Genomic DNA, 72,089 nt, shown 5'->3' with positions numbered 1-72,089 from the left:
AAAGCTCCTTTTCTTCCATCTTCCATTTTTTTTTTCTTTAGTTAAGACTAACGGTTCGTAAGCGGGACGGCAAAAAGACCAACGGTTCGTGAGAGAGAGAGTGAGTGAAACCGCCTGTTTAAAAAAACCTGCCGGAGCATGAGCGGGATGGCAAACTGTTCAAATTGAGTGAAATTGTCGAAAATGCCCTCTTGTCCGAAGACTTCCGAATTCAGACGGACGGGATAAGAGTCTTTTCAATTCTTGGGAACTCCAACTATTCGTGTGAGAAGATACTTAAGACGCCATTCGCGGCACACATGCTAATTTAGCATACGTGTAGTGTATTTGGACCATCTGATGAGTTCTACAGTAGACACGCAATGGTCTGAAAAATCGTTCTAATCAAATTTTATGGTGGTCCGATGTGTATTGGAAGAGTAGATAACCAACGGTTTATATTCAATGCATAATTGTGGCCCACCTATTGAGTGGGCCTTCTTTATTTTGAGATGCAGTTATTTCATGCTAGCAGCAACCTGACGAGTGGCTCGGATATCAAAAATTCGCAACACTTGGCCTATTTGTCACGGATAACGTATTTAATCTCTCCTTGCTCGAATATCATCAGCATTTCTCTTTTAAATTACTGGAAAATCCAACTTGAGAAGTGGATCGGTAATTTATATCCAATAAGATTGGAAGGCGAGGATTGGATGAGGTAGGTATAACAACTTGATAGGTGAGGCCCTGGCCGTGGGTCCTGACAAAAGCTTCTTTTTTTCTTTAATCAAATGCGGAATCGTGAGGTCCTGACAAGTGGGGCAATGGTTTTTTAGATCTGCGCTTCCTTTAGTCAAGATAACAGGTATGAAAAAAAAAAAAAAATCATAATATAATCGGGTCGGATTCTGGATCGGATCGGATCGAATCTGATCCAATCCAAACTCGACCTGAAAATCTTTCGAATCTGAATGGACCTATCCAATCTGCACCGATCTAAGCTGTCGGTTCGATTCGGATCAAGTCGGATCCACTGAATAGGGTCAGAAATGCCCGGCTCTACTTAAAATTAAAGCGATGATTAATATCTTTAGGTGTGATTACGATACTACCAGCATCAAACCCATAGTGTCGATATGTGACAATTTCTTGTTGGTCCAAATCGGTGCACCGAAAATGGGCGTAAACTCAGCGGAACAGTTTTTGTTTTTTTTTGTATTTTGGAAAACATAATGTACAAGGTTGGACAACATGATGAATTGACTGGATCTCGCACCTATGCGCCATGTCGGCACATGTGCAGCGTGTGAATGAGCTTTATTTCACACATGCATACGCTTGGAAAAGCTAAAGACAATGATAAATCTCACTCATCATACTTAATTTCGTAACTACTACTTTGAGCGGCACCGTACCGTATAGGGAAACTTTAATTCTCTGGTGTGATGGTTGACACGCGTACTCTTTTTTCATCGCATTCCGTGCAAATGATTACCCCCAGTTTGGATGGTATATATGCAAACCGAAAATTGCAATGATTTAATCTCCTAACCGGTTGATTGCCGGACTTTTAATTGATTATGAGATAGGACAGATGCTCAACAGCCCCAATCTAGCTAGCCAACCAATTTCGATTTATCATGGAAAATTTGGAAGATGGCCCATCTAAAGCTGTCCCCACAATTGCAGTCCACGTTACCGTGAGGTGGCCGGTTTCCTCCCCGCGTTGCATCATGAGAATGATCAGAACCGTTCATGTTCTCGTTATCTTGTAGAAGCTCTTATCTTATAATCATATGCTTAAGTAGTCTAAAAAAGTAGTGGTCGATTGGAATGGCTTTTGCCAACTTACCATATAAGAGATTCCCAATAATATAATATTTCACTTAGATATGGTATAACATCCTGAAAGTGACTGAGAGTGCGTTTGGGTGTCACTCAGAATGTGTTTTAACGCAAACCAACGGCTAGATTTAAATGTGGGTTATGGCCCACTCAAGTATCCAATGTAATAGCTTAGAGACCGGACTGTTATGGCATGAGATTGCTCTTTCAGGCCATACCGTAAGTGTTCTTTTCTTTTTCTTTCTTTTTTCTTGTGATTTTCTTGTGTTTTGCAATGGGAATGTTGATCCCTCTAATAGACTCTCTCTCTCTCTCTCTCTCTCTCTCTCTCTCTCTATACACCATTCTCATGACCCAATCATCAAATCTTCCAAAGTGAAACGGTCCTCTCATTTAAGAAATACTAATCTTATTCTTAATTTTGATCTAAATAATTCTAAATTAATTTTCTAAAAAAAAAAAAAAAAAACTTTAATGTTAATGATAATGATAATACAAAATGAAATCCATTAAATGCTTGGTTATGAAGATGTGGGTTTACTTAGCATCTTGGCTATGAATGGCTAAGATCAAGAAAGCCTCTTATCCATTGATCCAACATTTAATTGGCCTTAATATCACCTATCTGGTTTGGCAAGTCTTATGGACATTTTTGATTTTTTGAAAACATATCATCATTTTCTGTTGTGATCTTGATGAACATAGTCACCTGTTCCGTGTTGCGAGTGTGACTTGTCCTTCAAATGGCAGCCACATTTTCATATTCTCTCAAAATGCCACTATATTATTTAAAATGTCTTCATGCCCTTTAAATATTCAAAGGTTTCTTCCCTAGAAAAACTAGTCACGGGGTAAAATCGGCCAAATGTTACTCACCTTCTATTTAGTAAGGATATTATTATTATTAGAGTTAACTGATTCTGACCTTGCTAAATGCACTCAACCATATAGTGGACCTAAACCCGGCCAGAGTATTAGATAGAAAATCGACCTTCCCAAGGAGTTAAATAGTAATACAAAACCATCACCAATGAAACCAAGACAACCGAGTTTGGCACATATGTGCTAGCATGGCATCGTAATTAAGCCCGAGATCCAATCCACCCATCAGAACTGCACTACTATATGCCCTAGGTTAAGAATTAAGCTAATCCACTGGTTATATAGATGGAGCGAATGGACCGTTACTCATGAGGCCATTAACGATTAGAACATTGTAAAAATGTCTATGACTGTTAGCTCATTAATCCAAATGTTTCATACTGTTGGATTAAAGGTCCGTCCATTTGGATCACTAAATTGTTGACCGCTTTGGGACCATTAACATTAAGTGTCAGTTTCTAACCGTTCTGTTGCAGATGGATCTGGCCATCTCTAGAAACTTATATAAGTTGGTCTTCTCATAGTTCATACCTCTCGCATCATGATCACGCTGAATCACAACGGTTCGTATTAAGTCACAAGGGAGCGACTACTCACGACATGTTGCGCATGTGTGAAGTACAAAGTGGGTCATTAATACCTCTACTGCCACTCAACCATACTGCCTAATTGCCTAGTCTTTCACCCACGCCTGTGCCAACACTACCCATTCATGCTCTCATTGCTATCATGTAAGAGCTTTTATTCTTATAATCTTGCTTAATTGTAATACTGACACACATTCAAATCTTGGATTTGACGGGATCCATCAAATGTAAATCTTATTAAATAATCACTCATTCAAAAAAATGCTTCTTGTAGTGGACACTGATTGCATACCGTGATAGTGCTATGTGGGCCCCACATTATATATATATATATATAGGGAAAAGGTACTATGCGGTGAGCTCATGGGAACTTCCCATGAGGTCAAGCTGTGTGGGCCCCACCGTGATGCTTGTCGAACATCTACCCCATCAGTCAGATGCACCATTCCATGCTGGGCCTAGGTTTCAAACATCAAGTCAGTTCGTGACTTTTGTGGGCCACACCACATACAGAAGTTGAGAAGGGCTACCCTCCATTAAAAAATTCATATTCATTTATTGGGCCCACCAAGTTGTGGTTTGCAAATCCAGCCCATCCATTATGTGTGTCCCACTTGGATGAGGGTTAAGACCAAGTTTCAGACGCATCCAAATTTCATGTGGGCCCCACCAAGTGCTTTTATTTGTTTTAGGCATGTCTTCACATGCTTTTATATGGTATGGCCCACCTGAGTTCCGTATACGGTTGATTTTTGGGATATCCCATAATTTAAAGGGGACCCATCAAATGCACGGTGTTGATGGTCGACATGCATCACGGTGGGGCCCACACAGCTCAACCTCATGGGAAATTCCCATGAGCACGACCGCATAGTACCTTTTCCCATATATATATATATATTGTATGTGTGTTTTATCTAAGTCGTCCATCTACTTTTACATATCATTATAGAGATTGATCCCAAAAATGAGGGAGATCTAAATCTCGAGTGGACCTCACCACAAGAATACAGTGGAGATTGAATGCCCACCATTAAAAACTCCGTAGAGTTCACTGTAATGTTTATTTGTCATCCAACCTTATGATCACATCGAGAGAACACAAATATCAATTAATCCAAAACTTTTGTGGCCCCTAAGATGTTTTTAATGGTGAGTGTCCAATCACCATTCTTTCATGTTGTGTGGTCCATATCAGATTTAGATCCTCCTAATTTTTAGACTCATGCCATAAAATAGTCTATAAAAATGGATGGATGGTGTGAATAGGACACATACATCATGATGGGCCCACAGAACAATGTCAGTGGCCACCTCGCTAGTGAAGCTGTCAGTAGGCAATCTGCATCCTCTTGTAATCGCCCGGAAACAACGAGTCCCAGAATGAACAGTTCAGATCATCATGATGCATGTTGGAAAAGTCCTATGGGCTCCATCATGATGCGTGTGTTTTATCCACGCCATTCATCCATTTTCCAGCTCATTTCATAACATGAGCTGAAAAAATGAAGTAGATCTAAATGTCAAGTGGACCACACCACAAGGAAACAGTGGTGATTGAACCCCACCATTAAAAACTTCCTAGGGGCTACGAAAGTTTTGGATTAAGCTGATATTTATATTTTCCCTTCATCCAGCCCTCTGTGGCCTAATCAACAGATTAGATGGCAAATAAACATTAAAATGGGCCCTAAGAAGTTTTAATCTTGGCGTTCGATCACCCCATGGTGTAGTCCACATTAGATTTGGACCTGCTTCGTTTTTGGGTTCACGCCCAAGCCCGAAAAACGAGTCACCAAAATGTACGGACGGCATGGATAAAACGCATCCATCGTGGCGGTGGGACCAACGGAGTATTTCCAGCTGCAAACAGTGTCAACCTAGGTGCTGTGTGCTACACTACGCAGCCTGAGTCCGGTGGAAACCTGCTCTAGCTCTTACCATATCGTGGATGCCTTTGGCATCTTGATAAGTGTAAAGGTGGGCCCTCTGAGACTGAACGTCTCAGAAAACTACATGTGGCATGCAGACCACCACATGGTGCTATGTTACATGCGTGTACGAAACTGCATGGATCTTGCACCATTTTTACGAGGAGTTATTTGATACTCGTGAAGACTGATTCTTCATACGCATGCACTGACGTACGTATTCGGTAACCACCCAAATGAAACGTTCCAAATCAGCACGTACACTACATCTTGGCCTCTGATTTGATGATTGAACTTTTCATTTTAATGGTCCATCAGATGTCCACCAACCATCTACCATTCTGATGTAATTTTAGTGTAATTTTTCATCTATGATCAAATATTCTAAAGTGGGGGCCATGATTTGAACGGTTTAAGTTTGGTAACGCCCACACTACGTGTACAATTTCTTGGTCCATGCGCATGAACCATTGCACTCTACCAGAGTATCAAAGTTATTCTCTTTCTTGATTAATAGCGTGGGCCCCTCACTTAAGTGCTGCTTTACTTTCGAGATGTGACATGGAAAAGGAATAAAAAGATGAGTGGTTGAGAATACATTTAGCATAATGGCATGCTTTGAGAAGACATATACAAGGAAATGCACCTGGGCATGCATGTGGTTGGAATATTTGTAAGTGGACGGCTGCGATTGGCAGCATTTCCTCACATCAAATAGCATGATATGCGGCGGATACGTAACAGTATCGGTGGTGGGTGATGCCTTAACACACCCAGTTTTAAACCTTGCTCAAAATCAGGGGTGATCTGGGTCCACTGCGTTATTAGTAATTTTGCCAGATTTTGAGGATGGGAGCGTTTGCTTGTGCAAAATCCACATGGTGCAGGCCTCATTGCATTAATAATGCGTTTTGGGTACGTCCAAACCGACCATTTTTTGTTTTCAAAGTTCACATGGGTCTCGTTATCTTTCAATTCACGAGAATCATGGGAAAGAAACATCTCTTTCTGTCTCATGTGACATGTCACAAAAATGAGGTCCTGATTTGAGATTTTGTCTGCCATGATGTGAAATATTGCTAGGCCACAAATATGATAGTTGCCAGAGTAGAGTATGACCATGCACGCGCATTCCTGTACACGTGGCAAATATTTACCTCTAGATGGCTTGAATAGTGGGTCCCATCGTAAATAAGCTAGAATCCTCCAAAAACATATGCACCGTTCAAGCTCACCTGTGTAGATGGTTTAGTTTGAGGGTGACTACTCACCACATCCAATATTCTAGACTGGGAAATGAATCAAGCTCACCTGTGTAGAATTGCTCTAACCACATAATCATGCGAGGATAATGTGAAGTAACCATCATCGTAAATCAGATATACACGAAAAAAATAAAAATGAAAAAATTTGTGTGTGTGTGTGTGTGTATGTGTGTGTGAAAAAGCAGCATTTCATCCATGTAATACATAAATAATAAAGATCATGTACGTAAGAAACGTTTTTGCAAAACCATCTCACCTTTGTCATCCATCTTGCCTGAGAAGATATTACCGCAGAAAATTCTCTTCTTGAGAGAAACCCTAGCTCCTTGGCTCTTCTCTCTTTCCTTTTAGGGTAAGCAAAGTTTTTTTTCAAGTTTTAAATAGAAAATGTCATCTCTTTAGCTTTTATAGTATTTAGTAAGACGAAAAATAAGTTAATATGTAGAAAGAAAATTCTACCTTTGGGATATTGCACCATACCTTAAACCCACGGAAATGAGCCTTACACCCAAATATACATTAGGTGATTGCATGGCCCAATTATCATAATCTTTTAGAGTATACAAATTCGCTTATTCCCTTATAGTTTAAATGGCTAAAATCATAGTGATTCGTGCATGCAAATTAATGTTGATGATCCTTGATTAGTGAATTTTTGCCATTTGGCCTATGTATGGTGGGACCTAGCCTCCATGTGCATGGTCTAGTGGGGATACATGGGTTACATGCAAAAAAGAAAAGACATGGGCATTTCTTATTTAAAAAATATCAAAAATACCTACAAGCATCTAAAATTATCAAAATTATCATTCTTAACAACGAGTTGATAAATTTTGAATTATAGATTGATATGGTAATTGAATTATACAAATAATTAAAATATCCTCTCAACATCCTTTCAAGCTTTCAAGTTAGCAACCATTCCCACGGAACTTGTGTGAACTTTTTGAGAACTCATCATACAAGATATTAGTCCAAAATCTGAAGGTCCACGTGATGCAGCACCCCATGAAACCCCTAAGGCTCAATTTTTACTTTCATCCAAAATTTTGGTGTGCGATGAAAAAACAAAACAATTTCCTCCCTTGATCTGCATCTCTCTTTATTGTGTCCCACCGGAATTTTAAATCAAGTTGAAAATTGGTCCATTGGGGTTTCATGTTTTTTTTTTTTTTTGGTTAGCTTGTTAGTACACCCACTGTCAGTTCACGCTTCACTGTTAGCCACCTCCACTAGGGAATCGATACCAAAACTTCAGTGTTGAAACAAGGTATCTTTCACTCAGTTTACTACTTGAGCTATGGATTAGGGTGTCCCTTGGGGTTTCACGTGATGTTGCAATATCACATGGACCGCTCGGATTAGACTCCCATAACACATGTGCAAAGGTGTGCACATGCTTAGAGTGAGAGACGTGAAAAATAATGACTTGTCATGAGCGGGACATCACCATGAAGATTACTTGATTTTAAAATTAATTAGCTAGTCCACTAATTTGATGGATTCTCTGTGGGACTTAATCTATATGCGAAATAGGCCCATGGATCTGTCTATGCATAAGACATGGTGATCAGGGGTTTAGATAGCGTACCTAGATGAGACGCCACCATGGAAGCCGGATAAGAATACCAAAATACCAGAATATCTGTAGAACTTAGGATCTTCCTCTCCTTCACACCCTTTCTGCAATGCACAAGATGGGACTCGAATTTCTGCCGTGGTGTAGGATCGGAGACCCAGCTCTCTTTTATAGAATCTGTGGAGAGAGAGTTTGAAATCCATCACAACTCTCTCTCCCACGCTCCACATTGTAGCATCCTAGTGCAACTCAAATTGCTATCTGCGTAAGACAACTATAGCATTCCAGCCCTAATACGCAAAGCTACACAGATAGCCTGCGCAGCGCATCACCTGAAGTGGGGCCCACTGGTCTACTCAATCATCCAGTCCAACTGAATGACAATCCAAACCGTTGATCAGTAAGGCCCACTAAATAGAGTTCTTACATTCTCCTACTTCGGCCTCATTGAGCAACGTCAATGATAGTCATATAGAATAATTTTGTAAAAAAGTTTTGATCTTTTAAAAAAATATCCAAATGGTTAACTAATGAAATAGTTGGATAATATGAGTAATGCTATTCAATCTGGTTTATTAAGACTGTCAGTACCGAAACGAGGTAGTCGTCACAACATTTAATTTAGGCGAAGTGAGACTAAGCGCGATCACAAGCACTTTCAATCTTAACGATATATATCACAAACTAGAAAATGTGGTATAAGGATTACACACTTTAGTGTGATGTATGTGTCTATCCTTAAGAGGTCCTGAAGCTTTTACATGTCTCCAACGAGACACGACTGTAGTTCTACTTACTCATAATTTGCGCATATATATAGAAAAGCAGAAATAAATCTTTATATCAAAATTATCTAAACAAAACTGTATAAAACGAGACTCTAAGTATTTATGAAAATCAAAATATGCTCAACTCCCACTAACTGAAAACATCTGTGGGATCAATGACTCATATACATGTTACATGCTCCTGAAATGGCGTGATAGGGAGCTCTTTAGTGAGCGGATCTGCAATCATCTGCTTAGTGCCGATGAATTCCACGGACACTTGATGATTCTGAACTCTTTCCTCTACAATAAGGTATGTGATGTCGATATGCCTCGACCTTAATGAATGTTTGTTGTTACTAGAGAATGAAATATCAGCCAAATTATCAGAAAATATTTTCAATGGTTTCGGGGTATGCTCCAATACCCGCAAACCTGAGAAGAAACTCTGTAAGCATAGTGTCTGATTAGACTCCTCATGGCGGGCAATAAATTCAGCTTCCATAGTAGATGAAGCTGTGGTAGACTGTTCACGCTTTTTCATGACAAGCTCCTCTCACCATCATGAAAATGTATCCTGAAGTAGACTTCTTAGTGTCAACGCAGCCTGCGAAGTCTGCGTCTGAATATCCGATCAACTCCAACTGATCAAATCTTCTGTATGTGAGTCTGAAGTCTTTCGTTCTCTAAAGATACCGTAATACTTTCTTCGCAGCTATCCAATGTTGCATTCCTGGATTAGATAGATATCTTTCCAACATTCTAGTGACTAAGGCAATATCTGGTCGCGTACAGACTTGAGCATATATGATGCTCCCTACTACTGATGCGAACGAAAATTCCTTCATTCAATTCTTTTTTAAATCATTATTTGGAACTGAAATAAACCAAATTTGTCGCCCTTCACAATGGGTGACTTTCCTGAAGCACAATTTTGCATGTTGTACCTTTCGAGTACCTTAATAATATAGGCCCTCTGTGACAGGCTGAGCAGTCTAAGTGTTCCGTCACGGCGAATCTTAATGCCGATGACGTAAGAAGCTTCACCAAGGTCTTTCATTTCAAACATTTGAGATAAGAATTTCTTGGTATCGCTCAACATCCTGATATCATTACTAGCCAATAGAATGTCATCAACATACAAAATCATCATAACGAACTTACTTCCACTAGTTTTAATGTAGATGCATTCATCTGTAGTGTTTTCTACAAATCCATATGAGGAAATTACTTCATGAAACTTAAGGTACCACTGTCGCGATGCCTGTTTCAACCTATAGATGGACTTTTTAAATTTGCAAGCCAAATGTTCTGAGCCAGTAGCTACAAAACCTTCGGGCTGCAACATGTACACATTCTCATTCAGATCCCCATTGAGAAATACAGTCTTTACATCCATCTGATATAACTTTAAATCCATATGAGCTACAAGAGACATTATGATCCTGAATGAGTCTTTCTTGGATATTTGTGAGAAAGTCTCCTTAAAGTCAATGCCCTCATATTAGTTAAAATCCTTGGCAATAAGTCTGGTTTTATATCGTTCGACATTACCTTTGGAGTCCCATTTAGTTTTAAATATCCATTTACAACCAATCGACCTTATTCCAGTAGGTAACTCTACAAGATCCCATACTTTATTGTCCTGCATGGATTTCAACTCATCTTTCATGGCATCAAACCAACGAGAAGGATCAGCATTTTGTTTGACTTGTGTAAAGGATTCAGGATCTTTTTCCACCCCTATGTCAAAGTCATGTTCCTGTAAGTATACGATGTAATCGTCTCGATTTACAGGCCTTCTCTTTCTTTCAGATCTTCTTAATGGCTCAGCTTGTTGGGTCTGATCTTGATTTTCCTTATCAGTGGTTTGTATATGAGGTTCTACGTGGTGCTCTGCAGTGACTGCAAAATCGACTGCATCATTAATGTCTACGTGATCTAGATTGACTATGACAGGAGTCACAGTCCTTTGTTCCTCAAATACAAAATTTCTTATGTTCGTGCTCCCACTGTTTTCAGTGTCCTCAATGAATCTGGCATTCCCAGTCTCAACAATCCTGATGGAGTGGAAAGGATAGTAGAATCGATAGCCTTTTGATCTTTCTGAGTATCCAATGAAAAAACAGTTTACGGTTCTAGGATCAAGCTTCTTTTCATGCGGGTTATAAATTTTGGCCTTAGCAGAAAACTCCAAATATGTAGATATCGGAGACTTGGTTTTCTCCCATTTCACAACTCAAAAAGAGTTTTGCTTACTGCTTTGCTGGGAACCTTGTTTAGTATATGAACTGCGGTTTTGATCGCATCACCCCACAGAGATTCTGGCAATGTCGAATTGCTGACCATACTCCGTACCATATCCATAAGGGTGCGATTACGTCTCTCAGCAACTCCATTTTGCTCTGGAGTACCAGGCATAGTGTATTGAGCAACAACATCACAATCCTACAAGTATTTAGCGAATGGCCCTGGATTGCGTCCTGATTCGTCATATCTGCCATAGTATTCACCACCACGGTTAGATCTGACAACTTTAATTCTCTTATCGAGTTGATTTTCAACATCGGCCTTATAGATTTTAAAAGCATCCAGGGCATCTGATTTCTCACTAATAAGGTATAGGTATCCAAAGTGAGAGTAGTCATCTATAAAGGTAATGAAATATTTATGGTCACTCCATGAGGCTGTAGGGAATGGTCCACAGATATCTGTATGTATAACCTCTAATAGATCTACACTCCTGGTTGCACTTTTCTTTCTCGTTCTAGTCTGTTTTCCTTTTATGCAATCAATACATACTTTATAGTTAGAGAAGTCTAGAGAATGCAAAATTCCTTCTCGCACAAGCCTGTCTAATCTCTCATGAGATATATGGCATAGCCGACTGTGCCATAACATGGAGGAATTCTTATAGTCTACTCTTCGCTTGGATCCCACTACATTTCCATGTAAGGTATTAATATTATAAACGTGAGAGGCAATCAAGTCTAACTGGTATAAGTTGTTTACTAAAGAGTTGGTTCCAACTTTAATCGAATTAAAGTAAATACTAAAACTTTTATTTCCAAAGTGAAACGAATATCCCAACTTATCCAAACAGAAAATTAAAACTAAATTGCTCCTTATAGACGGCACACAAAATGTATTTACTGAATTCAAAAAATGACCAGACTTTAACTTAAGCCTATAGACTCTTATTGCCTCCATGTCAACTTTGACACTATTGCCTACGCATACTGAGCGCTTCGCATCAGTTGGTGGCCTGGCCTGTAGTAATTCCTGCATAGAAGTGCATATGTGAATAGTAGTTCCTGAATCTATTCACCAGGAATCCGCTGACACATCGGTCAGATTAGATTCAAATAGACAAGAACAGAATGATTACTTTTCTTTATGAGTCAATCCTTAAAACCTTCGCAGTCTTTCTTTAGATGACCCGCCTTTTGTAAAAGAAGTACGATTTTCCTTTAACCCATTTGCGTTTAGATCCATTTCCAAATTGATTATCATGGTTTCCAGATGGAGGACCAGAGAATCCTTTACTAGAACCTTGTTTCCTTTTCCTTTTACCTTTATTCTCTTGTCCATGCCCTTGTCTTGAAGTCACCATATTAACATTTTGAACTTTTATCATCTGCCTGATCCTGTCTTCTTCTTGGACACACTGAGTGATAAGTTCATCCAATGTCCACATGTTCTTCAGAGTGTTATAGTTGACCAGGAACGTGCCGAATTGGGGAGGTAGGTTATTCAGGATCAAATGAACCAGTTGATCATCAGTGAGTACAAGTCCTAGAGCATGGATCTTAGAAACAACTTCGATCTGCTTTACAATGTATTCATGGATGTTGCATTTTTCATCGTAAGACGAGCGAGTCAATTTATTCAGAAGAATGCCCACTTCAGATTTATCAGATTTCTTGAATCATTTTTCCATTTCAGTCAAGAAAACTTTGGCCTTATCTGTTTCAGGCATGGTACCCTTCATCGATTTAGAAATTGAATACTTAATGACTTTCAGGCATGTATTATTTGATCTAAACCACGTAACCCATCGATTATATTCAACTTCAGTGGCATTATTAGATGGATTTGGCAGTTCTGGTGTTATCAGGGCAAGATCTAATTGAAAACAACCCAGTGCAACTTTAATGACATTCTTCCATTGAGCGTAATTAGATCCATTAAGGGCATAGACTTGATTCTGATTAGTTGGAATTGAGACTGAAATAAAAGAGATGCATTTATACTCACATTAGTTTATAATTTCATAAGGCAATTTAGTGAATATAAACAAATATCAGGCAAAATTAATCAATTCAGTTGCTAAGGGAGGCATCAACTGAATCATCCAAGATGACGATGGGCCCAACCATCTCATCCTAGTGAGAATCTGTCACATCATCATCATTTGTCTTGTAGGTGGTAATGACAACATGTTAGTGATCCTCCTGATCATGAAGCTAAGTGATGTAAGTCATGTAAATCTGAGACACTCAACACCTGTGGGTGAGATGAGTCTTTCAGCTTTACATTACCAATACCATTTACTTCACCCGTTTACGTGTCTGTTAAACGGTAATCGTCTGTGTTTTCGTTACCGAACGCATGAAAACGTGAATGCAACTGTATGCAATCCTCCTGATCCCAATGTTACAAGTTTGTACTTGTAAAGTTTTCATCGATTGAGGTCACTATGGTAGCTAACACAACCGAATCCAAAACTACAAATATAAACTTTAGGATTGCTATTATAATCCTGCCTCTCTATGGATTATATCTTAATTAGTCTGATACGGCCCACAAGATGGTAGGTATTGATCATTAAAAAATATATGAATCTTAAAGTGAAACAAGTGGATAGTTTTCACATCATTTATTCCAATGATCTGTATCAACTTCTAAGGATAGGTGATGGGCCTATAATAGGGCCGAATCAATACTCTAATTTGATTTGTACATCATCAATAAGCATTATGTGTCTGGTTTTCAACATTCTCACAATAGACAGTTGTCACTAAATAATTCAAATGGATTGATAGTTCATCAAATTTGTGTTCATATGGACAATCCATACCAAAAATTAAAGATCCACACGTCTAATGGTCCATATAATAATATCGTCTATCCAGCTAATGAAGCAGGTTGCTCATTGTGACCTAAATGTACGGTCCAGATCATGGAGACATACCAAAGGTTGTGCAACCAAGATGCACAAGCATGGTCTTCAGATTGTGTTATGGAGTATACGGTCGAATGGGCCAAGGTTTGCACAAAGTCCATCTGGATCCCGTCAGTGGGCCCAAATATAAGTGGACTCGAATACACATTTGGACCCAATATGGGTCCAAATGTCTGTATGAATTCACATCGGGTCCATATGCCTGAATGGATCAGGTCTGAAGACCCGACTTCATATAAGGTCGGTTTTCGACCTAATTCCAGTCGCAACAATAAGAAAACACAGGTCATTTTCGACCTGATGTCTGCGGGGAGGAAGCAGCTAGTCGATCTCGACCCACTGCATGCAACCTCGGAAAAGGGAAGAAAGAGAGATGAATCTCAGCGGTTCTCCCTGTCCGCCTCATGCAATGAGAAGAGATGGAGTTTCTCACGTCTCTGTAATCATCAACGAAAGCAGCGGCTGCGGCAGGTGCATCGGCTGCCATAGACGAACGCAAAAGCTCGAGGCGCCGGTGATTTCTCCGGATAGAGGAAGAAAAAGGGAGGTGGAGACTCATCACCATCGTCCAAATGAATGAGGTTCAACAATAGCCACTGGTCCAACAGATCACGGTGAGAGGTTTTGGGATAACGGGAATTCGGGAATGGAAATCCCTAATTGAAAAAAATCTCAAATCTAGATTTCTATATTTAGGGTTTCGAATCCAAATCCCTAGTCTGAATATATATTTAGAGATCTGGAAATTGAAAACCCTAATTTTCTGATTTGGGGGCCGAAATCAAAATCCTTAATTTCTCAACTGGATTTGGGGATTCAAAATCCCTAACTCTGGATTCTGTATTAGGGGTTCAAATCCCTAATTAACGGATTAAAAATTCCTAATCGGATGTCTGTATTTAAGGGTTCGAATCTAAAATCCCTAATTTAACTGGATTTAGGGATTCAAAATCGAAAACCCTAATTATCTGCTGAATACAGGGATTCTAAATCCCTAATCTTAGCTGGATTTTGGGGTTTACGATACTGAATTCCTCAATGTTGAATTTGGGATAAAAATCTATAAACATTAATACAGCTTCGAATTTGGGAAGAAATAAACCCTGATTATCTATGTAGGTTTTGAATCTGAAATCCCTAATACGAAGCTGAATATGAAAATTAGATGAATCTGATCATCCATGCCTTTGCACAGTGGCTCTGATACTACCTGTGGGACTTAATCTATATACGGAATAGGCCCACGGATCTGTCTGTGCATGGGACATGGCGATCAGGGGTTTAGATAGCGTACCTATATGAGACGCCACTATGGAAGCTGGATAAGAATACCAATATACCAGAATATCTGTAGAACTTAGGATCTTCCTCTCCTTCACACCCTTTTTGCAATTCACAAGATGGGACTCAAATTTCTGTCGTGGTGTAGGATCGGAGACCCAGCTCTCTTTTATAGAATCTGTGGAGAGAGTTTGAAACCCATCACAACTCTCTCTCCCACGCTCCACATTGTAGCATCCTAGTGCAACTCAAATTGTTGTCTGCGTAAGACAACTATAGTATTTAGCCCTAGTACGCTAAGCTGCACAGATAAACTGTGCAGTGCATCACCTGAAGTGGGGCCCACTGGTCTACTCAATCATCCAGTCCAACTGAATGACAATCCAGACCGTTGATCAGTAAGGCCCACTAAATAGAGTTCTTAAATTCCCACCATATGCTGAGTCATGCCATTGGTTCATTCATTGATTTCAACAGCTTGGCCCACTTAATGAGTAGAATGGCCCAATTTTTTGTGATAGCTAGGTGATATTCATGATGGGGCATGCCCATTGCACGGTACAAATCTACTGCACGAGTGGCATGACAAGTTAATATGTGTATGCATATTGTTATCATCATTCAAGATGTGATTATCTATGACATAAGATCCGACCATCTTTCCCATCAGTGTAGACATGCAATGGAAATGGTAGGCCGACTACGTAGATAACCTGTCACAAAAACAAAGCCAGTCTTCTTATTAGATGGGCTACACCATTGGAATATATGGACAACCAACGTTCTGACTCAACATACTGGTGTGGCCCACCTAGTGAGTGGACCAGACAGATTCTTTTATAGTGTGATATTCATGGTGGGGGCCTGCCATTTTCGAGATAAGGCTGTCCTGCACAAGTGGAATCCGTGGGAGACCACTGATAGATGGGGCCCACCATTAACAGACGACATCTCGAAAATCTCCCTTATTTGCTAGATACTATCCATATATTGTTTGGCTTTTCTTTTTTCCATTGAGTGTGGACGGATGCTATGTTTCTTTTACAGCCGTCAATTTCAATCCACCAAGCAAAGGGCTGGCATTGCTGCATCAGCACCACTTGTGGAGCATACATATGGTCCATCCAGGGAAAATCTGATCAGATCAACCGTCTGGATCATCAAGAGATGGGGTCCACTTCAGCTTGAAGGGGTGAGGGTGCAAGGATTATACAATTGCTTGTCATTGAATCATGTCGCATCCCAGATAATTTTCTTTCAGATGGGGTGCACCAATCCAATCAGATTGGACGACCAGCAATCACTCCGGCACATGCTTTCCACCTCTAACGTGGTGCATGAGTTGGTCGGAATTCTCTGCAAAAAATTATTATACTCTGGAAGAGCGTGCTTATTCATGCTCATGCATTCAGATACCGTACGGTTTTCTATACTGAATTTAACTAGTTTCACTTATGACTTTCTAAAGTGGGCCCAACGGTTTTTACAGTTTTTTTTTTTAAGTCAGATACAGGTGACGTGTATACTTTATAAGTGCGTGTGTATGAACCATTACATATTCCAGAGTAACAAATTTGTTCTCATTCTGTCAGGTATGAAACACGGGCCACACGGCCTTTCCCGTACGCCAAAAGGCGTTATGGGAAGTTATGACAGATTCGGCGTGGGAATTGGCTGTTACCCGAGCTGATCTTGAAGCCAAGATATCTAACGTTTACACCCTCATCCATAGCTCAAGTGGTAGACTGAGTGAAAGATACCTGGTTTCAACACTGAGGTCTTGGTATCGATCCCTAGTGGGGGTGGCTAACAGTGAAGCGTGATCTGACAGTTTTGTGTGCTAACAAGATAACGAAAAAAAAAAGAAGATATCTGACGTTTTATTTCATTTATCGCCAGATCTCGCATTATTTTCGCGAGAAATAGCGAAGAGAAGCATGAAGAATGTCTGTTTTGCCTCTGTCGCCATTCAGACTGTTGATTTCGTGGGAATCTTGAATTTGTCAAAATTTCCAAATTGGAAGATCGAAACATGGCCCATGGCTGAACTCTTTCTTAACCGTCTGTTTACGCACCCCAGTAAAAGGTTTTGGTGTGGAATGTTCCATCCGGATTTTTTTATTATGGGGAACCCGCTATCCATGGCACGGCTCTTCATATCAACGGTCTGGATCACTTTAATAGGGCCCGCTTTTACCAACTCCAGGCTCATATCCTTGAGGATCAATAAATTCCTCGTGTATGCGTATCTGATTGGCCCTTAATTAAATTTTGTGATGATTGGATTATGTTAAACATCTAAAATAAAATAAAAATGAGCCCTTCCTCCATTAATAGTAGCCGTTCCTGATTTTTGTCTTTTAGGGCCCGTTTGGATACCAACAAATAAGTTACTTTTTCTACTTGGAGCAGTAGATAAGTAACTTGTTTGAGATAAGTAAGTTTGGTTTAAGATCAGTTATAAGTAATTTTTTAACTTAAAGTTACTTAATCGCTTCAGCTTAATAAGTAGAAACTGAGACAAGTTAATTGAGGCGTAAGTAGCTTAAGTAACTTACTATCCAAACGCCCCTCAATGTTTATTTGTGCGCCAATTCAAGGGCTAGAATTGTCCAAAATTGTTATTTTTCAGCATGGCTATTATTCCTTGGCTCTCGATTACCTCTTCTTCTTCTTTTTTGAGATTTAGTTTTAACCCCACCCAAATCCATGAATATAGAGAGATTCTATAAATTTGGCAAATCCGTAGTCTGACCTATGAAATAACATGTGGTAGGTAATCAAGGCAGTGTGATCTGAGCTTTCAGACCGTTGCCAATCCGTACTGTGACCTGTGAAATAAATGGCATGGATCAAGGGCTAGCCCACAGGTCGAAAAGGTGGAGCCTTTCTCTGCATTCCTTCTATTTCATAGATAGGTTATGATGATGGAAGTGTGGTGAGTCTCTGGGCCTCAATGCTCATTCGTGTCTTTCAACTGTGAGTCTTTACAACGGTGGCCCACTTGATGGATGGACCAGGACAATAGACTAGACCATTTACCATTGGCCCGGCCCAGACACCAGGCCTGGACTTCAAGCTAGAGCCGGAGCTCGGGCCATCAAGTTTAGGGGCCCAAGCACTAAGACCTGCAGAATTGGGATAACAAACCTCATTGCCGAATAAACAACCCCAACCCCAAAAGCTGACATTCATGAAATCTACACTCCAATTACGCCCAAACACCCAACAAGCCGGTTGGCAACAATTGTTGTGTAATGGTTTACAATCCGTAAAAACGACCTTTCACAATTTGGTGTTAAAAGATTCTGAATTTAGCAAAATACAAACATGAGTAAGCATTTTCCAAGCTTTTCTTCATCCAGGCAGATATATGCATGACTAAAGGAGCACCTGAGTTTCAAAAAAACCATTCTGCAACCGCAAGTCATATCAGATAACGACGCTCCACACGAACTGCAATAAAAGCCATCCAGACTTCCAGTAGTGAACCAGATACTGAAATTCAGAACTGTGTTGAGTTGGCCTGGACATCAATCAACTTCCAGGGAGGCAACATCTTTCTTCACAATCTGCTTTCAAGCAAAAGTCATAGATCTAAAACCTTAAATGCATAAGAACATACAAGCAATTGAATGCAATCCAATCACATAATTGATGCATGAGAATCAGTGGCATCCCATGTTTTTAAGCTAGAATCACAATAAGAAGAATAATAGCAATGGTGAACTAAGCTGGATCAAATGTGCATGTAATGCCATTCAGAATGTATCAATGCTCACTACTGATGGGCCATCTCAGGGAATGCAGTAACTAGCTGTTGGCAACAATTACATCTATAAACTTTTTCCCTGCCCGTTGCTCTAGCTGCTCATGACTGTTCAAAAATAGGGGACCCAGTGAGCACTGGTCTTGGCAATGGCTCATCCAACACATGAGTCCACTAATTGGACAGTTCGGATCCATTCAAAGTGAGCTAATCAAGGGTTCCTAGAGTTGATTGGTGTTGGACACACTGGGTCCTTGACCAAAATAAAAAGTTTTGTTTGGAATAATGTGAAACCACAAAAAAAAAAAAAAAAAAAAAAAAAACAGTTATAATTTATAAACAATATAAAAATTAAATTAAATTACAGAAATCAGTTATAACCAATATATCTGTCCTGCTTCAACAAAGGCTGCAACAATATACCACATAAGCCAGTGAAGAGATTAATATATCAGTATTCATGGTACATGCCAGATTTGCAGCACTAATTAAAATGCGTCTCTTGTTGCCCAACACATGATTTTCTTAGCTGACTTAAGTGGCGAACCCCCACCAGGGAAGGACCCTAGAATAGTTAGATTTGGCCATATTTGAAGAATTCACACCATATGACCACAAGCACATATTGATACATGTTTGGTCCAAGAATAAGAACATAGATCTCACATTATCTGATCAAAAGTCATTTTGCAAATCTAAGGATCTAGCAGCTATTTCTAGATGCAAACGGTCACTATTTATGCTGGAAATGTGCATTCCAACGGTTTGTCTTCAAGTGAGATGCCATTGATTCTTATATGATTTGGCATGAGAAAGAATAGGGAAGCTTCAGCATTGGGACAGGACATCCAACAGGTTCAAAAACTGATTAAATTCGCTGGGTGTCCAGAACTATTCAAGTTGACTGAATGTGTGCCTACTTACAAAAAAAAGAAATTTTAAACTACATTTAGTATGCTAAGCATGTGCCACTTCAAAAATAATAATAATGATGATGATGATGATGATGATTGATATATCATCATTATTTCAGCCTTATCCCATCTAACTGGGGGTCGGCTAAATGAATCCTTTTCCACCTTTCTCTCTATCAGGAGCCATAACTTCAGTTAGACCATAGGTCATCAAATATTTTCTTACAACCTCCACCCATGTCCTTTTGGGCCTTCCCTTGCCCTTTTAAAGACTTCATCTTACACGAACTTGCTCCTAATTGACACAATTCTTGGTCTCTGTTGCACATGATCATAAAATCGAAGTCTACCTTCCCTCATCTTGTTACTTATTGGTGATACTCCTAATTTTCCTTGAATGCATTCATTTCTACTTTTATCCTTCCTCATCCAACTCAACATCCTCGTTTCAGCTACACATCATATGAACATATTTTCCTTAACTAGCCAACATTTTCAAAAAGCATGGTTGGTCTTATAAATATCATCTAAAATTTCCCTTTCAGTTTGAGTCAATGTTGTCAAATGGCATGTACGATCGTAAGCGACCGAAGGGGTCTGCGCACATTTGTGATTGCACAATTGCATATGCCATTGCTCTGCCCCCTTTTTTTCTTTCTTTTTTTTTTTTTATATAATTTTTTTTTTTTTTAAAGGAAAATCAAGGGAAAATGGAACAAAGTTATATAAAAATATGAAAATTTATGTAAAAACTATTGAGTGTAGGATATTGTTTTTTAATACTTTTATTACCAATTACATTAAATTTGTGTTATATTTATTACATCTATTAGACTATAACAAGCCAACTAAGAGAGTAGATAACTAGAGCTAGAATAAGAGAAGAGAGACTGGAGAGTGGATAGCTGGAGCTAGAATGAAAGAGTAGGAGAGTAGAGAGAGTATTAGAATGAGAAAGTAAGAGAATAGAAAGAGTATTAGAATGAGAGAGTAAGAGAATAGCGGGAGCAATAGAATGAGAGAGTAAGAGTATTAGAGTGAGAAACTAAGAGAATGTTAGAATGAGAGAGTAAAAGAGTAAACAAAATGGTGGGTGGGAGTGCCTATTTATATAGGCAAAAAGGGAAAGAAAAAGAAGCAAAAAAAAGTCCCAACGGCCATTTATTGTTGGAAGATTATACTTATGGCATATGCAGTTTCATACTTCTATATGTGACTGCAAAATGCCCAATAATCATAAAACCACCTTTGCCACTATGGCATATGCAGTATATGCTGTCAAAATGGCATATGCAATCACATAAGCACATATCATATGACAACATTGGTTTAAGTGGTACACAACGATCACATAAAACTCCAGAGGCACATCTCCATGTCTTCCATCTCACTAGTATTCTATGAGCAACATCCTTCACAATCTCTCCATTCTCATGAATTATCAACCCAATATATCGAAAGTGATCTTTTTGAGAAACTTCTTAATCAACTATCTTTACTAATTCATCGTTCCTATTCCTATTGTTACTAAAATTGCACTCCATATACTCTGTTTTAGTCCGACTAATTTTAAATCTTTAGATTCTAAAGCACATCTCCATAAATCTAGCTTTGTGTTTACTCCCACCCTCGTCTTGTCAATCAAAACTATGTCATCTGCAAACAACATACAGCATGGTATCTCTTCTTGCAAATGCCTTGTTAACTCGTCCATAACTAATGCAGAAAGGTATGAGCTCAATGTTGACCCCCTGGTGCAAGCCTATAGTAATTGGGAACTCACTTGTCTCTCCACTAGTGGTCCTCACATTTGTTGCTGCTCCCTCATACTTTCATACATATCCTTAATCATGTCGATATATCCTCTTGAAACTCCTTTCTCACTCAACACCCACCAGATTAACTCTCTAGGGACCTTGTCATAAGCTTCCTCTTAGTCAATAAAGACCATGTGGAGATGTTTCCTTCTCTCCCTATATTTCTTTATCAACTGTCTTAGTAGGAAAATAGCTTCAGTGGTGGACCTCCTTCACCTTAATTCAAATAAATGAAAAAAAGGTTGTTTGATTACTTTTCCTATAATTTTTGTGCCAGAGCAATTCTCTAGCTGCTGCTGACACCCAGAAATCACAATCCGGATTCATATTTTTAACCCACAAAACTGATTAAATATATTCTCTCATATGCGCAACAAAGTTGGTCAACCAAGTAAGAAGTGTCAGATTATTCCGTTTATCTTTAAGGCATACCTGTGCTATGTGTTCTTTCAATCTCCCGCCGACCGATTCATCTGTTGCTCTTTCAGCAAGTTCATACATCAAAGTATTGCCTTCCTGGCCATTAAATTTGTCCTTCTGCAAATATCTATGCAGCAATAACCAAAATACTAGCTCAGTACGGTTAGTGGTTGCAGAAGTATGATGCATTAAGGTAAACTCAAACCTCTGCTGCACAAGTGCCTCCAGTGCTTGCTTCATGTTTCCAAAGAGTGGATGCCTTTCGTCGCTTTCATCTAATCCCATTCGCCTTAAGTGACGCCAGAGGTTTTCTGCAATGCTTTCACAATTGGAACAACCCTAATCTTTACGAATCCAACACCTCTAAAATTATTAGAGGATGGATAGAAACAGAAGTCTTAAACATACCTTCTGATATTTTACCTCCTGAAAGGTAAACAATACCGACCACAGCAAAGGTAAGACCAGTCATATGTGCATTCTCCTTATCCTCAACATATTTGCTATAGACATCAGCAGGTAGCTGACTCATGATGATGTAGGAAGTTGCACCTGGATATGTTTTGAACCATGAGTAGGAGTCTTCTTAGGACCGAGGTATTCAATAACGGTAACAGTGGCTGTCACAGCCAGCCATATGGCCATTGTGATACGGGCAATACGGACCCCGTAATGGCAGTTACGGCCCTGTAACGGTCTTTTTTTTCTTTTTTTTCTGTTGAAAGGAAGAAAATCAATCGACTCCGTATTGGACCATTACAGCCCCATATCAGCCTGTCACAGGCCCATTATGGACCATTTTTTTTCATAACGGCTGTTACAGCCGTGTATCGTAATGGGTCCCACCATTACCTTACGTACGTTGTGGCTGTTAGATAGCCGTTTTTTTAATGCCATTAGGAAAAACAAAGAGAATTGCAGGATATGGTGATAATCTGCTCACTCTGTTGAGATGAACGAATTTGGTTGGTTGATGAAGGACGGGATCGTTGAAGCTCCTTCATCTCATACCCAAAAATGCTTGAGAGCTTCTCTCTTGCCTCTTTAATAACAAGCGCTGGGAGGTGACGCTGGCGATAGTTTTTTGTTATCAGATGGGTAAGTTCATCTCTTTTAATAGGGCATCCTGAGTTTTGGTGCGTTTTGAAAAGGACATAGCGGATTACTTCTGCAACAAGTTTATCTTTTTCCTGCAGCAATAACATCTCAGGGTTTCATGATAGGGATTCTTTTGCCATAATGAAGCATTTTATACAGAAAATGGAAGTGAATTTACACCCAACCTCTTCAGAAACATCAATCTGTGAGAAGTCCTCACCAAAATTCGCCATCCTGTAGCAACAAATATATCTTCACAGTTAGAACTTGTCATAGACCGAAGTAACAAGTCCCAAAAGGAACAAAATGAGGGAGAAATTTTCAAAATATGGTATCAAGCCATTGGTTTTCAGTCCATAGGGATACTCTTGGCCCCAGTATTGCTTTGATGAAATGACTGCAAAGGCAGGGTAGATTCCAGCAGAACAATTTTGCTTCTAACAAACAGAAGGAAAGGGAACCATAAATTATGTTAAGCTTAAACATGATGTTTAACAACTTTGTTCATTGACAAGGAACTCGACTGAGTTGATGATCCAACTTTGCCAACTTTCTTGTTGAGTTTATCATTGGCTCAGATGAGTCAGAAGTCAGCAATTAAAAGACAATAACTGAATTGCATTCAAGTTTTTTAAGACGTGTGCATAACAGAATGAGACTCTTAACTTGAGACTTTATTACTTGATAAAACATGGAGAAGAGTATACGGGGAAAAAAAAAAAAAAAAAAACATGGGGAATGCTGACTGATGTGCTTACTCTGTATGAACCATGAAGGGTTTTTCATGTATAGCAGAGAGTCAGAGACAACAGATAAAAAAAAATAGGAAATTTTTTTGAATAACATCCTCTGTACAGGTTATCAAAGAGAGAGAGCTGGAACAATGAACTCTTAACCGGTATTCTCGATGATAATTTTTGTACATGTGCTGTGAGCCTGTAACATTGAATACTAAAGCAGTCAGGATGGGATGCTTTTCCCCCAAATCATGCCAGCTACACTTCAAGTCATAACTGAAATGTATGCAACAGATGTTCAGTTCGGTTGTAAGAGGTAGAAAAACCACATCAAGCCTAATGCAGTTTTCATTTCCCTTGCCACCCCAAAAGCATAGGAAAAAATAAAAACATCCGTTCAAGAAAAATATCAATGCAGCTTGCAATTTTGAACATCCAAATGCACCCCATTTCTATCTTTAAACCCACATTGTTTAGAACCTTTTATATCTCATGAACTCTACATATCAAGGAAGAATCCAGGTACCCCATTTCAGAACCATGTCATATCATATCCACCATAAGCATGCCCTCTCCTCCACAGTCACCCCAACCGTCTACTAGTAACATATGCAACAAAATGGTGCACAAATGACAAAGGCACAAGCATGAGAAGGATATATACCTAAGTCATGGGAACTTAGTAAAACATCACCATCAATGCTTTGATGGCAAAAATGATAATATAATGAGAAACCATCAAAGAAACCACTATTTACTTATCTGCAACTCGGGTATTACACATATATGACGGAGGCTCCTTAGTTCTTATGCATCTCAAAGTATCCAATCTTAAGTTTCGTTATTCTGGATATTCATCTAAGATCAAACAGATTTGTACACCATAGTGATATATTTTTTCTATGCTTATGTGGTTTATGCTTGTGTGGGATTGTGATTTAACGCAAATCTGAATTTTATTATCTAGTTGCTACTCTATTAATCATGGTAGAATAGCATGTTATTATATTTGACTTATTTTGATTAATCCATTAATAATCTCCTGCATCTAAATAGTTAGATCACACGTCCTGCATCACCACATGTAAGGAGATTGAATGCTTGATAACTAAGACATCCGCATTCACACTGAATACTTTCACTAAAATCTAAAATATCTAATAGTAGAAGCTGGCACCAGATCAACTAATAAAAGGTCTGTGATTGCAAAACCCCAAATGCAAGGAGCTATAGTAAGTAGTCATTTTGTGAAAATGGGGCCAATTTGTTCCATGATCCAAACCATTGGTGTGATAACTTCCAACTTGGCGAAAAAAAAAAATACGTGGTTAAGAAAGAAAATACAAATAATTCATAACCAGGGTGTTCCAACTATAGAAGTAGTCAACAATTCTGGTCTCACTGTTGGTGCTACCCAATTAAGTTCCAATCCTATCTTTCACTCTCGCATGAAACATGTTGCTGTTGATTATCATTTTATCAGAGATCAAGTTCAGTCTGGTCTACTTCGAGTTGCTCATGTCTCCTCTGCTGATCAGCTTGCCGATCTTCTCACCAAGCCACTGCCTACTTCTCAGTTTCTACTATTACGGGACAAGATTGGCCTCTCTACTCGTGGCCTATCTTGAGGGGGCATATAGAAGTAGTCAACAATTCTGGTGTATAACAGCTTCAGCAGTTCCAACTGCAATTGTATTTTTGAATGTAGTCCTCCCGAATATTTTTTTGTTAGTATTCCTTAAGAATAGGTCAGCTTGAATATTGCTGAAATATAGGATATAGTTATTGCTTTCTGTTTTGATTCAATGTATTATTTATACGATTTGTTTCTTTAATGAAAATGGTGAGTTCACACATTTATCAATCTCTTCACCAACATGGGGGACATGGGCCATTCAAGGTGGGGCCCATCGATTCAAGAGTTCGGATCCCAGTTGTAAAACTGAACCAAAAAAAAAAAAAACCTACTATGCAATTCAAAGACTCCGCCTAAGCATTACAGGAAACCTCGAAACTCAAATGGAAGAGAAGCAAAAGCCCCAAACTGTATTCTTCTTCTCCCCTTTTTTAAAGATGGAGAGACGCCCAAAGGACAGGATTTATAAATGAAGAAAAATAAGAAGAGAAGAGATTGCAATTCAATTCGATAGTGCATCCAAACGCACCTAAAACCCTAGAAAAGAGCTAGGAAAGAAGTAACGCGGGAAGAAGGAAATACCTTTGGAATCGTCGGGTGATTTTTCACGCAGAAAACAGTATCCAGGACGAGAAGAAGTGAGAAATTTGCGACTGTGGACCCCACCTTTTATCCAATGATTTTATACTTAACTTGCGAACTTAGACCTTCTCGTACGGACAGCGAATTTGAGGACGAAAATACCCCTCCCTCCCTTTCGAAGGGGAGCGCTGACGCTCCTCCAACCGAGAGCTGTACGAACGGCTCAAAAGAGATCAAAGTTACATGGCCACACAGCTATGTATTTATTATATCTACAACGTTCATCCATATTTCGAGATCATTTATACAAAAAAAAAAAAACATATCCCAAGGTCAACTGGACCACACCACAAAGAGCAGTAGGAAAATTGATTTTCACCGTTAAAATTTTGTAGGGCCCACCATAGCATTTATTTTCCATCCAATCTATTAACAAGGTCACAAAGGCCTGTATGAAGAGGAAAAACAAATTTCATGATGATCCAAAACTTCTGTAACCCCTAAAAGGGTTTCAATGGTAGACGTTCAATTCCCCACTGCCTTTTATAGTGTGGTCCACTTGATAGTTAGATCTATCTTATTTTTTGTCTCAAGCCTTAATATGAGCTTGCCAAATAGATGGACGGTTTGGATATAACACAGACCTCATGATGGAACCCACAAAAGCACAGAGAGAAAAAAATATTTTTATATACTTATATATACATACTTCCATAATTATTTATTAGAGAAAAATGTAACGGGAAAAAGTTCTCCCTTTAAAAAAATAAATAAATCAGTCTTTGTATTTTTTATTTTTTTTGTTGTGCTGGTTTTGTGGGTCCCATAATGAGGTCTGTGTTATATCCAAACCGTCCATTTATTTGGTGAGCTCAGTTTAAGGCTTGAGATGAAAAATAAGATAGATCTAACTATCAAGTGGACCACACCGTAAAAGGAAGTGGGGAATTGAACGTCTACCATTGAAACCCTTTTAGGGTTACAGAAGTTTTGGATCATTATGAAATTTGTTTTTCCTCTTCATCCAGGTCTCTATGACCCTATGAATGAACTTAGACGGGAGGATTTCTCAAAAACATCACAGTGGGCCCCCTAAAGGTTTCTAATGGTTGACACTCATTTGACAGTGTTTCCTGTAATGTGGTAGACTTGAGATTTGAATGTATCTCATTTTTGGTCTCATACCATAAAATGATATAGAAAAACATATGGACGGCATGGATGAAAAGCATACGTCATGATAGAGCCCACAGACAACCGACCATCCGCCATTGGCTGGTGGTAGGGGGAGTACCCAATCCGTTTCCGTGAAAGGAGGGGTAGTTTCATCCTCAAATTTGCTGTCCGTACGAGAAGGTCTAAGTCCGCAAGTTAAGTTTGTATTGCTTCATAAAAACCGCTGGATAAAAGGTGGGGTCCACAGTCGCAAATTTCTCAGGAGAAGTTGGAAAGAAATAATTATAATAACTTTGATACTCTGGCAGAGTGTGATCAATGATACGCATGCACTTAGAAATTGCATATGTGGAATATAAGTAATTCAAATTGAACTGTCCAAAGTTTTGGGTCCCCGGTTCATATGTATCATGAAAAAAAATTACGCTTACGTGATCATCTATCTGATTAATGGACATTTATTGGACGGTTAAGAATGAAAGATATCCAATGGTCCTATTTAACAAACAAATGACTGAATGATCAGTTGTGGGTGCGCGCGACCCTGCACGGTCCACATTCAACAGAAAATAGATCAAATATTGAATGCCTGGGATCTTCCAATCGGAGAGATTTGATTTTACGGACACCACCCATAGTTGGCCTGGCCAATAAGATCAACGGTCTGGATAATCTAACTAGTTGCCTTAGGGGACGTCAGTTCTACCGGTGCGAACTATGGTTGGGCGGGACTGTTGATTTGACGGGACAATCCAAACCTTCCATCCATGGCTTGTAGGGCTGAAGGGTTAAACCCGATCGACCCATGACCGAGGCAGGATGTTAAGGGTCCGGTCTGAAGCTTGGGCTATACAAACATCAACCCGCTAAAATTTGAGTTGCGCTTGGGTTGAAGCCTCGGGTTACCCGACCCGACCCAAACCGGATTAATATATAAGTTATAAATTATAATTAAGCGTGGATCGTTTGTATCGAATGCACACTAGTAATGCCAAGTTTCATTTGTCCACGTCATTTTCAAGGATTCAAGCTAACAAGATTTGCCAGATTTCTCTCTCCTAAATAGACTTGGTGCTATGTTATATGACTTTTAAAGGAATATTTGTCTTATATTTTAACTTGTTTTTTAAAAGAAAATTGATATTTTTTATAATAAATAATCACATATATAATTAATAAAATTATAAATATAAAAAATAAGTTTTATATTGAAATATAATAAAATTATCAGCATGTATATACCTGACAAATCCAACCGAGCCCGCTTGGGTTGGGCTTGGGTTGAGAATTCCCAACCCAATCTCAAGTTGGGTTAGGTTAGGGTTAAGGTATTGGAATTTTGGATTAGTTTAGGGTTGAGCACCAACCCAACCTAACCCGCCCGGCTTTCAGCCCTAATGGCTTGCCAGTAGACGCGGGAGAGAGAGTGAAAATGGAAACAGATTGGCTACTCACCCTGCCGCCAGATGATGGCTAATGGTCGGTGCTCTGTGGGCCCAACATGATGTATGTGTCTCATCCATGCTGTTCATCCATTTTTACAGATAACTTTATCATATAAACCCAAAACTTAGGTAGATCAAAATCTCAAATGGGTCATACAGTGTTGATTGAACTCTCACCATTAAAAACCTACGGGGCTACCAAAGAACACGGACTAACTGCAACCCTGGAGCAACCCTGGATCCAGCCAGGTGGTGCGACCCTGACCGTCGGGCCCACCTTGATGTATGCATTGTACATCAACTCCGTCGATCGGTTGTGCCAGCTTATTTTCAGGTATGGTTTAAACACTGAAGCGGATGCAATGTCAGGTAGATCACACAGAAATGATTGAATGAATGCCCACCATTAAAAGCTTCCTGTAACAAAAGGTTTGGATCAATCTGCTATTTGTGTTTTCCCTTCATCGTCCGTGTGGAGCGCGAATTTTAGTTACTGACTGGTTGAGCAGCGAGACTCCTACTGAAGTGACGTCACCTAGTTATGTGAGCCCCACCATGATGTATGTTTTGTATCCATACCGTCCGTTCATTAGATAGATCATTTTAAGGCATGAGACAGAGTCAGATCCAAAATTGGAGTAGACCCCACCACAAAAAACAGTGGGGAGATTGACGCCCACTGTTAAAAACTTCTAATGACCACAAAAGTTTCAGATCATGCTGATATTTGTGTTTTCCCTTCTTTCATGTTTGTGTTAACTTATAAACAAGTTGGATCTCAAATAAACATCATGGTGGACCTTAGGAAGGTTTCAATGGTGGGTGTAACTCTCTCCCAACTTTTCTATGGTCGGTTCTCCTTCAGGTTTGTATCTGCCTCATTCTGTCTCCTACCTTAAAATGATCGCTCCAAATGGATGGACGGTGTGGATACAGCATATAAATCATAGTGGGGCCGGCACAACTCTGAACTCAATGACGTCACTTCAGTGGCCAGTCTCACAACTCAACCTGTCAGTAGCTAATCCGCGTCCGTCTCCGTGACCTCATCAACAGGTTTGATGGCAAATAAACATTAATGGGGAACCTAGCAAGTTTTTAATGATGGCATTCAATGACCACTATTTCCTGTAGTGTGGCCCACCTTAGAATTGCATCTGCTTCATGTTTTAGGACCATGCTCTAAAATAAGCTAGCAAAATAGATGGACCGCATGTGTGTGTATATACACACACACAACACATTCATCAAAGTGGGCCCAACAGTCAGGGTCGCAGCTAATCGGCGTAGTAGAGATGGAAGGTTAGCATGAGGTGGAAATAGGTTTTCCATTTCCAGGGTATTTTCAGAAAATCAAGAAAATTGATGCGTTGAATCCATTAGACCTTTGGTTTCCTTTTCTAAAGTTTTCCATGTAATTAAAACTGCAATTCGTAATAAGATAGTGCCAGTGTTGGAAACTTGGAATCCACAATTTTTCCATTTTGGTAGGAATCTATATTCTCATTTTAGTTTAAACAAACCAGGGTCATCTTGCTAATGCTCTATCACAGAGGTTGGCTACAATCAACAAGTTTCATCAAGTTCCACATGTGGACTGTAAATCCAAAAACCCTGGAAATCAATTAGGGGTGGCCGTTTGATGAGCAGCCTGGCCTAACCTTTGCCTGCAGCCATCTTCAATGCTGGCGCCATCATTCATAGTTGAAATGTCCGACGCACTTTTCAGCTTGGCATACATGCCGCATGTAAAGGAGCATGCTTGTGGAGCTAGCAGCCTTTGTAATGCAGGGCCACATGAACTATTTATTTAAGCTGTTATACTTTCCTTGCATCGGCCCATTTCTAGCCCAACAAATTCCTAAAGGCCATTTTAGGCAATGGGTCGTCGTGAGCTGGATATGGACCTTTTTATGATCAGACCATTCCCCAATTTCTTCATCAAGTTACCTGTTCATATTTCATGATGTGCACAAGTTAATTCTCTTAATGACTCAAACACCAAGTATCGACGTGTACCATGCACCTAAATATACATATGGTAATGTCCAACTTCTTGTTTTTTGGATGTCTTAAAATCATTCAGAAACAGGGTTTGTTAATGACATCGACAAACCATTCGATTCCATCAAACAGTGGCTCAATTGCATCGAGAATTTTTGAATTTTCTCCAGTTGATTGCGGAACAAACTAGGTGATATTTCAATGTCATCGAAGAATTTTCGATAACATTAAAGGATAAGTTCGATGTCATTGAAAATGGCTCGATGCAATCGAAGAAAATTAAAATTTCATGTTATCTCTAGACTACTTTAGTGTTATTCTGATCACATCGAAGTGGGTTCGATGCCATCGAAGGTTAAGTTTGATGGTATTGAAGTCTCATCAAAGGTGTTATCGAGCGTATCGCAAAATTACATAGAGTTGCAAATTTGCGGGATTTGTTTCCAAATCTTATTGTGATTCTTTCAAAGGCTATATATTTGGGTGTTATTAGGATTGAGAGGTATTTAGGGCTTTCAAATTCGCTCTAAGGGTTTCAAGGGTATAGCTTGGGAATTGATTCAAGGTTGTTCATGTTAGACAGCTCACATACCTTGTAAAACTAGTATACCTTATATAGTTTATTTTCATAGGTAGAGGATTCTGAGTTTATTGTTTTCCTTATATAGATGGTTGTAATCTCTATATATTCAACCCCATTGGGTTGTCTCAAATACAGAAAATCTTTTGGCTTCACAGTTTACATGGTATCAGAGCCCTACTAATCCAAATCCGGCCACCCCATCATCACCGGCACCACCACCTGTTAGATCCGACCATCCCTGCATCTGGTCATCATCTCTGCTACATCCGGCCCAATCCCTGCTGCGTCCGACCACCATCCTTGCTGCGTCCGGCCACCCCCTGCTCGATTTTTCAATATTTTAAATCCAGATCCAGCGCCCCTGCTAGAATTTTCTGCTCCAGATTCAGATCCAACACCCCTGCTCGATTTTCTTGCTCCAAATCCGACGCCCCTGCTTGATTTTCCTGCTCCAGATCAAGATCTAGTGCCCCTACTCGATTTTTCAATTTTCCAGATCCAGATCTAGCGCCCCTGCTCAATTTTCCAGATCCAGATCCAGATCGAGCGCCCCTGCTCGATTTTCCAGATTCAGATCAAGATCCAACGCCCCTGTTGCCTCTATTGCTGATTACTTTCGATCTCTCTTTTCCAGATCCAGAGCTCCTATTTGTTGTTGATACTTCGCCTTGGGTATCTCCTGCTGTACGGTACTTATACGACTTTCTTCTGCTACAACTCCTTGCGTGCTTTATATTATTTCAAATCAATGGACAAGAACTTGTCACGTATACAGGCCCTACGTTGTAGTTTTGATGGTACCAACTATTCTTTATGTGCCATCCATTTTCAGAACTTCCTCAAGGGTCGTGGTTTGTGGGGACTAATTGATGGATCTGTTACTATCTCCACTTCCACAGATGCCGACAAATTAGCTGATTGGGAAATGAACAATGGACGAATTATTACCTAGATTCTCGATTCTGTTGATCGGTTCATTGTTGTTGGCCTCACACCCCATCGCACTGCTAAGGCAATGTGGGAGCATCTCCAGACAATTTATAAACAGAGTAATGCGGCCCGGTTATACCGCCTGGAACAGGATCTCATTAACCTTACTCAGGGTGACGACAGTATTCAATTATTTTACTCCGAAATTGTAACAATTTGGACTGAGATGACTATGATGGATCCAACATTTCCTCATAACTTTAAGATATGCCAAACTATGCGCGAGAGTGCGCAAGTTCGACAGTTTCTTATGAAGCTACATCCGAAATTTGAGCATTGTCAGGCTACTCTCTTGAACCGTAGCCCTACTCCTTCATTGAATTCGGTTATTAATGATTTATTGACTGAGGAACAGCGACTGAAAGTTCTCTCTCTTTCTTCCTCAACTCTTGGATTATCTGATATGGTGCTTGTTGTGTCCACTACTATACCAACACGTGGTTCCACTCCTTTGCTTGTCGTGGCTGTAACAAGGTGGGTCATGTTGTCGCTCAATGCAAAGAATGGTATGCTTATTGTCGACGGACTGGTCATGGTATTCAGGACTGTCATACACGTGCCTATGCATCTTCTTTCGGCCGTGGTCGTGGTGGTAGTGGTCGTGGCAGTGGTCGTGCTCTTTCTGCTACTGCTGCTACTATTTCTTCCGAGCCGTCTGTTAGTAATTCTACATCTACTGTTTCTGTTGAAGGTCTTTCATCTCCGTTGACTCCTGCGATACTCCAGCAAATCGTTCACGCCCTTTCTGTGGTCGGTATGTCAGTTATATCCCCATCTCCTATATGGTTTTTCGATTCGGGTGCTTCCAATCATATGACCGGTGTTGTATCATATCTTTGCGACATTCGTCCCTACATCGGCAATCAGACTATTTCTACTGCAGATGACACTAGACTACCTATTCAGTCCATTGGATCATTGACTTTCTTTCCTTATGTTTATCGCCAGTTCACCCTTCATGATCTGTTTCATGTCCCTAACCCCTTCTCCAATTTAATTTCAGTTGGTCAACTCACATCGAATAACTGCTTAGTTATATTTCTTCTCAACTGTTGTTTTGTGCAAGATTTGGCAACAGGGAAGGTACTTGGGAGAGGTAGGCGGCATGGTCGTCTGTACGTGCTGGATTTTGATCCATCTGTCACTCCAGCTCGTTGTTTCTTTTCTCCATCTTCATCAGATATTTGTTCGGCAAATAAATTGTGGAAACTATGACACTTTCGCCTAGGTCATCCACATTTTGATCGGTTACTTCAGTTAATTTCACCTGTTAGGGAATATTTCTCTTAATAAAAATGATTTGGATTATTCTTGTTCTTCCTGTTGTCTTTCAAAAAGTAAGTGTGTTCCCTTTTCTCTAAGTACTACAAAATTCTTCTATGTTTGAACTTGTGCATACGGATGTCTGGGGTCCTTCACCAATTATGTCTCTCTCTAGGTTACGATACTATGTTATATTCATTGATGATTTCACACGTTACACTTGGATTTACTTTCTGCAATCGAAGTCATGGGTTTTTGAAAAATTCAAGTTATTTCACTCTATGGTGGAGACTCAATTTCAGGTTCCAGTTCAAACTCTCCACTCTAACTCAGAGGGGGAATATCTCTCAACCGATTTCTGTACATTTCTTTAAGGGCATGAGATTATTCATCAGACCACCTGTTCTGATACTCCACAACAGAACGTGGCTGAATGAAAAAATCGTCATATTGTTGAAACTGCCAACACCCTGATGACAGCTATGGGTGTTCCTCATTTTTTCTAAGCAGAAGCAATGTTACATTCCGTCTACTTGATTAACCGGATGCCAACCAAAGTTCTGAACAGTAAATCTTCTTACTTTGTTCTCACCGGCTTACCTCTTACATATTCCACATTTCGTGTTTTTGGTTGTATCTATTATGTTCACCTGGCTCCACGTGAACGTAACAAACTATCTCCAAAATCGGTCGAATGTATGTACTTGAAATTTGGAAAAACTCAGAAGGGTTTTTGATGTTATGATCCGATTTCTCGTCGTGTTCGGGTTTCATAACATATTGTTTTTCTTAAACACATTGTCTTTTATTCATCTCTTCCTAGTCTAACCGCCTTTTCAGAAATTTCGTTTGCCTCAAGTACTCTCCCTTATCCGTTGTAGGTTTACTCACGTCAACCACGTACAGATCCACCACCTATTACTCATCTCGAACCTACTGTACTTGTTGCAGATCCCGAACCTACCTCGATACGTCGTTCCGCTCGTGAACATCGAGTGCCTGATCGTTTGATATGCTCTATGTCTGCCATGAATGCTACTCTAGATACTGTTTCTATTCCTACTTCATACTCTCAGGCAAACCACTCATGATTGTTGAAAGAAGGTTATGACAGAAGAACTTACGGCATTGGATAATAATCATACGTGGGACATTGTCACTCAGACTTGCTGACCAATAGCTAATTGGTAGCAAATGGATTTATTCTGTCAAGCTCAAGTCTGATGGATCATTGGATCGATACAAGGCTCGAATTGTCGCTCGGGGATACAAACAGGAATATAGAATTGATTATGATGAGACTTTCGCTCCCGTAGCCAAGATGAAAACTATTCGTACTCTTCTGGATATATCTTCTATTCGCTTATGTCCACTCGCTCAAATGGATGTGAAAAATGCCTTTCTTCATGGAGACCTCCAAGAAACCGTATATTTGAAACCTCCTCCTGACTCTTTAATCCCTGATAATAAGGTATGTCGCCTAAAGAAAGCCCTATACGGCCTCAAACAGACACCTCAGGCATGATTCCAACGCTTTCACGATATTGTTACGAATGCTGGCTTTACTCAAAGTGGTCATGACCCATCCTTATTTTTGCACACCACTGCTCACAGAATTGTCATTGTTCTGGTCTATGTTGACGATCTCCTCCTGACTGGTAGCGATGCTACTGGTATTTAGGCTTTAAAGGAAGTTCTGCAATCATCCTTCAAGATGAAAGACCTCGGCCATCTAACATACTTTCTTAGACTTAAATTTTCATGTTCCAACCGTGGGATCCTGGTCAGCCAACGTAAATATACCAATGATGTTCTCGCATTGGCATCATTGACGGATCAGAAGACAGTTTAGACTCCCTTAGAACTTAACGTTCACTATAACCGTGATGATGATGATCTACTTGCACAGCCCGACTTATACCGCTGTTTGGTTGGGAGTCTGGTTTACTTAACTATGACTCGCTCTGATATTGTCTACGCGATTCAAGTTGTCAGTTAGTTTGTTTCTGCTCCTCGGACTCTTCATATGACTGCGGTGTTGCACATCCTTTGGTACCTTCGTAGAACTCTAGATCGATCCCAGTTCTTCTCCTCCACGGCGACTTTGGACCTTCGTGCTTATTCGGATGCTGATTGGGTCAGCTGCGCTCTCACACGAAGATCTACCACTGGCTATTGTATCTTTCTCGGCACTTCTCTCATCTATTGGAAGTGTAAGAAGTAGGCCACCGTTTCCAAATCGAGCACAGAAGCCAAGTATCGGGCGATGTCCGCTGCGTGTAGTGAGCTCGTCTGGTTACATGGACTTCTTTCAGACTTGGACATTCCTCTACAGAATCCTACTCCACTCTATGTCGATAATCTCAGTGTCATTCAGATTGCCTCTAACTCGATTTTTCATGAACGGACGAAGCATATTAAAGTTGACTGTCACTTTATTCGCGAGAAATTTCAGTATGGGCTCATTTCTCTTCCACATGTTGCATCTCATGATCAGATTGCCGATATTCTCACCAAATCCCTCACTTCTACACATTACTCTTTTCTAATTGACAAACTATTACTTGTCGATGACGAGCATTAGTTTGAGGGGGATGTTAGACAGCTCACATACCTTGTATAACTAGTATACCTTGTATAGTTTATTTCAATAGGTAGAGGATTCTGAGTTTATTGTTTTCCTTGATAGATGGTTGTAATCTTTATGTATTCAACCCCATTGGGTTGTCTCAAATACAGAAAACCTTTTGGCTTCACAGTTTACAGTTCGGATCGGGTAATCTCTCTTCTCTCGTAATTTTCTGCTTTCATAGTGATTTTCTTTCGCTTTGTGCCATAGTTTTTTTTTTTTCCTTAAAAGAGTTTTTCCACATTAAATTTGAAGTATTTGCATTGTTCTTGCTTGGTGCGATTGGATTTCTTCACTTGATTCTACCATGTGTGCTTCTGCGGTCCCCCAACACCTCTCTTACCAAAAACAAGTTATTTACAATATTATCTGGTCTTTAACATATCGATTGCATTTTGATATGGAAATGGGGAATGTAGCAGCACCAGAGACCTATATAAGCATCCAATCCCAGTTATTCTACAAACTTATCTAATCCCATAGATCAAAAGGTCCAACCACAACCAGCCATTGCCTTAAGCTTACATTGATCAGACCATTCCCCATTTCTAAATTTAGTTGGGGAACATTTTCATGGTTCATGATGTGCACAAGCTCAGTGGCTAACCCTATTAATGACTCAAAAAGTGCCCCTGACAAATCTTTGATACAAACCAATCTCAAATGAACTCTACACCGAGTTTTACAATATACATTCATTGACTCAAAGCTGCAGGAGGAAGCTGGACGGGTTTGCCTTCCACCCTAATATGTGCAGTGAATTCCACACTAGAAAAAGAAAAGGAAATAACAGCAGTTTTTGTTCATCCTCTATGAACCGGGCACCTTTTAAGTGCTCGAATGGCAATAGAATAGTTGCCAACTTCAATCCACAAACACTTCAAATTCAATTTTATCAATGAAAAGAATCATCCTCCCATTGGCATAGCTTCATCCACTGTACAAGTTTCCGTCCCCCGAAATGTGAAATAAACCTTGCTTGCTCACCGTAAATCAGTTAGCATGTGAAAAGAGCTCTTGGGTTGCCTATTGCCACCCTGCTGAGATGTGCAGAGCAGTGGGCTGCTTCCCATTTATAGGGGCAAAAGGCGCTCCAGGAAATGAAGTTGTTCAGAGTGAGAGTATCACTCTACCTTTCTGCTTTTATCTTGGTGAAGGGAATCAATAAGAAATGCCTTCAAATGCTTGCAGAATTCCTTGGACTTCTCAAGATTGAGGGCATGCCCAGCGTGCTTGATGACTACCATCTGTGCATTCTCCTCCAGATGCCTACAAATTTTCTGACTCAGATACAATGTAGAACAACAAGGCAAGGCAATTAATTAAGTACCAATCCATCCAAACATTCCAAACAAACCTTTTTAACCTGTGGGCCAATTCCAAGGGGAATATCTGATCTTGCTCTCCCCATATTATCAAGGTCGGCTGCATCCAGGAATCAGAAACAGCTTAGAAGCTAATCTTTTTTTACTTGGATCCTTAGAGAAACAATTAAAGTTGCCAATTTAACTATGGTCTTGAAAACAAGATCCTTACATCTTTTTCATATGAAGCAAAGAGGAAAAGAGCTTGATACAGGGAACAACCACATGCCATAAGCAAGAGTACACCAGTAAGTCAGACATTGTCCTTTCTTTTGCCTTTTATTTTGAATAGAGAAAGTTGTGACGAAGTACTGATGTTTGTGTAACTTGAGCCAATGTAGGTTGGTTCAGAAGTTGAGTTAAATTAGGCTATGCGGATCACGAAGTTGTAGAGTTATGATGTTGGCCGGATAGAGTTGTGAGGAAAGATAGTAGTAAGAAAACCATGAAAATAAATCCTGAAATCGCATGATATGTTAACCAACAAAGTAAGTTTTAAGGTTACAGCTAGAGTCAATTCAAAAGAACATAGCACCATTGGACCTTTCCAAGCTTTTCCATTTAATCATTTCTGGACCTTTCAAAAGCTTTGTAGTATCGGATTCGGATCTTTGCGCATAACATAAGAGTTACCTGATTCTTAGCAAGGAACTTGAAGTAGGTGCCAAAAAGCAATTAAACATTTCCTGCTATCCACATAATGGCAGGCTCAATAGAACGTAATCCATGGGGCTCACTTATAGCTATCAATGTAGGTTACTGTTTCATTAGTTACATAGGCATCAAGTAGAAAACGCTATTAAAATAACACAGTTCAGGTTTATAAAAACACGAAGATAGCCGTCATTATCATTAGCATCATCTGAGCCTTCCTCCCTGAAATTTTGGATCGCCTTTAAATGGTAAATTGGAAAAAGTTTTAGGATTGCGTACTGAATGGACACCAACCATCCCCTTCTAGCCAAGGTATGGAACCAAATGAAGGAGAGGCTTGTGAAAAGGGCAGAAGACAAGACATTTAAAAATAACCATCTATGTTTGGCATGTATCTCCAAATGGCAAGAAAATAAAGTTCGTATGAAACTTCAACTGCAAACCAGAAAATCAGCATAAAACCTGATGCAGGACCACATGCAATCACCAAAACAGGTCCAAGAACGGACAGTAGAGGCTGTCAATTGGAAGGCCATTAGATTGACTTGTGGACCCCACAAAATCAATTTGGATGAGATTGTTTGTGGTCTGATTGGACTGTGGGTGCCCATAAGTTCAGTCGAGTGTTTCCCATATGGTCGGAGTACGTGAAGTATTTTCAGGATTCCTTTCGTCATCATTATCATCTAAGCCTTATCCCTGCAGGGTAGGCTACACATATCCTGTTACACTATTCCACCATCAAGGATCATATCCTCAGTTAAACCATTTTTGGGATTCCTGTTTTTATTTTTATTTTTTAACTGTACCTATGAGGATTTCTTTTATGGTTGTTACCCTTTTCGTTCAGAAAGACTTTGAGTCTTCGTTGGATTAGGAAAGGCTATTAACCAATAGCAATTAAGCAGAGGCTATTTGGAATTTCTTGTATGCACAAGGCTATATATACATGGTCATACTTATGAAACAAGATGCTTACAAACTTTCAACTAAAAGAAAAGTTCATTTGATTCCTGAATTGGAATTTTTCGCTAGAAGTGTGAGTCCTCTAGAACCTAAGGATGAGACTCCTTGGTTTCTTGCTTTTCGTCGAGATTCCACAAATCTATCCTCTATATATATATATATATATATATATCTCTTTTGTTCCCTGTATCTCTTTGCTTCCACATGTGGATTGGATGAATTTGTTAGGCTGAAAGGTGAGCTTATAATCTGTCCTTCTTTTTTTTTTTTCTTTGAGAAGCAACAAAATTTTATTAAGAGAACCAGCAGGCAAAAAAATACAACAGCTAGCCGCTGCCAGCGAAAAACACCATCCAAAATCCAGGACACCCACTCCCTGATATGCATAAAACCCTTCCCAAGGACTTCCCAGAGGGGGGCCACTGCAATGAATGCATTTGAAGGAACTTAGGAGTAGCACCAATGGGTAATAAGATGAGGAAAAGTAGACTACGAAAGTTTGGTCACATGCAACAAAGACCAAGAACCACACTGGTTAGGAGTGAGTTGCTACAAGTTGAAGGTTCTAAAAGGACAATAGGAAGGCCCAAAAGGATGTGGATGGAGGTAGTAAGAAAAGACCTGATGACCTATGGACTATGGTCTAACTGGATCTGCTTGATGGATATATACTCTTTCAAAAAGTACATTTCATTTCATCACTTAAATATTTTAATTTATTTTACATCACTATAATTTCCATGAAAGAATGTCTTTCTTACAGTATTTTCTCGATATCTTTAAACCACAAAAGTTGTCAACAAAATTAAGTATTTGGAGATCATACTACCTTTGGGCTAATTAAAGCACTAAGTAAAAAAATTAAAAAAATTAAAAATTGTTACCTGAGTGATCTTGGGAAGCTCTAGATGCTTCCGGTCTTTGAGTATCGAATTAATCAACTCCCTTTTCTCTTCAACATGATCTGTACACATCACCTTCCCATACAAACAAAAAACAACCAACCTCAATACCAGACTAATCATATTCAACCGACCTGTGGTAAATGTAAGAAACATGTAGATTTAGTAAGATTGGATGCAAATTTGAAATGAATTGCTATTCATGTATTTCATTAAAGAGGAAATAAAAATGGCGATGCCATTTTATCCATCAACTAACCACGCCCTGAAATCTTGCCGATGGGAAAATCACAACCATTGGAATGGGGATGTCAGTGGATCCCAGGATCTGCCGATAACAAAACTATCTGATCCAATTTAAATACACCCAGTCCGTTTTTGTGGGCTCATTTAATAATCGGTGGGATTCAAATCCATCAAATCATATCCACTAAAAATTGGGATGAAACTATCCTATGTTTATATTAGTATATATTATCCAAGTAACAAAGATTAAGCCACTTGGGTATCTAAATCTGATTGGATTTGGTCCGGTGCATCAGTTATGGTATCTATATCCGAAGCCCATAGCATTCAAACCCAATTCCCTTGTATGGGTACAAAGGTATCTGACTTGAATCCGACCCGCTAACAGCCCTACCTACCAAGGGTTGCCTACAAATGCATTTCTAAACAAAAGATTCAACGAAGACCCACATTCAACAGAGAAAGATCAAACATCGGATAGCTAGAACCAGCCAATCTGGGAGATTTCCGGGACTCACTGGAACCCCATCAAAGAAGCAATCTGGATTACTTAAACCATGGTCCCTGCTTGTAAAGGCAGGATGTCATAGATTCATATAATTCAGAATCACCCATTAGATTAACGGCCCAGATCAGTGATCAATGTGCCCAATTCAAAAAAAACTATAACAGAGAGAGACCTACATCGATGAAATCGGAGAGGAAGCACGAGGGCACGGCGCGGGGCGGCCTGTAGAAGGACAGTTTCACTAGCGCCCTCAGCTTCTCAGGTGTCTGCGGCGTCAAAATTTCAGCCGCCTCCCCCAAATCCCGCACGGGGAACAGTCCCTCCTCCAGATCCTTCTCTTTCAAGCACACGCCCGTGCAGCAGAGCACCACCCGCTCGACCGCCTCTGGGAACTGCACTGCCATGCTGTAGCCCACGAATCCGCCGTAGCTGATCCCGACCAAGCTCATCGTCCGCACCCCCATCGACTCCATCAGCCGCATCAGGCACTGGGCCTGGAACGACTCAGACCGTTCCGGCCGGGTCGTGACCGACTCGCCGAAGAAGAGGAGGTCGGGGACGTAGATATTGTAGCAGGCCAGGAGAGGCCGGAGCTGTTCGCTCCACTGCCACATGCAATTGGCCCCGAATCCGTGTATGAGGAGGAGGGCGGGCTTCTCTGGCTTTGGGCCGCGTGGGGCCCAGCAGTGCAAGGTGGTCCCGTCGCCGAGGTCGGTCGTCGTCGACTGGAGCCCGGCTGCCGTGAACGTGTAGCGGTAGCACCAGTCCCTCGACGCCGTGAAGCTGAAGCATTTCGCCATTCCGATCACGACAAAGGTCCCGATTATCCGATGGCCAGATCTTATTCCGATTATTGGACGGACCTGATTATTCGGAGGATCTCCAATCTTAGAGAGAGAGAGAGGGGAAACCTCTGGAGAATTCTTCCAATCTTTGTTAGCGATTGGTGGCTGAAACTGGAGAGAAGTATTTATATATATGGAGAGAGAGAGAGAGAGAGAGAGAGAGAGGGAGGGAGGGAGGGATTTCAGCAACAGACTCGCGTTCCTCCAGTTGGACGGCTTTCGGTCTCTAGAAAAGTCTTCGTTTCTTCCCTCATGCGACACATAAAACAGCGTGTGTCGCCACCCAGCGGGGCCCATGTAATGAGATTTTATATGATTTGAACTGTCTATATTCCGTTTAATGAATAGATTAGCTATTTTAGAAAAATAATTATTTATTCATGACCATATACTTCAATTTTAGATTTGAATTTGAGCCGTTGAAAATTTTCATTTCATTGTTTTAAATTGATCTGTTGCTGATGATGTTCCGTTCCGCGTGATTTTCTTTTTGTTGACGGTATAGAATAGAGTCCAAAACATGGACGGTGACGATCTCACTTCAATCAGTATCTGGGGCCCATTGGACAGCGACACATGCTAAACCTGCGCCGAGGAAAGCGAACACTTTACAAATTTTTAAAAGCAACGCAGAAAGGAGAAATGATCACGTCCATGGGTTGTACTTGAACTTTCACATACAGCCATTTCCTTTACTCCTGCTTATCACATGTATATGATGTTCTATCCACGAAAAGGGCGGGCCATACCATCATGACGATGTTCTAGTATGAAAATCAGGCCGTTGGATCTTTGAAAGGGACAGAACGTGAAAATCGATCAACGGACCAAGATACGACTCCGTGAACATTTACGGCTTACCCAATGGTTGGATCTTCCTGATATCAATAAAAGGTGATCATCATAGTATGGCCCACATTTTCCACGGATCGGATATCAAATACATTGAACACGTTAGTGTGAAAGGAATGGCTGCATGTGAAAGTTCACGTGCAGCCGCTGTTTTGAGCATTTCTCAGGAAAAAGAGCCTCGATACCGGAAGCGTCCCGCATTTGGAATCTGACTTAATTTAAACTCCACGTTGTCGGACGCGGATTGCCAACTGACGTTGCCATAAGCGAGGGGGCTACTCGATAGTGCTCTGTGGGCACCATCATCATATAAGTTTTTAATCTGTACCGTCCATCTATTTTTCCAGATCATTTTATGGAATTATACCAAAAATGAGACAGATCCAAATATCTAGTGGACCACACCAACAGAAAATAGTGCTGGTTGAACGGCCACCATTAAAAACTTCCTAAGGCCCATTGTAACGATCATTTACCATCCAACCTGTTGATTGGGTCACATAGACATGGATGAAGAGAAAAAACAAATATCAGCTTTATCCAAAACTTTTGACGGCCCGAGAAGTTTTTAACGGTGAGTGTTCATTCATAACTGTTTCCTTGTAGTGTGATCCACATGAGTTTTAGATCTGACTCATTTCGGGATCTTGCACTAAAGTTATCTGAAAAACTGGATAGACCGTGAGGATAAAACACAGACATCATGGTGGGGCCTACAGAGCGCAGCATCAGTAGGCAATTTGGGTCCCATGTTGTCGGCCACCTTGTTCGAAGATGTATTTGAGAACGTGGGAAATAGGGTGATCTGAGCACCGTACACGTGGCAAACATATACCTAAATCCGCTCCGTCTAAATCCGGGGAACACCTGGAGGTTTCACTTTCCTGAAAATCATACTTAAAAGATTATCATAACTATCGGAGGGTTGGACATGTTAATGGACGGTTGAATGAATAAAGAAACTTTACGTGATTGGTATGCAGCATACCAATCACGATAAGTCAGGGCTGTACACGAACCGAGTTAGCACGGTTAGCTCGCAGACTCGACTCGAAAAAGCTCAATTCCATCCGGCTTGAAACTGAGCTCAAGCTGAGTCGAGCTGATTTTTTGAGCTCGAAAATATTTCGAACGGAATTCAAGCTCGACCTGACTTGGATTGAACCCCAACTCGAATCTTACTTAGATCAAACTAGTTCGGTGATTTTGGTTACTTTGATACTGATGTTGCTCACCAAGCGTGTTTGATGAAATGACTCAATGAAGTGTCAATTAATGGTAAGGGAGTTTTGTATGTAAAACAAATACATTTTTTTTAAATGTTGCTTGCAAAGTGTTTAATGAAATGCCAATAAAACCATTGCTGCTATTTTATATAAAGTGGGAATTTGAAAATGCAGCCCATGTATTTATAAAAATGCTGCATAGACCAACTCGGCTCAAACTGCCTGAGCTGCTGACTGAACCAAGCTGAGCCAGCCAGTTAGGCTTGAGGACCAAACTGCGCCAAGTTCGAGCTGGGGTCAGCTAGTGGTGAGCCGACTCAGTTCAACTCGTGCACACCAGAATCGTTGCAATTCGGGACGTTGGTAGGAGGGAGATGATGCAGGGAACCGGAATCGTCCACGTATGCAGTTTGCAAAACACTAGAGCGTTGTGCGGTCCATCATATATTATGTGAATCCAGTCCGTCCGTCAGATGAAAGCGATTATCTGGACTGTACATGCAGAATATGAGCTCGATTTTGCTCTCGAAATGGGTAAGTTGACCTCGCGTGGCCGCTGAGTTTTGTATCATCTTATTTTTATATATTTTCTCGTGAAATACGCCTCATTAACGTGTTAAATAAACATATACGCCGTGGTGGGGCCAGGAACGCACATACCTATGGTTGCCATCCACTCCCATTCTCACATGAGGTGGGGCCGATCTTAGCAGGCTTTAAGACAGGACATCGAGGATGTGATTGAACGCCCACCGTTAAGAACTTCTTAGGTACTGTGCAAAGGGAAATCATAAATATTTATTTTGTGTTCAAGAAGATTTCAAAGGTAGCTATTTAATCTGGATTATTTTATTTTTGTGATGTGGTCAGCTTAGAATTTGGATTTGCCTATTTTTTGGATCATATTCTAAAATAAGCTGGAAAATAAATATACGACGTGAATAAAACAGATACATCATGGTGAGTCGCTACAGTATTCAATCACCATTGCTTTCCTGTAGTGTGTCCCATTTGAAATTTGGATGTATGCTTAATTTTTTGAATCATACACTAAAGTGAAATGTTCATGTGGGATGTCAAAAATAGATAGATGGTGTGGATGAAAGGCACATATGTTACGGTGTGCCCACAGTCCAGAATCCAGTGCTTGACATGTGTAATGACATTCAATTCCACAGAGATAGTAATCCATTTGGGCAAGGCTCTGCAGGGCTCAAAGTGATATAAGTGTTTTATCCACGCCGTTCATCACTTTTCTCTGATCATTTTAATGTATGAGACAAAAACTTAAGCAAATCCACACCTCCAATGGACCACATCAAAGGAAGCTGCAGTGATAATGACTCTCACCATTGAAACTTTTCTAAGGGCCACCATGATGTTATTTTACCATCCAACCTATTAATAATGTCATGCAGATGTGGATGAAGTGTAAACACAAATATCGGCTTGATCCGAAACTTCTCCAGCTCCCAAAAAGTTTTTAATGGTGGAAGTTAAATACCCACTTTGTGGTCCACTCAAGCCCTGGACATGCCTCGTTTTTTGTCTCATACATTAAAATTAATGATCTGAGAAAAATTATGAACGGCATGGATAAAATATTTACATCACTTTGAACCCCACATAGGGCAGGGGTAGGACACAATCCGCCTCCGATGGAGGCTAAAGCTGGGAGAGACATGTTGAGGTATAACTATTACTTATCTAGACTCCTCGGAGGTACTTCGAATCCATGTAAATGATGGAAAATGAGTTTACAACTCTATGGAGAAGTTTCGGAATCATACTATAACTAAAACTCTTAGAAATTGTGATTTGATATAAATAGCTAGTAAGCTTATTATTTATCGACATTCGTGATTCCTATTAGTGCGCATGGTTTTTGGCCAAAAATAATAAGTGTCTTACTTGGTCGAACCATGATGTTCCCCTAATTTTTCTAAGCAATTTTCGTGTTGGACACAACTCCTAAAATCTACAAAAGTAAACAGGGATTTCTTGATCAGATGGAATCTCACAAATTTGGTGTGGGCAACCTAGTACAGCGGGTTGGGTGGCTAAAGAAGCTCATCCTACCCCAAAACCATATGGTATGTCCAATGACTCATTTTGATTTGCCAAATGCGTCTGTTTTATATTTTGATGATCCGGATCACCTCCGTATCCGATCAAGCCTTTTCTGGTCAATCTTGGCCATGAAATTATCCGTGACCCGCTGTACATCAGAGGCCCACTAACATGCGTCTAGAATTAGTCAATTTGCGAGACAAGGGCTTGATAAAAACAAATGGGCATGAGAATCCTCTAATGTTTTAGACCGTCCAAAACACTGAAGTTTGTGTCCCTTGTTGTGCTGTATGTATAAAATCCACTCCATTGGTTTCATCATTGATTCAATGACCTATAGTGTGTGTATGTGTAAAGCAAGATCCTAAACTTAGATGCCACACCATAGTTAAAAATGGAAAGGGAATGTCAACCATGGGTTATATATGAGGCTACAGTTGAGTGCATCTTTTGTTATGGCCGTTAACCGGTTGTAATTCACCGGAATAAAGTCAAATAAAAAGAAATTATCCTATTTGGGCCACACCATGTGAACTCAAGTGGTTTTAAAACCAGTACCACATTGTTAACATTTTTGTAGCTAATGGCTTTTTTAGTTGGGCATATACTTTGTATGTACCGTTCAAATAATAATTCTTACCTAATGAGAGTGGATTTACATATAAAACACGTTGGGACCCACAGATTTGGGTGTTTTTCAACTACCTAAAAAGATTTTAGTCCAAAAAAAAAAGCCACTTAAGTGGACTACGCCATAAGGAACAAATATTGCACACTACTGAAATCTTTTTAAGACACAAGTTTTGAATCAAGTAATATTTAATTTGTTCTTCGATCATGAATGTGTTCACCTCATGAACAAGTTACTGTTAGAAATTAAAGAATCTTGTACACAATGAAGGATAGAAGAAAAAGATAATAAGACAATTAGATTTATCGAGTTTAAGGCTTGACTTGAATAATTAATATCTCAAGACAGATTTAATGCCTTTTCTGATAGTTCCAACAAGTGCAAATATAGAAAATCTACAATTTGTTTTTCAGATACAATAAACTTTAAATTTGAATTTCAACATGAAAATTTGCATATTCAAGTGTTGAACAGATCTCTAGATTTGACACTGATATGCCTTTAAGATGTTCAGAAAAACTCAGCAAGAGGTCAAATCGAGAGTACTTGTACAAAAGATAATATTATCTTAAGAATGAAGAGTATCTCTTCTGAATTATAGTATCCAGGATTTATAGCAATTGAAGGGTCATGGAGTTCTTCTTGAAGAGATGCTAATATAAAACTGTAGCCACATGTTCTAATAACCAAGCATAACCTTAATTAAAAATTTAGAAGTATCTACATGCTACATGCTCGAGCTCTAAAACAGATGGTTTTGGGGACAAAGGTCAATTTGATCCAAGTCCCCGTTGTCGGACTCTAACTCCAGTGAGACAATTCTCGCGATGTTGTTCCCCTTATATCAACTTATTTCCAGCCAATGAAGGAAACGAAAAAGTTGTTGAATATGCAATGAATTTTAGAGGGGTGAATGCTAAACTACTGACTACATGCTATTTGCTGTTTAAAACACTGGTCTTAATAGATTAGAACTCCCAGGTGCAAAAGTTGCTATGTTGCTTACAAAATCTCCACAATAGACTGGATGACCTGGGCCCTTTAAATTAATGAACTACCTTTATATAACCTTGTGATGGTAAGTTCCACTTGTAGAACTATAATTGGTCACTGGTTGAGCAGGTTACCTTTAAACATACTATTTGTTAGTCTCATGAGCCAAGGATGGTGGAATGGGACACTATGCCTGAGTTGTCGGCCTATGCTGGGTGACAAACTCCCATAGTGACCTTTGAGCTTTCTTAAAATGATTGTTTGAAATTGGAATAATAATAGTTGGGCTAATCATGCATTTTCATGGCGTGTGGACTTTACCGGGCGGTCGATGTAAGACACGGGGATTTTCTTGGATCACTATGGGTTGTACTATAGAGTATTTTACGGGGTGATCCTAAATTATTATTTCGTGCATTCGTACCGCGATGGGCTGTCCTTGTTGAATGAACTTTTTCAGGTGCCTAGTCCTCCTTATGACATACCTTTGAGTACTTTTTCGGGAGACTAGTCTACCTTAGGTATCCTCGTTGTATAGTCTTTTCTGGATGGCTAGTTCTCCTTGAACGTACCTTTGAGTACTTTTGCGGGTAGGTAGTTTTTCTTGGGTGACTTTTTGCCAGCTGGATGTGCATTCCCAAGTCTGTGAGCATGTACATGCATCCATGCATTTAAACAAGATTATCTTTGTGTAATTTATTTAATGAATGCGTATTTGATGAACCTTATCTAATTTCTATGATAATCATTGTTGAATATTTTTTATAAACTGTTCCTGATAACTATGCTTAATTATCTTAATGATATGATAAATCTTAGGGGTTATACCTCACTGGAAAAGCCATTGACGCTATCAAACCGTAATCAGTGTGCATGAGACGCAAAAGATGCACATGCCGGTGATTATGTGGAATAAGAGGAGTCAGGCGATCTTGCGACCTTCTATTCCTAATTCCATTTGTGTTTAAATTTGTATTGTCATGTTTTGTAAAAGTTAAGACATTGGTTTGTATAAGTTTTCGGGTACCATTTGAATATTTGGTTATTATATTTGGACTCCCCATTATACTTGATTTAATTCTATCCCGCTAGTTTACTAACTCTGATAAAAAAAAGTACATGAAATTTGAGTTACAATTAAAGGTTAACACTTGGGTTTTTGAAAAATGAGTAGTGTACTTGGGTTTCGGGAACTGGGGTATTACACTCCCTAGCTAGTGAACCCACACAAAGAGCAAACAAAGAAAACCATGGCTTGTGTGTTGGGGGCCCCCGATGCCAAAGTCAGGAGTCTGGGTCTAGTTGAGTGTAGAAGGGTTGGGGCTAGAGATTGTGTGTACCTCTCTCCTCTGGGGATCTTCTTATTTATAGGTGGGAAGAGGCAGTGGCATAGAGGGTGATTGTCCCTGTTTTGGCAGGGATAGAATCCTAGTAGGATTCTATGTTTACGCGCGAGGGAGATCCTTCTGGATCTTTGGCGAGGAGAACCGTGTTGGAGATGGTTTCCCCGATCTTTGGCGCAGATCGTGGGTGGACAGCAACGTCGGTGAGGTCGGGCTCGGCCTAACGTTGGGGTCGAGCTCGACTTGATGCTGAGAGGTCGAGCTCTTCTTGGTTGGGTTCTTGTCTGCTGAGGTCGGACTCGGCATATTCTCTGGGATTGGGCTCAGCCTATTGTTGGGGTCCAGCTCAACCTGATGCTGAGAGATGGAGTTTTCTTCTTGGTTGGTCGAGAGGTGAGTGTTAGACCATTGGGTCGCATCTGTTGCTGTTAAAACACTTGACCTTGCCTGTTGATGGTGGGTCGGCATATTTTCCCCATAACAGTACACGTGTGTTATTTACGAGCATGTCAAAATTGATTTGTGGTTTGATTTAAACCAAACATCACTGATTCATGGAGTTGAGATGAGTGGTGCATAATTAAATGGTCGGAAGGCCAACCATTTTATTCTACCAGAATCGATTGCACTTATCAGGAGATTTACGGAGCTTGAGACCGTCTGATGAGTTCTTTTGGCTTGGAAATCAAAGACTTTCAAAGGTGCAACAAGTGTTTAGTCGAACAGAAATTGAAGATGGAGAAAGTGAAATTTACCACTAACACATGATCACCGCCTTAGCTGATAGTAGTGGGGTGCTTAACAAAACAGTGTGTTGATGAGAGAGGAATAGGTATCGAAATTACAAGTTACCGTCGACCTAGCATATGAACATATGTGAAAAATTCCTAAAAGTATGGTCTTCCTTCAGATTCGATATACAGGCACAAATAGAAGGGAATTACAGCTACTGATTACGATTAAGTCGGTTGGGCGTAGAGTAGGGGCGTACTTACTCCTAAAAACTAAGGGTACCACGCTGATGAGTGATGGAAATGATAAGTGTCTCGAAGGATTAGATAAACAACGTTGTGCCGGAGTTGAGTTATTTTGGGTAGATTGGTTGATTGATTTTTCATATTGATTCCAAGGTCTTTTGCTTTACATTTTCCTTAGCTATTTATAGACTTCCTGGCGATGTTGTAAGAACAACCACTGCTCACGTGGCGACATCGTCTTCTGTCATATGTAAAGTAGTGGTTGCCTTTAATTGATCATAATTTGTCTTTATCTAATGTGTCTTTATTACGAAAGTCAGTTATCAAATGTGCATCAATGTTGGTGTAGCCCTAACTATTTTTCATCATTGTCCGAAGGTTATCCAAGCGCTACAACTCCTCGAAAGCCTGATCATTAATGAGTTGACCTTTGTATATCATGCATTTCATGTGGTTGCATCTATATCATTGAATTTAATCCTACCAGATCTTATCTAAACAAATTATTTTGAGATCGTCCATGCGAATGTTAAATCAGTCAGATTTTTTTTTTATACAAGGATAAAATATTATTCCTAACGGAGGCATGCATTTAATGAATGCGGATTGAATATTGACACCACTAGTACCGCTAGTGGACAATATTATATGGCCCCATGATGATGTATCTATGACACCCCATTTTTTTAACTGTGGGTTTCATTATTTCCTTTGGTGTAGTCTACTTGAGCTCTGGATCAGCCTCACTTTTATGCTCGTGCCCTAACTTTGGGTGGCAACATCTTTGAAAGAAAAGAAATCCACGCACATTATTGCACTCGCAACCTCCCTGTCTCTATCTCTCGTCTCTTTCTTCCTAACTTATCCAGTGCCATAATAGCCACAACCCGATCCATCTCTGGTCCACACCGCCCACCAAGATGGGACCTACCTTATTAATTTGAGTCATCCATCTAATTCAAAATTTGAAAAATTCTTATTAGCCAAAATCTCTTCCCCAATTGCAGTCTATGTGGCCCACCGTGGACCATTGACCAAACCCATTCTTAAAACCTTGCCCGACCTTGATCTAAAAAGCCTAATGTATGTTATAGATTTCTCCTCAGACCACCTCTATAGACCCCACTCATTCCTTGTAAAATTTGTAAACAAACAACATCTTCAACACATTCGAACCCCATAAAAAACCATCCACAATCTCTACCTTCTTCATCTCGCACGGAAACCTATTACAACTAAACCTTCCATCTCAGCCATTGACCATTCCCCATCCAATGGCTACCATACTCCTCTAGCGTTTTCCAGCATGTGTAACCAATCAGAGAACATCCCGTTCTCCTCTTTCTGTTTTCCTCAGCAAACAATATGTTGCAGCCGCACCTCCCAAGTTTAAACTCATCAGGTTATCCTATGGACGCTTCAGACCATCACGTTCGGAAGCTCTCTTAGGTTTATCTGAGCCATCCATATACATTAGTTTAAAGAAAAATGCAAAACATTGAAATCTGCCGTGATTGTCCACTTCAAGCACACCAAGGCCCACCATCATGAGATCTTGCACTATCATTGATTTTGAAATCCCAACCTACATTGATATGGCCCATTTGATCAAAGAATCTTAACCCAAATTCATAAGCAGCGGTAGTGGCAAATTTGACTCAATTAACACTCCATCCGTAACACGCCGCTGCACACTACCGCGCACCCCTTGCATCACCTTGACTCCGGAAGCTTTTTAAGCCTTTCTTGCATCCAACAGCCTTTGGGAATTTCCTAAAAGAAAAATCAAAGATCGAGAGAGAGAGAGTAAGCCATTCCAGATCCTTACTCTTGCTCGGGTGGTAGACTCTCAGGAGTTTCAACACCCGGTCAAGGGTTCGAGCATCCATAGGTGGTGAAATCCCACTACCATGAGTGTGTGGGGTGTGTGTGTGCGCGTGTGTAAAAAAAAAAGAGTAGAGCCATTCCTGAGTTACACCACCACCGAGTTGCCTACTCATTGGGTTGATCTCTACCCAACCTGACTGTTTTGAACAGAAGAAAGGAAGGAGAAAATCAGAAGAAGAGATAAAGAAGGAAAAAGAAAGAAGAAGAGAAATGAGAAGAGAAGAAAAAGATAAACCAGAAGAGAAGATGACCGGTTTGGGTAGCAAATCAACTCACTCAATCAACTCTTTTTTCATTGAGCTCCGAGTCTCGCCGTGTTGTTTATTGGTGGTTCTAAGACTCAAATGTGCAATAGGAATTATTCTAGTTGAGATTGAATTTTTCATCAAATTCTACCAACCACAACAGGTAGGTAATCTTTTCGGTTGAAAACCCTACGGTTACAATATAACTTTGTATTAGCACATGGGATTATATTTTTGTCATATTGTATTATTGTGTAGAATGAATTCTTTTAATTGTATTTGCATATTATACATTGAATTTGTTTAATTATTATTACGTATAAATTGAATTTAATTCATTACAATTACGTATTCTGTACTGAATTTATTATTATTGTTACATGTCATAATTTAAATTATTTCTTTATTATTACATTTTATAAATTGAATTTAGTTGTTTATTGTTATATATTGGAGAATGAAATTATTTTATGATTATTATGTATTTAAGTTATATGTGTTATACCTGAATCATTCTCGAAAGGATCAGCACAGATGTTTTACCCTCAAGTGGTCTGCTATTAATATTTACCCTAAAAATTTATTCACCGGTATTTTGTCTATAGTTATCTTTTAAAAGTATAAACACTGGTATTTTACCAACGGGTCATTCCGTTAAAGGATAAACACACGGGACACCTAAAAGTAATGATCAAATAGATAAAGGGTATTGTGGATAAAACATATGCATCATTCCGTGGTATGAGATCACCCCATGATAGCAAGGTTCGGATTCTGAGCGCGGTAAGTTTTCTACGTTAGAGAAAGTAACCGAGGTAGACTCGCAAGAGTTTCAACACCGGGTCAAGGGTTTGAGAACCCATAGGTGGTGAAATTTCACTAGCGTGAGTGTGTGGAGGTGTGTGTGCGTGTGTAAAAAAAAGAAGAGAAAGTAAGGGTTGGTAGCAAGTGAGAGGTAGAGGTGGGCATCGAGCCGAGTCGAGTCGAGGTGGGCCAAGCTCAGCTCGGCTTGTCCATGGTGTACTCGAGTTCGAGCTCAAGCTCGAGCTCGGCCTCGAGCTCAACATTGAAGCTTGGCTTGTTTGCCAAAGCTGTCAAGTCGAGTTCATGTCGAGCTAGTGGTTCAAGTTGAGTCAAGTTTACCTCGAGTCGAGCTCGAGCTTGTTCATATCATCATATGTTAAGTTATTAAAATTTTGGAACCTGCATCCCATTTGTTAGTTCGCTATGCGAGTTGTCCCCCTCCCCAATGTCCCCCATTGTTTCTTTAGGTGTGGCCCACCTGACCAATGGACCAAGTTGGAATTTGGGATCTAGACCTAAATAACATCAGGGTAAACATCTAATGAACAATTGGATGGCCACTCCCCAATTGTGGTGGCCCCACAGCTCAAAGGTATGGTAATTGCCAAATGTCAGAATATATTATGATCATATTCCCCAACAGATCATATGTGCAAAAGGCGTAAATATTTCAGATAAGGCAATTGCAACATGCAACAAGTTGGCACTGTGGAGGGACTTTCGGCAAATGATTCTAGATGGTTACTTTATAGGCCGTTTGTTTAAAATCATATAAATATCACCGGATGCTTTAGGGGGGGGGGAAGAGCCGATCTATACAGAACTTCATATATGGAGATTGACCATAAATGAGTTTTGCAGTCATGGTGGGTAGTGAAAATACATTACAATAGCTTTCGTACCTGCGAGATAGGTGGTGGTGGTCCGGTGGAGGGATGGCCGTACGAGCAGCGTTAGGGCGATGGATCATTGGTCGGGCACCGAGCAACGGCCGGGTAGAGGGAAGAGAAGAAAGAGAAGAAAGGGGAAAGAGAGGCTAAGGTTAGGATAGGGTGACAGGCAGCGTTAGGGCATTTTGTTTTTTTTTTTTTTTAATTAATATTATATATATAATATATATATATATATATATATATATATATATATATAATCATTAGAGAAAAGGGATGGTTAAAAGAAGCGAGTCGAGTTGAAATGGCCCCCGGTCAAACTCAGCTTGAACTCAACTGGAGCTTCCAAAAATCAGCTTGAATTGGCTCGAATTAGCCATTCAAGCCGAATCAATCCAAGCTGACTCGAGCAGAAGCGAGCAAGGTTTTTGAGCTGACTCGACTTGTGAACAGCCCTAGTGAGAGGCAGGCAAGCGTCTCCATCCACGGTGGAAACGGATTGGCTACTCCCTTGCAACCAGCCAATGGTGGGTGATCGGTGCTCTATAGGCCCCACCATAATGTCTGTTTTTCATCCATGTCATCTATCTATTTTTCCTGATCATTTTATGGTATAAGACTAAAAATGAGGTATATCACAATCTCAAGTGGATCACATGACAGGAAAAAGTGTTGAAAAAGTGTCTGATGAGTGTTTACCATTAAAAACTTTTTTGGGGGCCATAAAAGTTATGGATCGAGCCGATTTTTGTTTTTTCCCATCATCTACTCCTGTATGACCTAATCAACAGATTAGATGTCAAATAAACAGTACAATGAGCCTTAGGAGGATTTTAATGGTGGATATCCAATCGATATTTATTTTCGTGTGGTGTGGTCCACCTGAGATTTATATCCCTCTTATTTTTGGGGCCAAGCCCTAAAATTATATGTAAAAATGGATAAATGGAATGGATGAAACACATACATCATGGTGGAGCCCACATAGCACCGACCACCAGCCACGGGGCTGGTGGCGGGGGAGTAGCCAATCCGTTTCCATCCATGGTAGTCTTGGATTTAGATATATGAATGACACGTGTCAATCGTTGCGGTAGTTTAAGATAGAATGAGGGACGCAAATTGCATGTGCCCCCACCAATTCAGGAAGCTATGTGGGGCCCACCGCAATGTAAACGAGAAATACGGATTGGGTTCACGTGCTAGCAATAGGATCCCACAATTTTATTATATCCAAAACTCAAGTGGGTCCACGTAAGTTCCTGTTGGATGAGTCAAAGCAATGGGCTCGTGCATGCAAACGCTTCGTACTTCTCCACCGTACATTGGATATGGGGCAATCAGAACCGTTGATCTGGTCAACTACCACTTGGTGGACAGCTATAACCTAAAGACCAACTTGATTTTTATATAATCTTCGCTAGTCGTGGAATGTGGACGGCTGATTCTTTTAGTTTTTCGTGCCAATCACTGCTGCCAGGATTAAAATAGTATGGTGAAAGCCATTTTTTTTTTCACCGTATGGCGCTTTCATACAGTGAGCCAACAGATCAACGGTTCCCATATGCTGTAACTAACAATACTATCCCCAGCCTCCCCAGGAAGCGGATTAGCTAGCTGGTGTACCACACACCACTGACTTCGTATGGTGCGAGTACGTGTCGCGACCTCCCAAATGTACTAACGGTTGGAAGGAGATCAAAGTTACGTGGGCCAACAATGATGTATTTATTATATCCACACCGTCCATCCATTTGGCGATATAATTTTAGCAAATAATTCCAAAAATAAATCATATCTAAAGCTCAAGTGGGCCACAGCCTGCTCTACAAATAACAGTGATACACTGATTTCCACTATTAAAATATTCGTGGGGCTCACAATAATATTTATTTTCCATCCAATATGTTCATAGCATTAAGTAGACCTTAATAAAGAGGAAAAACAAATATGAGATTGATCCAAAACTCCTGTAACCCTCGAGAAGGTTTCAATGGTAGACGTTCAATCCCCCATTGCTTTTCGCAGTGTGGTCGGCTTGATCTCATAATCTGTTTTATTTTTGGGCCCAAGCTTACAATGAGCTATCTAATGGACAGACGGTTTTGATATAACACATAACTCATGGTGGGGCCCACAACTTGGTAACCTCAACGCACCAGTGAGGTGGGTGGTCTGTGGTACACCAGCCAATCCGCTTCCGCCTCCCAACAAACCACATGTACTGAAATACAGTTCAGATGGCTAGTGAGGTCCGCCACGTGGCACTTCTAGAAACCGTTGATATAATGGGTCATCAACTGAAGGGATTGCATTTGACGGATCAGCAGCCCAAAACATTGACTTACATAAAAAAAATTGAGAAAAACAAAGAAAAACAATGTTCGATTTCATTGGGCAAAATTTGAATGGATTACGTGGCAAAGATTCTCGGATCACTTGGATGTGGATTGGATACTATCCACCGTCTTTTTTAGGGCATGGGCCAAAAAAAAAAAAAAAAAGCAGATCAAAAGGCTTAAGTGGACCACACCACATAAGCAATAAGGATTGCATGCCCGTTAAAAACTTCTTAGACCACATTACAGAAGCAATTGGGATTGAATGCCCACCGTTGAAAATTTCCAAGAGGCCATAGAAATTTTGGATTAAGCTGATATTTATGTTTTCCCTCCATCCAGGTCTATGTGAACCTTATGAGCGGGTTGGATGGCAAATCAAAATTTTGGATTATTTTAAGGCTCATGCCTAAAAGTAATTTATCAAAATATATTGTGTGCCCTACAGAGCTCTTGCCAAGACCATCCGGGGTAGTATCCAATCGGCCTCTGTGAATTTTGTGCTGGCCTGTCCCATGGTGGCCCAACAGATCAGGAGATTTCAATTGCGAAACTATGCCTGTATCAAATGAATAAAAATGTGGACCAAGATTCGAGTGGATCCAACAAGCCACATCATCCGAGCAATTGTCCCACTTTTAGCAATAGAGACTTTATAAATTAATAAGGTTTTGTATTGAGTTCATGTGGAGCATGTGGCCACCTTTTCTCACTTCAATTTTAGTGAGATTAAAAAGGTTTGAAAAAATAATGTTTAAAAATCTACAAAAATAATTATTATTTTTCTTTGTTAATAAATTTGTTTTATTTGAATTTAGTTTTGTTCCTCATTTAAAAGTTGTTAAGAAAATTAAATTTTTATATTAAAACTCCTCACAAATTTTTTATATTAAAAAACAAGTATATGCCATGAAAGGGGAAATAAGAGAAAATCTATCTTTAAGATAAATATAATAATGCGCCTTAGCTCTCAACATTTCTATCTTATTATTTTTATTCTATTATTTTAGATTTTCTGTTATATCTTTTTATTTTAGAACTAACAATTTTATTATGTCAGAACTCTATAACTTGACTAAGTCAACTCGACTCAATTAAGTTTTGACCCAAGTTGTCCTGTAGGTCCTCAACTAGGTTAACTCGGTGCTAACACTCCCTTAACTCAGACTGTGTGACTCTATTACAAGATAGGTTTGGTAAAAGCACGATTTGGAAATGTTTAATCAGCAGAATAGAAGTAGCCTGCGTTTGGTTGCAACAAATATTATGAAATTTCGTATTGTCATGCGTAGCAATTATATATATCATATACAACTTATTTCAACATTTATTAGTAATTTAAATATAAAAAATGTCTCAGGTCCAATCACTTGAAAATAAATTACCGTCCATCCAGTATATAACCTCTTACCTTTATGAATGAGACATCCAACTTGTCAAATAAAAATGTCTCAGGTCCAATCAATTGGATGTCACGTGAACTTATAAGGTAAAAAAGTTGGACCATACCTTCTGGTCCAACCGGTTGGACTTGAGACATTCTCTTTGAATATTCTTAATCTATTTATTAAAGACTGAGTCAAATCAAGTAAAGATTGTCCGATTCTTTGAGTCAATTCGACCGGCCTGGACATTGATTCGAATCCGAGTTTTTAATTTTTGAATTATGCAGCCTCATGAGTGAACACACTCTAACCAACTCGACTATCAAGCTAGACTTGGCCTGTAGGCAAGTAGGTACACCTTATTACACTCGGTCCCGTGAATGGTGGGCCAGGCCTAAGGGCCAAGTTGATAACAGTGGGGTCCAACAGCTTCCATACTTACATGTGAAAGAGCACAATCACCTGCACTCCCCATATCTGCATGCTTCAAAGCTTTCTCCCACATCCATGATTTCACTGTTTACTTATAATCAAGTGGGCCACCCATATGCATTGCATTATCCATTCAAGGTGACAGACCCCAAAACATTTCTCAACAGCATAAATCCATTCCTTCATTTGCTTGATCAGAGCTTCCAACATGCATACATTTCTTCATACTGATGAATTAGATTAATCTCCCACCATGAATAGATGACCTTCTCCCCAAGTTCTCCATTGCACTCCTACTAGCTCCCTTTCTCACTCCTTTCTTCCTTACCTCCCAACAAAAAACCATACATGTTGGACATATGTAACATTAATAATTTTCCGGACTAGTGGGAAAGTTATTTTAGAATCTCGCTCTCCCATCTCAATGTTGAATTCTACAAGCAGTGAGCAAGGCTCCCCATAGGAGTGACTGGCATTGTGCAAATCCAATGCAGGGGCATTTTCACACCGGGCTCGAGTGGGGTAGCCTGTGGGATGTGGCGGCCCGTGTGAGGTGGGTCCCACCCGTACGAGGCGGGTGGCTCGTGTGAGGCAGTAGCTATGTAATGTGGGGCCCACGATGGGGGTTCGACTGAGGTCCTAACCCATGCGATGTGGGGCATGGGCTATGAGATAAATGGATTAATTCATTATGTTCTATCAGTTCGAGTTTTTCTTAGTTTGAGCTTTTAGAGTAAGTGGTTAATTGTCCTACATCAAAGTGATATCAGAGCGGGATGTCTCCTATTGATGCAGTACCCATTAGTTGGAGCTTTTCTTAGTTCGAGCTTTTAGAGTAAGTGGTTAATTGTCCTGCATTAGAATCATAGCTTTGGCTATATGGGAATTCCCAGACTAGCTATTCCACTTCACATGTGTAGTCCTCTAATGTGGGTGCCATGGAATAATCTCTCTTTCTACCAAAAATGTGTTTTTTCCTTCGATGACCAGAGCCGACCAACATGACTGCACAGAGAGAACGAGGAAGGTGACCATGTTTGGTTTCATGCTTGATTTCTTTATATGATAGAGACACTCCATAGCATCTCTGGCATTTCCATGAATTCCATATCCTATCGTATTCTATTGTATTACATCTCTTTCACGCATCTCACCGTAGATCTCCTTCAATGTTCCAAGCTGTCCACATTTTGCATACAGATCGACTAATGAATTGATGAGAGAGAGATTGAATGCTATTCCAGTTTCATTACAGCCAGTTCGAATAAGAGAATTCCATGGTAAAAGAAATCAAATATGCAATTATCACAATTTCCTTTACCATCATGCAGGAAATGTCCGTGATTCCCTTTTACTAGAATTCAATTTATTTATTGCAATCAAAACAGAGGAGAATTGTTATCATATCACTTGTTTGATTTACTAAAGAAATCTCTTATCCAAACTGGTCCTTAACGGATCCATTCTCAATGGTCTAGAGTTTCCAGATTAGAAAAGACATTGCTGAGTTGGGTTTCACATCTTCTAAAAGAATTTGATTGAGAAGTAATGCAAGTATCAATATTGGGTGGATAAGCTGACATCAAAGTATTCCATGTCGCAATGTTTCTACACATCTTATTGAATATCCTAAGTGCAACATCTAATGTTCCATATCTTCCTTACATACCATAAGTGAATTCAAAATGAAAAATGTCTTGATTAACTAGGGTTTTTATCGTGAAGCAATGGAGTGATCGGCTTAGATTAAAGGCTAGTAACTGTGACCATGAAGAAATCACAGTTACTAAATTGTTTCAATCACATTCCAAGCCTGCAATTGCAGCTTTCTAAACATTTCAATACATTGGGCTTCAACTCTTATCTTACCACATCCAACAATCATACAATTCCAAGCCGCCCATTGTTCGTGCATTCGAACTTGGCCGCAATATCTAAGGATTCCAACTTACAGGACATTGACAATAGAGAATAACCCACCTTGAGTATTGAATTCAAAATTGCTCTTAACAATCAGCCCATGTACTTCCTCGCCTTCATAGAAACTGATGAAAATCATGAAACCCACATGCCAACAACTGAAAACAATTCAATCAAGATCGACTCCTGGAACCTTTCATTATTGCCTGAAAAAAAGTCTAAGCATTCAACAAAACATGCTTTCTTCACATGATTGTGTATATGGCCCATTATGATGGGTACAGGACATCCAATCCATCTAGCATGTGTGTCCCTTGATCCTCTCTTATGGCCCCCAAAAACAAGCCATTTTGATATGATTTAATTATTTTGGCTGGATTTACTACCCCAAACTCTATGGTATGAATACCCTACTTGTACATTGTCAAACTTTGCGAGTTAACCAAATACATAAACTGTTTATCTATAAATATCACTTGAAAGTCAAACAGATAGTATGTAAATAATTTACACCTGAAACTCTTTTTACTCGTATAGTGCTTACAACTTAAAATTTTATAGGCATCCAAACAACCCTAAAGGAAACATCGGTTACAGCAATGATCAAACAAAACGAAAAGATCCAGCTCCCACCTTTCATCGTCTTCATCTTCCTCTATCTTGTCTTGTGCGTCTCCTTAAGCTCAAGCCCATCTCATTATTATCATCATTCTGCACGTAAGCTACTAAAACAGCAATCTGACTGACAACATCTCTCATTAGCATTTCTTCGAACACCTTGTAAGCATCTTTCATTCCATCACATCTTGTTTAGAAGTCTAATGTGCATGAAATCCATCCCGTCCATCATGTGGATCACGCCTTTTTTAGATGTGATCCCCAAAATCAGGCTGATTCAACACTCAGGTGGCCCACCCCATAAAATTATACCTAAAAATCTATAAATTCATGTGGTATAGCCCACCTGAGTTTTGGAATACAGTGATTTTTAGGTACTTATTTCATCTTGATGAGGCACAATAGGTGAATGGATTGGATGGAATATAAACATACAATGGGCCATACTCAAAACTAATGGTGGGCATCCTATCCCAACCATTTCCTAGGGTATGGCTTACTTGAGTTTTGGACGGTCATGACATTTGGATTCCAAGTTGAATTTGAGGCAGCATTCCTAATGGGTAGGGTAGATCTCATGAAAATTCCACCCACGTGGCTCTCGGTGGGCCACACGGCCATAGATTGAAGGAAACAGATTGGCTACTCCCCCTGCCACCAGCCAATGGCTGGTGGTCGGTGCTTTGTGGGCCCCATCATGATGTATGTGTTTCATCCATGCCGTCCATCTATTTTTCTAGATCATTTTATGGTATAAGACCAAAAATTAGGTATATCCCAATCTAAATGCACCACATTGCAGGAAACAGTGTTGAATGAGCGTAGACCATTAAAAACTTTTCGGGGTCCATAAAAGTTTTGGATCAAGCTGATCTTTGGTTTTTCCCTTTATCTGGATCTGTATGATATAATCAACAGATTAGATGTCAAATAAACAGTACAGTGGGACTTAGGAGGATTTTAATGGTGGATATCCAATCACGATTGTTTTCCTGTGGTGTGGTCCACTGATATTGGGAAACACCTCATTTTTTATATAATACAATAAAATTATTTAGAAAAATATATAGACGGCATGGATGAAACACATACATCATGGTAGGGCCCACAGAGCACCGACCATCAGCCACCGGGCTGGTTGCAGGGGGAGTAGCCAATCCGTTTCCTAGATAGAACGGTTTCGATCAGATTCAAGGTAGCAATGGGCCGGATGACCCAGTCCTAGAAAGCCAGGGCTTTAGCCACGAAATCTGGCCCCGGTTCAGGCCCAGGCCTAAAATGTAGCCCAATGTTGGGGCTGAGCTAAGTCAGGGTCATTTAGGGCTTCATCCATGCCTTACATTCATTTTGTTATCTCATTTAGGAAATGAGCCCCAAAATGAGACAGATCCAAAGCTCAAGTGGACCACACCACTAGAAGCAATGGGAACCATTGAAACCTTCCTAGGGCCCACTGCGATGTTTATTTTCCATCCAAACCTGTTCATAAAATCTCGTAAGCTTATAAAGGGACAACACAAAAATCAGCTTGATTTAAAACTTTTGTGACCCATAGAAAGTTTTCAAAAGTAGGCATTCAATCCTCAATGTTTCCTGTGTTATGGTCCACTTGAAATTATGATCTGCGTCATCTTTGGGCTTTTTCCAAAAAATGAGTTGGAAAAACAGATGGTAGGCATAGATGAAATACACATCAAATGGGGCCTACAGAGCTTGGACCACTACTGAGCTGGGTACTAGAAGGGTCACTGCTGAATCTAACTCATTAAGTGCACCACTATTACAATAGTTTAAAGTCATTTTTTTAAATGGCTCATATGGTCTCATTGAAACCGGGGTCAAGTTTCAACTAACCAAATTGCTTACATGTAGGATAACTCCACATATAGTTCTCACGAGTTTTCGTGAGAACTTTTTGAGAACTCATCACCCGTGATGTTAGCCCAAAATCTGAGTAATCCATGTGATGCAACATCTCATGAAACTCCTAGGGCCCAAATTTTACTCTTATCCAAAACTTTGGTGGGCTATGGAAAAAGAAAACATTATCCTCCCGTAATTTGCATCTCTCTTTTCTATGGCCCACCAGAGTTTTGGATCAGGGTGAAAATTAACCCTCGCAGGTTTCATGGGGCACCTCATCACATGATTTTGGGCCTATAACACGTGTGCAAAGATGCGCATGTGCGCACATGCATAGGTGAGCATCTCTCTCTCTCTCTCTCTCTCTCTCTCTCTCTCTCTCTCTCTCTCTCTCCATATATATATATATATAATTAATTAATTAATTAATTAAAATAAGCCTATTAAAAACCATTAATTACTAATTGTGGCTGAGCTACTACTAAGGCCTAGCCCTAGCTCCACCCATTGCCATACCTAGTTGGATTGGACCGCAATTGTGACCTGAGTTCTATGTGGTGTATGATATAATACATGTAAATTCACTTTGTCCTTCAGTTGTAAATGCTTGTTTTAACCACACATACAAAATATTAGCTCAATAAGAAACTCTTATGAGCCAAGGAACAACTTAAAATTACTTATAAAACCTCCGAGTTCGTTAGGTGTGGCTAGCTTGAGATTTAGATCCGGCTATTTTTGTATCTTCACTTCATGGGGTTGCATAAAAGATATGTACCATGTGATAGGAAGTGCGGAAGAGTGAGCTCTTAAGATCTGATGGTCTACACGATATGGAACCTCCACAAGCTAAAGATGAACAGTCCAGATCTATCGGTCCGCCTAACCACTACTAGGCAGATGGGTCTAATCACTCCTCTGATTCTATGGTATAGATGGCCTCAGATTACAATATATGACTTAGATCATCCCAAGGACAAGCTAAACGAACAAATTTCAATATACGACTTTTTCTATTTTTTACTCTCTTTATTCCTTAGTATCTTTCACGAGAGAGCCTCAATCCTATTTATAAGAAAGGATGGGGAGTTTAGATGAGACCAAAAATTATCTGGTCTTATTCATATATATCTCCTCTTTTTAAATCCTCCTTCAAACTTGAATTTAAAAACCATCTTCTAATGGAAGAGGCCTAAACTCATGGAACCCACCTACTAGTGATTGCCCACCAGTGGGCCCCATTGGCCTATCTCCAACATCTCTCACTCAATTACATTGTGGGATAGGCACAAAAAATTTTCCATCTAACTCGCCTAATAATAATCAAAACCAAACATCGTGATTAAAAGACTCAGAGGCGTGGGACCAGATGGATTGTCGTAATCTTCTCACAGGTGTTTAATTACTAAGTGACCACCTAACTAGTACTCAATAACCTAAGCTTTACAATGCCTGTCCTAGTCCGCATGACCACACCGGATGGAGTTAACTCACGATCTGGAGTACTCGGCCAACATACGCACTTATCTAACTTATCAAGTTATTTTGAAAACTTTATTTTTTACAAACTTTGACTAAAATCAATTTAAAGCAATACTTATATATATACTTTTAAGAAAGAATATTGTTTGTAAAGGTATAATAAAAACAACTCGATACTGCCGGCGGATAAGTCTTCAAGTGCGTATTTATAGTTCTATAAACTTGGTGTAATTGTCACGGGATCTTCCCCACACAGATGTATAATTTGGAATCAATTAAGCTGTTTTCCTAGCGTAACTGAGTCTGGCCAATCAAGGACTTTTCTTCATAGTATACTAAAGTAGCGATACTCAATCTCATCCTCCTATACACAAGAGAATGGTAGCTAAGGACACAAAGAGTCACCTACAGGACTGGCTACTCGCACGTTACAATAATTAGATCGAATCAAAACAATCTATAGGTCTCAGCATGTGGCTACAATCCACGTCGTAAAGTAATCAATACTGGGTATATGTCGGGTCTACAATACGCAGGTCATTCTACATGAGATAGGACTCATTTCATAACCTCACAACCTGGCTATTAATTCAGGCCATAACATTGATCGCATGAAAAATAATGGTGTGATTATGTTATTCGACTTAATCAATCTCATCTTCAATCTTTTAAGATTATAGGCGGATACGACTCTTATCATTCTTTATTATTCATAATAAAGAAAAGTCCATACCTCAGTGTATGAATATCGCCTCAAATGTACCTCTCTTATATATTTAAGGTTGGTTAACCCGTGCGAGTGGGTGACTAGCCTGCCGACAAAAAATAGAAATCCTACATGATCTCATGATAAATGTTGATGATCTACTTACCTAATTAATATAAGTACTCAATACCGAATAACTGGAATGTGTTATTCATTATAAAAGATTAAAGGTACTAGATACAAGCATATCACTCAAGCTTTCCTCAATCCCATTTGCACGACGTGAACCTGAAATATATCTCTTGCTATAGGTTTCGTTATGGGATCAGTCATCATCTCCTTAGCAGAAATGTAGCTGAGTGCGACCTTCTTATTTCTCACTTGATCACGGACATAATGATACTTGATCTCAATGTGCTTGGACTTCTGGTGGTGTTTAGGGTCCTTTGCCAAGTCAATGGCAGAAGTATTGTCTATCTTCAGCGATATAGGCTAACGAACGCTCGGTACAACACCCAGACCTAGTAAAAATCTGTGAAACCATACACACTCTTGAACTGCAATACAACATGTAATGTACTCGGCCTCCATAGATGAAAGAGTTGTGGATATTTGTTTTTTACTCGACCGTGAGATAGCTCCCCTTCCGAGTAAGAAGATATATCCTGAAGTAGACTTTCTCTCATCAGTGTCATTACCCCAAGCAGCATCAAAATATCCTTTGAGCTCAAGGGTCGTGCTTTTATAATACACTATTAGGTTTTTTGTTCTTCTAAGATAGCGGAATATACATTTGACGGCTTGCCAATGAGACTGTCCCAGGTTACTCTGATAACGGTTGACTATGCCAACTGCATAGCTAATATCCAGTCTGGTGCAAAACATAACATACATTAAGCTCCCTACTACGCTTGCACAAGATATTGAAGACATTACCAATTTCTCGGCTTCAATCTGGGAACACGATTTTCTGTCTAACTTGGTAACTTTATCCATAGGGGTTTCAACAATTTTTGAATTTTTCATCCTAAACTGCTCTAAGATCTTTTCTATATAGGTGGCTTGAGACAAGCCTAAAAATGTCTTAGGGTGATCCCTGATGATTTTTACCTTAAGAATAAAGTTGGCTTCACTGAGATCTTTCATCTCAAAGTTCGAGAATAGCTAATTTTTAGTCAATATCAACAATTGTATGTTATTACCAGCTAGTAGGATATCGTCTACATATAGAGATAGTATCAAAAAAGATCTTTCAGACCGTTTCATGTATACACAATGATCTTATTCACTCATTGTGAATCCAAAAGTAATGATGGCTAAGTAGAACATTATGTACCACTGTCTTGAAGGTTGCTTCAGCTCATAGATAGATTCCAACAACTTGCAGACTTTCTTTGAATGTTTTTTGTCCACATAATCCATGGGTTGTTACATATATATCTCTTTATTCAAGTCACCATTTAAGAATGCAGTCTTTACATCCATCTGATATAACTCTAAGTTTAAACTTGCAACAATGGACAAGATCATGCGAATCGAGGAGAACTTTGCAATCTATGAAAAAATCTCCTCGTAATCAGTACCTTCTTTCCGTGTGAAACTTTTAACAACTAATCATGTTTTGTTCTTGTCCACTATACCATCTATCTTTCTTTTGATCTTAAGTACCCACTTATTACCTATCGCTTTGCGATTGGAAGACAAATCTATAAGTTCCCAAACTTTATTCTTTTCCATGAAAGTGATCTCTTCGTCCATAGCAGTCACCCAATCGGCCAAGTTAGAAGATAATAATGCATCCTGATAAGAATCAGGTTCATGTCTGTCCCTCAATATCAAAGTATCTTCGGGGAATCAATCATCTTTCGCTTCGACGTAACTCAGGAGCCTGCTGAGATGTTCTCCCACTGCTCTGATGAACTGTAAGAGAATTATCATTTTGAGAAGAAGAATTCTCACTCTCCTGAGATTCATCAGGTATTTCAAGAAGTTCTATTGGAACCTTTTGTTTCATTTGGCTGGGGTATCTATCTTCGACAAATGTCATGTCCTGAGATTCTATATCGATCCATTGTCAATGATCCTCATAAACTAAAACGTATATCTTTAAATGCATAAGGTACCTTATGAACATACATTTAATGATTTTACTGTTAAGTTTACCTCTATGCAGAGCAGATAACAAAATATATCTCAAAGATCCCCAAGGGCGTAGGTTGGCTAGAGAAGGAATCCTCTCATACCACATCTCATATGGGGTCACGTATACGGTTGTTAGCAGTGCGTCTCCCCAGAATGCGGTAGAGAGAATGGCTTGTGCCATCATTGATCTTACCATGTTCAATAGTGTCTTATTCCTTCTCTCTGCAACACCATTTTATTGTGGAGTGTAAGCCATTGTGTACTGCCGAATAATGCCAATGTTTTCACAATATGATTTAAACATTTCAGATGCGAACTCGCCACCTCAATGAGATCGAATTATTTTAATCTTTTTTTCAAGATGATTTTTCACATCAGCTTTATATTTAAGAAAATAATCAAAAGCCTCAGATTTGTGTAAGATGAGATACACATATCCATAGCGCGAGTAATCATTAATGAAAGTTACAAAGTATTGACATCCATTTCTAGCATGTACATTGAAGGGTCCACAGATATCTGAATGGATTATCTTTAGTTAGCCCTTCGACCTAACCGCTTTAGGAAATAATTTCTTTGAAGTCTTCCCAAATACACAATGTTCACAAAATGACAAATAAACTTGGGATAATGAGTCTAATAGACCAGAACGTACTAGTCTTGTCATACGATTATTTCCAATGTGACCTAACCTCGCGTGCCATTTTAGAAATTAAGATACTTCAATTTCATTCGACATAGCAAATAAAATAGGAGGTGCATTATCACTATCTATGTCCAGAATAAATAAATCCGAAATTAAATTTTTTCATATAAAGATGAGATTATTTAGTCTTAAGAAACTCGTGTCCCGAAAAAATGAATATCAAAACCATCAAACAATAACCTATAAATATAAATTAAATTCCAAGGTATGCCCGCTGCATAAATAGTATCACGAAGGATTATTATTCGCCTTATGTGCGTACGGAGATGGTAAACGTCAATCCCTAGTACGTTTTCAACAACGTTATTTTCCATATACACCTTATAACTTCCTGTGACTATAGGTCAGAATTCCTCGAGTCCTTGACGACTTCGTGTCATGTGCTTTGTTGCGCCTGAATTCAAAATCCACTTGTTAGATGTGATATCAACGGAAAGAATTTCATAACAAACGCTTACATACAAAGTATCTAGTGACTTAGGAATTACCGTCTTTTTAAGGGCACACTAACGGGCATAATGGCCGAAATTTTCGTAAACGAAGCATATTATATTAGTCTTTTTTTCCTTCTTCTTTCCATTCCCCTTCTTGAGATTTGGAAGAAGTGTTGTGGACTTCTATTCTTGGTTATTCTTTTTCGCCTTCTTGTAAACTTTGTGCCATTTCTTGTTAGCTTTCTGCTTTGGGGTCTCTACTGCAAAGGCTTTGGCCGAACCTAGCTGAATAACATTCATTTCAACCTCTCATACTAAATGGCCACAAAAGTCTCTGAACATAGTGATAGAATCAGTATGATTCAGAATTCTTTTGATTGAGGCCCAAGATTCGGGCAAAGAACGGTGCATTGCTATTATCTTTTTATTTTCAATCAATTTGCACCAAACATTTCTAAGGACACCTATCATCTGTTCTATCTTACGGATATAATCTTTGATGGGGCAGTTGACTTGCATCCTATACTCCTGAAATTCTAATTCTATTGCCCGAACTTTTGCATCTAACTTCTTCACATAGACATTTGTCAGTACTTCTCAGATTCCTTTAGCGATGTCATGCACTTCATACGTTAGTATGAGTTCTTTGTGCATAGTCTTAATTAGGACATTACGAGCAGAACAATTCTGTTTATGCTACTTATTGTAGCGGTTCATTGCAACCCTATGTTCTCATAAATTTTCGTTCTCAACCAATATAGGTTCCTCTTAAACCTTATTAAGTGTATGCGATATGTTGTCCTCATCTAAAAGGCTTCGCACCGCGCGGGACCAATCTTCGTAGTTGTTATCGACAAATTGTTGTCCTTTGAGTTGTTCAGTGATTAACGCTTTGGTGACCATCTCTACATTGCATCAAGTACTCTATTTAGATATGATCTAAGGTATTGGTACTAATCAACAACATTTATATGTGTTATTCAAATTTTCAAGATATAAAAGTATTCAACACATCTTAACGAGATCTGAAAGTCCACTTACCCAAATGGGCGGTGTAGATCAATCAAATTCTTTTTTTAAGATGAATTTGATACTTTTATAAGAATATATTTGTATAACGTGCAACCTTCCATTACAGGTTACATGCATCATTTGGTGGAGGACAATTATCTCTCACTGAGGTTATGTACAACTTTTATATATAGGGAGTTTTCTTGTATTAAGTTTTCTATTTTTCAATGAAAAATGGGCTTAGATTTAATCACATCAAGCCTAATTATGTCACAGATATAAACAGTATCATCAGATTTTTTATTTTTTTAAATGAAGTGCTTAGAAAAAAAGAGAGTTCTATCATCACCAGTGATCATGTCCATTAGTGATGGATCCAATCATTGCCGTTAATGATCATTGTTAATGATGGATCCTATCATTAACATTGATTATCATGGTTAATGATTGTTTCGATCACTAATGATCTCTAGATCATTAAATCTCAAAGCAGATTTTATCTACACCATATCCATCCGTTTTGTTAGTTTATTATAAGCATGAGCTCAAGATTAAAGCATATTAAAAACTTGAGTGGACCATACATCAAAAAATGGTGGGAAAATAGCATTCACCATTGAAAATTTTCTAGGGCCTACAGTGATATATATTTGTTGGCCAACCAGTTGGACGAAGAGAAAACACATATAAGCATGTTCCAAAACTTTTCAATGGTAGGCATTCATCCCCTAAAATGAGCAGGAGAACGGATGGACGGTGGATAAAACACATATATCTCGGTGGGCCCCACAGTCCTGACACCACGTAGCTACGTGGTGTTGGGGTCACCTTGAAATCCACTCTAGCCATGCTCGCCCCAACTACCGCCAAACAGACTGGAAGTATAATCTATATATAGTTCTGCAATTTAGATACATGTATGCCACATGTACAAAATCAGAGTACATGCACATGAAACATCACGCTGCCAGAGAATCAAATAACTCTCCAAAAACATCAAATATATTCTTGCTTCCATGCATGGTACAAGATGCTAAATGGATTTTGAGCGAGGAGATCGCATTGAATCACAGCATAAGATCCAATATAGCACGCGTGAGATCCAGCCATTGAATCAGGTGGGACTCTCCATGAACATGCCTAGTCCCAAATTCAGGCTGATCTACTCATCAGATTCAGGTGGCCAAAAAATGTGCACTGATACAATAGACCATTTGTTGTTTGTAACCATGTTGTTTATCAAGGTTTAGCCTATCTGACGAGTGGATTGCCATATTTATGGCATACACAAGCTTCAAGGTTACTGGCAAATCATGGAATCTGCAACTTAGCATTTTCCCCCATTTCCAACAGCTCGTGTTAAGATGTGCAGATCCATAACTCAAGTGGGCCACACCACAGAGATAGTGGAATGGAAAAGCCCACCATTTGAATCTTACCGGCACATCACGACGTTGATATTCTCCTCAACGCGTTCATAAGGTGATTTGGGTGGTGCATGCTGACTAACTAACATGATCTTCTAGGTCCACTGCCTCATCTGTGGGCCTCCAAAAAGTTCTATGGTGTGAACCAACATTCTACAAACATTAACCCACTTGATTATGGTTCTCCAATTTTGGGCAGTTGCATCCTTACATATATAATTGATGTTGTGGAACACTTCCATGCAAACATTATCAAAGCTTTTAAAAAATATCAAATGCAGTGTGCACTGTCCACAGCATGCACATCCAGGAGTCCAGATTTTACACGTGCACATGCATCTGCGTGAGCCCAAATTCGGTGCATATGTGCACATTGAGAGTCATAGTGCGCACACTGATCTGATACGATTCAAAAGCCATGAGTAGGAATTCAATCCATAGCATATTTTCTGAAAGGAATTCTTACTTTAAAAGGGCCACTTACCTTTCATGATGAAAATATTAAATCGGAGATCCGCTGTTGAGTTGTTTTGATACCACTGATAGGAAGTGTGGAAGAGTGAGCCCTCAAGATCTGATGGTCTACACGATATGGAACCTTCACAAAGTTGAAGATGAATGATCCAGATCTAGCGGTCCGCCTAATCACTACTGGAGCAGATGAGTCTAATCACCCATCTGATTCTACAGTATAGATGGCCCCGGTTTACGATCTATGGCTTAGATTGTCTCAAGGACAAGCTAAACGGACCAATTTCAATATACCACTTTTCTTATTTTTCACTCTCGTTATTCCTGAAAGCCTCGTCCTTTTTATAGGAAAGGATGAGGAGTTTGGATGAGACTAGAAATTATTTGATCTTATTCATATATCCTCTTTTTAAATCCTTATTCAAACTTGAATTTGAAAACCATCTTCCAACGGAAGAGGTCGGAAGAGGCCTAAACTCACGGGACCCACCTACTAGTGATTGCCCAGTAGTGGGCCCCACCGGCCTGTGTCCAACACCATGGTGTTCACAACTGTTTCCTATAGTGTGGTTCACTTGAGATTTCAATTTGCTTCATTTTTAAGCTAATGCACTGATGCGAGCAGAGAAAATAAATAAAAGAAGGGCATGTGAATAGAGCAAATACATTATAGGACCTAAAGAGCTTTTCCAGCGCTACACAATACTGAGGGGGGTCTTGTGTGCGACACTACACAATCCGAGTCCATATCGGAGTGAGTGCGTGTCAAATCCCTCCCAAATTTTCCAATAACTCCACCACTTCCATTCACTCGCAAGTCCAACTCCAACAATTCACCTGTTGAGCTGTTTGTGGGCCCATTTAAATGTTTATGGCATCCGAACTATGAATCAGGCCTGCCCCACTATGAATCGAATACACCCCAAAAAGGAAGGCTTGCTGGTTCGAATCTTTGGTAGGCCACACCAAAGAAACAATGTAAAAATTTGCCCTATGCCTCTAAATTTAAGCTACCAGACCCACTCGAGCTTTTGATCAGTTTTATTTTATTTATCTATTTATTATTATTATTTTAATCTCTTCATCTCACCTAATGAACAGGTTGGATGGGTAGATAGATACTAGAGTGGACCCAAACATAAAATGACAATTTCCAATGGTGAGAACCTCCTAATTGTACCCGTCCTAGTGGCGCACTTCGGCGTTCTGCTTTGGAGTATTTATTGGACAATGGGTTATTCATTGAGGTGTGCGCACAGGGCGGACTAAATGGACTCCATATCCATTTAATGGGTGAGTCCCACACAGGCGCCCATCCTTTATGAACTCTTAGTAAGTCGTAGAGGGTCGACTCAGTCCCATCTCATCCTAGCTGACTTGACA

General features: G+C 39.7%; 2 protein-coding genes across 5 annotated transcripts; both read right to left on the bottom strand.

Moving 5' to 3' along the window:
- Positions 1-18,494: 18,494 nt before the first annotated feature.
- Positions 18,495-26,328, bottom strand: LOC131242299 (uncharacterized). 3 transcript variants are annotated; one of them, XM_058240867.1, is made up of 7 exons: positions 26,278-26,328; positions 23,508-23,556; positions 23,168-23,414; positions 22,633-22,776; positions 22,430-22,535; positions 22,237-22,351; positions 18,495-18,876 (listed from the first exon to the last, which is right to left on the bottom strand). In XM_058240867.1, exons 2-7 carry the CDS (start codon positions 23,553-23,555, stop codon positions 18,838-18,840), a joined length of 699 nt encoding a protein of 232 aa, XP_058096850.1. In that variant the 5' UTR covers position 23,556; positions 26,278-26,328; the 3' UTR covers positions 18,495-18,837. The 3 variants fall into 3 exon arrangements, with proteins under 3 accessions (XP_058096850.1, XP_058096851.1, XP_058096849.1); XM_058240868.1 differs by lacking the exon at positions 26,278-26,328 and adding an exon at positions 26,067-26,215; XM_058240866.1 differs by lacking the exon at positions 26,278-26,328 and adding an exon at positions 24,081-24,104.
- A 10,654-nt stretch (positions 26,329-36,982) lies between these two features.
- On the bottom strand, positions 36,983-42,000 carry LOC131242298 (uncharacterized). Of its 2 annotated transcripts, none has more exons than XM_058240865.1 (4): positions 41,184-42,000; positions 40,236-40,328; positions 37,698-37,792; positions 36,983-37,651 (listed from the first exon to the last, which is right to left on the bottom strand). In XM_058240865.1, the coding sequence occupies exons 1-4, from the start codon at positions 41,805-41,807 to the stop codon at positions 37,492-37,494; spliced, it is 972 nt and encodes a 323-aa protein (XP_058096848.1). In that variant the 5' UTR covers positions 41,808-42,000; the 3' UTR covers positions 36,983-37,491. The 2 variants fall into 2 exon arrangements, with proteins under 2 accessions (XP_058096848.1, XP_058096847.1); XM_058240864.1 differs by having other exon boundaries at positions 36,983-37,636; positions 37,725-37,792; positions 41,184-41,997.
- Between the last annotated feature and the right edge of the window lie 30,089 nt (positions 42,001-72,089).

This window comes from Magnolia sinica, chromosome 4 (genome assembly GCF_029962835.1).
Source record: "Magnolia sinica isolate HGM2019 chromosome 4, MsV1, whole genome shotgun sequence".
Classification (NCBI taxonomy): Eukaryota; Viridiplantae; Streptophyta; class Magnoliopsida; order Magnoliales; family Magnoliaceae; genus Magnolia; species Magnolia sinica.
Note: the sequence above shows the minus strand (reverse complement) of the source record. Positions and strands in the feature narration are given on the sequence as shown.

Coding starts and splice junctions, on each gene's coding strand:
- LOC131242299 (XM_058240866.1), bottom strand. Junction 22,777..23,167: donor AATTCGTTCATCTCAACAGA/GTGAGCAGATTA, acceptor AAACATATCCAG/GTGCAACTTCCTACATCATC. Junction 22,536..22,632: donor AGGAGGTAAAATATCAGAAG/GTATGTTTAAGA, acceptor AAAGCATTGCAG/AAAACCTCTGGCGTCACTTA.
- LOC131242298 (XM_058240865.1), bottom strand. CDS start 41,807: ATGGCGAAATGCTTCAGCTTCACGGCGTCGAGGGACTGGTGCTACCGC. Junction 40,329..41,183: donor TCCTCTCCGATTTCATCGAT/GTAGGTCTCTCT, acceptor TTGTATGGGAAG/GTGATGTGTACAGATCATGT. Junction 37,652..37,697: donor TGGAATGTTTGGATGGATTG/GTACTTAATTAA, acceptor ATTGTATCTGAG/TCAGAAAATTTGTAGGCATC.